The 60,948-nt window shown below is 49.9% G+C and overlaps 1 protein-coding gene and 1 long non-coding RNA gene across 4 annotated transcripts; both read left to right on the top strand.

Annotated features, from left to right (window-relative positions):
* Positions 1-5,435: 5,435 nt before the first annotated feature.
* Positions 5,436-15,659, top strand: FGF5 (fibroblast growth factor 5). 2 transcript variants are annotated; one of them, XM_058024967.1, is made up of 6 exons: positions 5,436-5,712; positions 7,785-7,888; positions 10,730-11,258; positions 12,986-13,363; positions 14,102-14,255; positions 15,587-15,659. In XM_058024967.1, the coding sequence occupies exons 1-3, from the start codon at positions 5,436-5,438 to the stop codon at positions 11,072-11,074; spliced, it is 726 nt and encodes a 241-aa protein (XP_057880950.1). In that variant the 3' UTR covers positions 11,075-11,258; positions 12,986-13,363; positions 14,102-14,255; positions 15,587-15,659. The 2 variants fall into 2 exon arrangements, with proteins under 2 accessions (XP_057880950.1, XP_057880949.1); XM_058024966.1 differs by lacking the exon at positions 15,587-15,659 and having other exon boundaries at positions 14,102-15,496.
* A 3,351-nt stretch (positions 15,660-19,010) lies between these two features.
* On the top strand, positions 19,011-21,029 carry LOC131083784 (uncharacterized). 2 transcript variants are annotated; one of them, XR_009114476.1, is made up of 4 exons: positions 19,011-19,105; positions 19,344-19,421; positions 19,537-19,593; positions 19,940-21,029. It is a non-coding gene; the product is annotated as an uncharacterized LOC131083784 (long non-coding RNA). The 2 variants fall into 2 exon arrangements; XR_009114477.1 differs by having other exon boundaries at positions 19,987-21,028.
* Positions 21,030-60,948: the final 39,919 nt, after the last annotated feature.

Genomic DNA, 60,948 nt, shown 5'->3' with positions numbered 1-60,948 from the left:
ATTTTCCTTAAGAACCGGTGCCACCCCTGCGCGTCCCGCTTTTGAGGGTTCCCCGGGATGCTCCTCCGGGCTCCGGGGGATGCGGGCGGGCTGCGGGGATGCCGGGGGCGGCAGCGGCGGGTGGGCACCGCCACCTAGCGGGGCCGCCGCGGGGCTAGCGGCTGTGCTCCGGGCCCCGGCGGGCTCCTTCCCCCGGCGATGGTGCGCAGGGCTCCTCTGCCGCCGCAGCTTCGCCTCTCCGGCTGCCCCGGGCCGGCTTCGGGGCCGGCTCCCTCCCGCAGCCGGGGAGGTTCACAGCGGCGGTGTTGGTTATGCTCTGCCCGGCTCCCTGCGCTTGTCCGGGTGCTGCTGCTGGAGGGATGCTGCTTCCCCTGCACGAAGGTGCACTCCGGAACACAGCACACACCCTCAGGTTTCACAGTCTCCTCCATCTACCCCAAATATTGTATGGCTTTCACAGCCGTGTGGTGAGCTGTGCCCCTGCCCTGGCAGCCTCCTGCAGCACCGTGCCTTCTGTGCGTTCCTTGGGACTCTCTCAGAAGGCACTCTGCTAAACCCCAGGACTTCTCCCACTGGGGTTGGGTCAGGGGTTGCAGTCAGCCCCCTAAAAGCACTGTTAGACAGGGCACACGTGGTGCAGCAGGTGCCTGCATTGTTACTTCCACACAAAGCTCACTCTGTTTCTGTCTAAAAGCACAAAAATCTACAGGCTAGGGAATTTAATTCAAGACTTTGATTGGGTAAAATCGAATATTGAACTCCAAAGTGATAAATCAAACTCCAACTGATGCTTCCTGCACAAGCAGATCGTGCTGTAATAAGGGCAGGCAGTGCCCATGATCCTGAAGAGTCGGGTGTTGTATGGAGAGGGTTCCCCTTGGGCCTTTTGGGATCAGGGCTTGGCCACAGCACGTTCCTCCTTCCCCAGAGCTATGCTGGCTCTCCTCAGGTCAGCAAGGGTACGATTGCCACATACTGCTCTTTTGTCATCATTTCTGCTGCTTGGGAAACAGGAAGAGAATTTTTTTCTTTTAATTTTTTTTTCTTTAAATGTCTTTCCCTGTCTGCAGTTGATGCTATGCTGTGTCTCTGCACAGCACAGGAGCTGTGGCACCAGCTGGCTTTCCCCCATGCAGGGTCCTCACCCGACATCACAGCCCAGCCAGCTGTGGCATCGCCTGGGCATTTCTCTCAGACAGAGTTGCCCCTGTAAGCCTCTGCCAGAGCCCACAGATGCATTTGTCTCTGAAACCTACCCACAAGGGGCATCTTTGATATGCTGCAGAGGAACAGCAAGTAGAAGCCAGGAGTAAGGATGAGCAGCCTTCAGATTTGGGGAGCCCCTTCCCTGTGCCCTGCAGCCCTTAGACTGCTCCGTCTTCCCTGTAGCTGGGCCATGCTGCAAATCACAACAGTGATAATAATTCAACAAATCCTGATATCAATGCTGTTCCTGGGGAGCAGAAGGCAGCTTTGCACCCACAGAGGTTTCTGTTTGAAGGCAGCCACGGGCAGCAGACCCACAGGCTGTGCACTTTGGGCTGGAGCTGGAGCTAGCTGCCTGCCTGGGGGCCTGATCCCCACCTGCCCGAGCCAGCAGGAGCTGTGCCTGTGTAGCTTTGGGAATGGATTAGGTTTGGGATGGGCACCTGAACTGCTCGCCAGTGCGGGCGTGGGCTGTACAGAATGTCATGTGGATTGTGTCCCTTAGGTCTGGACAGAGGTGTACAGGTGAGGCTCTCCCAACCCTGAGCATCCTCACAGCCAGCCTGCAGAGGCCACCCCAAAATCTGTGTGTTGGGTTTTGTGCTGTGTGTGAAGGTGCCGAGCAGCGTGCTGGACAGACAGACATCTGCTGCCACTGCTGTGAGGAGGCCGAGCTCCTCTGTGTGCAGTGCCCATCTCCAGCTAACCTCTCACTGGTTACATTTGGAAAATCAGCTACTAGGATTTCACTGCAACACCGAGCTCTGGAAAACGCTTTGTTCAGCTGTGGGTGTTTAGGAAAGGCTGAAGTGGTTCCCTTGTTTGAAAATTCCATGAACTGTACGGTATTCCTTCCCTGCTTTCCCTGCTGCTAAGGGCGGATTTGGAGTGGGGAAAGACCCGGTCCAGTACAGAACGTGTTGATGGCGTGCTTAGAAAAAAGACAAACAAAAACCAAAACACAGGGGAGATGTTTCTGTGAGATACACTGCTGTCCTGCAGAATGCTGGAATGCCTGAGCGCTCTGAGCTTTATTTAAAGACATAGTGCTTTTCACTCGTTAGAATTCTTTTCTTTCCTTATCCCGGTTGCTTGTGAGGTGGCTTCTGAGTGATCTCGGTGACATTCGTGCCCGTGGGACATGTTAACCACTTGCACCTGTGCTTTCCCCACCACCTGAAGGTAATAATCATCTTAGTTATGTAAGAGGAGGGCAATCATCTCAATTGAATTCACCTGTTCTAATGCACACCCTCCCTCCTGGTAATAGGTTTGGACAATCATCCTAATTAAATTAACCTTTTTTAATGCACCTCCTCCTGGTGGAGTGTTTGGTTCTGCAAAGCTTCTGACTCAGCTGTAGTTCTCCGTGTTTCAGGATAGGGGATGCTTCCAGGGGGATGTACAGGGGGACCTGGGGACCAGCCACCTCCCTTTGACTGTGGTGAGTCTCCTTCAGGCACATGCTCGTTGCAGGGGTTTTGTTTCCAGGCTCTGCTGGCTGGTCTCATGTCTCCCCATGCTTTGCCTGGCATATTTTTGAGTGGTAATTTAGCAGCACCAGGCTGACATGGGGAGGGGGGAGCACTCCTGCAGTGCAGCTCGCAGGCCCAGTGCTCTGCAGCAGATCAAACAGGCTCGGAAGAGTCCTTCTCATCTTCAGTCGGGGAATTTTACACTTGAAACACAGCTTTGCCTCCCCATTTGCTGAGTTTCCTCTGTAACTGAGCCCTGAATAATTTAAATAACATAACATCAGCATTAGGCTTCTGAAGCTGCTGGTGTGTGTGAGTGAGGGTTGCTACTGCCAAAGGCGATTACACACAATTGCTCTGGGAAGTTCACTATTACCTCTGCTTATTTATTTAGGTTTAAACCTCATGTTTGGTTTGTTGTTATGTTGGTGTTCTTTGGGGCTTTTTTTGAGCTGTGCTGCAGGAGCGCCTGGAGTATTTGAAACGGGTGTGTTGGACAGGGGAAGAATTAAGAAGCACCCAGAACCACACAGCACTGTTGTGAGCCCTGAAGTGTCACAGTGAGGATGAAAACACACCTTGTGCTATGGGGACTTGTGACAGTCTCCTCTCTACAGTGAGGGTGGTTGGCTGTTGCTCTGAGGGACACAAGGGAGTCCCCAGAGAAGGGGGGTGCTGTCCTGCAGCTGTCCCATTCCACCACAAAGAAAAGAGGAGTGCAGGCAACCAGTGAAGCCCCAAGGGATCTGCTGCCTCACTGGCCCCCCCCAGAAAGAGTCAGGAATGTTCACTGCAGTGGGGTTCCTTCCAAAAGGAGGTCTTGGGGACCAGCCTGGGCAAGCACACCTGGCTGGTGAGACTTCTTGGTGTCCACCCCCCCTCAAAGGTTTGAGTTGTCTGGGAATTCTTCAGGTGGGAAATAACAGCAGCGTGAGTGAGCAGAGGCTCCCTGGCAGCCAGGGTGGTGCCAGGAGTGCTGTTGGAAACCGTGAGGGTGCACGATAGGGTGGAAGCTGAGGGGGCTGGACTTGCTGGTGAACCTCTGGCCACAGAAGTTTCTCAAGGCGAGTATCCCTGTCCTGGGCATGCAGATGCCTCCTTTCTGCTCCTGGGCTGCTGCTGTGCCCGCTCACCCCCAGGATGGTAACTGTGAACATTTTTGAATTTGCTTTTTACTTTCAGGGGCAGAAGTGGTTTCTGCTGCCTCAGATGGAGAACAGGGATTTTGATGCCATGGTCCTGTACCAGCTGCCGCCTTTACACCAAGATGCCCAAGAGGAAATCCTCCTGGAGCAAGGTGGCTTTCTCTCCTCAGCTGTGCTGCTACAGGAAGTCTCACACAAACACCACTCGAGAGGTGAGGAAGTCCTGCAGCTCCTCATCCTTCTCATGGATCCAGATTGGGAATCAGCATGTGCGTGTAATTCAAGAGGAGGTGGGTAAGTGGAAGTCATGGCTTTTGCCAGGCTAACCCCTACAGCTGGGAGAAGTAAACAAGGTCTGAGTGCCCTGACCTTCCTTCAGGTATGCGCTTCTATATATAGGGCAGTCTATGTATACATGTCTATATATAATGCCTGTGCATATAGCTCTGTGGATATAGATATCTGCTGAGAAATGGTTTGAAATGGCAGCAATGCTGTGAGATCATCTGCTCGCACCAGCCTGTGCCAGGTGTCACCCAGGCTGGATGCAGCTCCTCAGCCCGTGTCCCTCCCTCCGTGTGCCCCCGACCTTCAGCTTCCTCGGGAGGCGGAGGTCACCCTCCGGCGTGCCACCGGCTCTGCCTCCTTCCTGCCGAACCTGATCCCTGCCTGGACGAGCCCTGCAGCCAGAGCACCCTGGGCAGGCCGAGGGGCAGCTCCTGGCGGGATCTGCCAGTGGGGCAGTGATCCCCGGTGGGGCAGCGCTGAGGGCACACAGGGGGGAGCGGGGGCTGCGGGCTGGGCAGGGCGCGTCCGGCCCTGTTGGCTTTGGGCCAGGTGAGGTTTCTCCAGTGGCTTTGAGGACATGGAGCTGCCCTAGGAGCTGAGGAAAGCCTAATCCGTGCAGAGCTGTGCCAGGAGGATGGATGGGCTGCTGCTGCCGGGTCTCCTCCTGAGCGGCGATGCTGTGCTGTCGGTGTGTTTGTGTTTGGGGAGGAGCTCGGCCCAAGGTGCTGGGGGACACCGGGCACATCTGCTGTCACCCTGACGGTGGCGGGAGGCTGGGGCTGTGTACCCCTTGCCTGGGAGCCGAGGAGGATGTTGTGGATTGATAAGGGCTGCCGTTACTTCTCTGCAGGCCGTAAGATGCCATTGGGGGATTGTGATGGCCCCCCCCCCCGTTATCCCCGAGGGCCAAGCGGGGCCCCGTGAGTGAGGGAGAGCGGCTTTGAGGTTCGGGGGCTGCCCCGAGTCCCCGGCCTGCGGCTGGGCTGGCCGTGCAGCTGCCGTGTCACCCCCCGAACCCCGGGCAGGGGGCTGCAACCCGAGCCTGTCCCCAGGGTCCTGCAGCCCCGCGGCCTCGTCCCGGCCAGGAGGACAAGTTAATTCCCAGAGAGATGCACCCCGAGCCCCGCATCTGCCGCGGGCACGGGGGATGGGGGGGGGGGGGGGGGGCGTGGGGCCGGGCACAGGTGCGGGGCCGCCGCCCGGTTATAAATAGCGGGGAGGGGCGGCCCGGCTCCCCCCGTGCTCGGTCCCCCCCTCCAGGGCTCGGAGCGGAGCGGGATGCGGCGCCCTGCCTCCCTCCCTCCTCCCGCCCGCCGGCAGCATGAGCCCGTCCTTCCTCCTCCTCCTCCTCCTCCTCGCCTTGCCCGCCCGCGCCCGGCGAGAGCAGGTGCCCGGCGGGGCGCAGCGGGGCCGCAACGCCCCCGCGTCTTCCTCCTCCTCCTCCTCTTCCTCCGCGGCGGCGGCGGGGCCGAGCCGCTTCCCGCGGAGCCGCCCGGATCGGCGGCGGGGCCGGCTGTACTGCCGGGTGGGCATCGGCTTCCACCTCCAGCTGCACCCCGACGGCCGCGTGGACGGCGCCCACGACGCGAGTCCGCTCAGTGAGTGGGGAACGGGAGCTCTGGGGGGGCTGCCGGGGCTCAGCATCCCCGTCCTTGCGGGCTTCCCGTCCCCGCGGGGCTATCGGAGCCCCTCGCTCCTGTCGCCCTCGCCTGGGGTGAGCTGCAGCCCCGGCGGGCCCGGGAAGGGGCGTTTGGGGTGCTGTGCTCTGTGGGATACGTGGGAGATGCCTGTGTTCCTCAGGGAGGTGCCACCCGGGGGTTTGCCCAGCCCGAGGGGATGGTGCGAGAGCCTGAGGGCTGCACTGCCACCCCAGGCACCTGGGGGAGAAGGAGATGCTGCCCCTTTTCGGTCCTTTCCCAGTGGGACTTTTCCATCCCTCTCACTGCATTCTCATTCTCCCAGCACAGCGATAGGATATATTCAGTTTAAAAATAGGACTGAGGCTGACGTTCCCCTGAGAGAAAGCTGTGCTAACTCACGGCTTATCCTCTGGTTGGAGTTGCCATGATATCCTGCTGGAGGGAATGAAATGGCAGGTGGGGATGAAAAATCCCTCCAGGAGCCCGGGGGCTCGGGCCCGAGGTGACCCTGGTGGTGGCTCAGCTGTCGGGAGCACTCACGCAGCAGCCACCACATCTGCCCAGGACCAAAGGATTTGGGGCCCAGACTGCGCCGGCTCCAGGAGGGAGAGCAGGAGCTCTGCTCAATGTTTGGTGGGCACAGCAGGACACGTGGCCTGGAGGGGTTTAGGGGATGGATAGGAAAAGGGGCCCTCCCTCCATGGCTGTTTGGGGAGACACGGGTTTGGAAGGGCTGGCAGAGGTTTGGTGCTATAGCTGTCCTGCAGAGACCTGAATTATGTGCAGTTCCTTCCTCCTTAAGCTGAGCTATCCCCCCCGGAAAGGCCACAGGGACACCAGCTCCGCACGTGGGAGCAGAGCCAGCCCCAGCCGGTGACGGGGGGCAGTGCTGGGCTGTGGCACTCAGGAGGCCCTCGGGAGGAAGAGGATGGCTTTTGGCAGGGAAACCTGGCCTTTGGCCTCTGGGAAATGGGGCTTGACCCCGGGCAACCCCAACAAACAGGAGCGTGTCTGCCATGGCGGCAGGGCCACCCCGAAAGGGCAGGAGGGTTTGGGGTGCCCTTGGGGACAGGCAGGTGTTTGACAAGGGACTTGCCCTGCTCCGGTGGGGCTGCTGAGCCCCGTGGCCTGTGGCAGCTTGTAACCCCCCCAAAGTGCCCCAGGCCCTTGGTGCTGGGACTGGGGTGCCTCAGGGGGATGTTCTTCCTCCTTAAAATAAACGTGGGAAGCCTTGATCCGACACCCAGCCTTGGGGGATTTAGCGCGGCCTCGCGGCGGCTCCCGGCACCACGTTAATCCCACGGCCCTGTGGGGCTGGACGAGATGCTCTGCGGGCTCCTCCCTTTGGGGCCGCGGCCACGGAGCCCCTGAGGCTGCGGCGGGGCGGCAGTGCCGGCTCCTCGGGGTGCCAGGGGTGCTCTGGGGGTGTGCTGGTGCCCCCCAGCTGGCAGGGCTTCGGGGGCACCCGGCCCTGTGCCCGAGTTACCCCGCACCACCCGGGGAGGTGACATGTCGATGCTGCTGCTGAGGGATGCTCGGAGGCTGCAGTTCCTGTGTCGGATGAGCTGCAGGTCCTGCGTGCCCCATCAGGGGCCAGAGCCCCCATCACGCTCAGAAAAGTCGCATTATTTCCATGGCTGGGCTGTGAGGGTGCCTCCAGTCCCAGCTGGCTTGTGGGACCCAGACTTCCCGAGTGCAGTGTCCATGGCATGGGCAGCTCTGATCCCAGCAGGCTGGTATAGGTGGTTTCCCCAGGGGTGAACTTGTTCTACCACAGCCCAGCCAGGAATTGTGCCCCAAAATGGAGCTTTAAAAAACCCTCCAAGTCCCAGCCAGCAGCTCGTATCCATCCCAGAGTAGATGGAGGCAGAGGGATGGAGCAGGAGCTGGGTGGAGCCAGGCAGCTGAGGAAGGAGCAGGGACGTGGGAGAGGAAATGCAAACCTGTCAGACTAAGTTGTATTTATTTTTTTCTCTGTCACGCCGATGTGGAAAGAACTGTGATTTATTCTGGGATTTCTGTCATCCTAGGTATTTTGGAAATATTTGCTGTGTCTCAGGGGATTGTAGGAATACGAGGAGTTTTCAGCAACAAATTTTTAGCGATGTCAAAAAAAGGAAAACTCCATGCAAGTGTAAGTAACCCCCCCCCCCCCCCTTACCAGTATGTGTGGTGCATTTTAAAGGCTCTGTGACACCTCCCAAGCGCCGGCACCGGCGCCACCAGACACCGAGGGACAGGTGGAGCCGCAGCCCTCCGAGCCCACCTTCCTGCTCGGGGCTCTACAGTGTGCGGAGCGCGCCCGGCGCGGTGTGCATCAGCAGAGCCGGCTCCCCGAGCACGGCCGGGTTATTTTTAGCTGCCGCAGATCTCGCAGAAGGGTTTGGCCAAATGTCTCCTCCCGGCGGGCAGCACGCGTGGCGCCGGCAGCGCCGCGGCTCGGGCTGGCTCTGCCCTTGGCCACCGGGAATTGGGGCAGGTGAGGGCCGGGCTGCGGCCAGGGTGGGAAAATCTCGGTCACCTTCCTCTGCAGGGTGTTGGCCTGAAGGCTGAGGTTTCCTGCAGGTCTCATGATGCTTTTCCCAGCTCTCTGTTTCGGAGGAATCCATAAGCTGAGTTTGCTGCTGGTTCCAACCTCGGGATGCTGCTTCCCTGTTTCTTGCTGTCAGCTCCAGGGACCGTTTAGGCGAACACAGTGAGCCCCAGTGCTTGCACCCAAGTGGGTGCCTCTGAAAGGTGTGTGTGCATGTAGGGGCATTTGTAAGGCAGCATTTCATCCCTGAGGGTGCTTCCCAGGGAGCCCGGCCAGGGCTTGAGGGCTAGGGAAAAGGAAAAGGCTGTTACCCACCCCGCAGCTTCGAGACAAACCTCCCGGTGGCAGGGCGGATGTCACGGATGTGCCTGCGCTGCCCGAGGCCGCAGATCACCTCCAGGGGGATTTCTGAACTCACCTCTCTCTCCCTTAAGCCTTTCTGGTGTGTTGCTCCTACAGCCTATGATGCTTAGGTGAGCATGTGCTTGCTTCTCTTAAGAAATCACCTAGGAGCATGAATGGGATCTAAGGGAGAAGGGGAATGGTTCTGTGGAGGAAAAAACATGAGGTGAGAGCAGAGGGGCAGAGCGGGAGGAGAGGGAAAGGATGGAGAGGAGATTGCTGGACTCTCCAGAGCCTTCCCCTCTGGTGTACAATGGCCTCTTATCTGAGCTGCAGCCTTGATTTACGCCCTGGCACAGGCAGAAATTAAATCAAGCCTCGTTGGGGCATGGTTAATTGTTGACACACAAAGGGCAGGGCCAGAGAGGGACCTCAGTTGGAGGGTCAGGGCAGGGGTGAGGACATGCGGTGCCCCGCTCGGGTGAGAGCTGCAGAATTGTAGAAACTTGACCCAAATGTCTCGAGATTGCTGGGCTGAACAATGCCAATAATGCAAACCCAGCATCTGTTGTTCTTTGCTGTGCTGGCAGGACGGGGGTTATTTCATGGCCTAATGAGTGCTGAGCAGCACAAAGCACGTCCTGTGCCTGTCACTCAGGGCAGAGCCTTGATACGGGAGTCAGGCTGGAGGCTCCACGCTGAACCGCAGGCAAAACTCATTCCTGCAGGGATCTGGGCTCCTCCAAAACTTGCTCTCGGGCTCTGCTCCATCCCAGCTCGGTGTTTCACAGGCGCTCTCCTCCTCCTCCTCCTTCTTCTCTTTCTTTTCTTTTTTTTTTTTTTTTTTTTTTCATGCCAGCTTAATTAAATTACCGAGTGGTTCATTTTTAGAGGCGCCAGCTTCGGAAGATGACAGTTATCCCGGCAATTATCAGTTGTGTGCACAGATGGCTTTTTCCTCGTTGGTAAACCCTCGCTCTCCTGTTTGGCCATTTTTAGCACGGAGAGGGTGGGAGGGGTTGTGTGCCTGTCCAGCATGGACCCCGGGGGGACAGATTTGTCCAGGTAATTCTCTTTTCCCAGGAGCTGCCACCAAGCTGCATTCCTGGCTGGGGCAAATCTCTGCTCAACTGGGTTTGGAAATTTAATTGACTCCAGGTCAGCTCTGGAGCTCTGCAGAGCAACTCCAGTGCCAGCCATGTGATGTGGCTGCTCCCCCTGCCCTGTGTGGGGAAAAAAGTGGGTTTTCCAGGCTGGAGCACTGCAGTGATGAGCTGAGAGGCCAGGAGGTGGGCAAGTCTGACAGGATCGTGGTGAGGCAGCTGCTGATGCACTTCCCAGGCATGTGGGATGTCCTGCCGGAGCACTGGGGCTGCAGGGAGCACCAAGGGTCAGCAAAGCCTTGCTGGGGAAGGTGGAGGCCTGTGCACGGGGCAGACAGCAGGGTGTATGGAAGATGGGGAGAGCAGAAATGAGTCACAGAGTTGGTGTCCCTTGGGACCAGCAAGCTGAAGAAGGCCTAAATCCAAGTGCTATGAGGCGAAATGAGCGTGGCAGGCTGTGGGCTCTGTCACTTGTGCTGTAAGGCTCAGCTTCTTGGGTTAAATCTGGGCTTTTGAACACTTCCCTTGTGCTTACAAAGCCCTGCTGGGGGTTGGGTCTTGCTCTGGGTGGCCGGTTTGGGAGCTGCAGAGCTCAGCATCTCCTCTGTGTCCGAGGTTTGGAGGTGTTGCTGTGGAATGGAGCTGGGGAAACCCTTGGGGCACCGGGCACGGTGCTCACCACCAGGTTAAAGTGTGGCAGAGCATTTGGGAGGGGCTGCCAGGTGCTACAGACGGGGATTCCAGGGCTGTGGGCACACAGGTGCAGTGCTGGGCTCTGCTCTTTGGCTTTGGGATGTTTTTCCCCAGGAAAGCCCAAACCTGGGTGCCAAGCAGCTCCTGGAGTACCTCCATCGGGGGTTTTCCAGTCAGGTGCCCGGTGCTCCATATTTGCAGCCGCTCCTCAGGGCCGGCTTTGGGGAGGCAGCCCAGCCCGGGAGCGCTGGGGCACAGCTGCCCCCCGGCCCTTGCGAGCGGTGTCCCCCGTGTGTCCCCGCAGGCTCGCTTCACGGTGGACTGCCATTTCCGGGAGCGCTTCCAGGAGAACAGCTACAACACCTACGCCTCGGCCGTGCACCGCAGCCCCCGCTCGGGCCGCCCGTGGTACGTGGCGCTCAACAAGCGCGGCAAGGCCAAGCGCGGCTGCAGCCCCCGCGCCCGGCCTCAGCACGTCTCCACGCACTTCCTGCCCCGCTTCGGGCACCCGCAGCCCCCCGAGCTCGCCTTCACCGTGGCCCTGCCCGACAAGAAGCCGCCGCCGCCGCCCAAGGCCCGGCCCGCCCCGGCCCCGCCGCGCAGGAGCCCCGGCCCCGCCCGCTACCGGCTCAAGTTCCGCTTCGGGTAGGGCCGCACCGGGCAGCTCGGGGGTGACCCCGCCGCGGGGACCCGTGTCTCCCTCCGCACATGGACACCGGGAGCCTCCCGGGCCGGGATTGGATCGTCTCTTCACCGCACGGACCGGGCGCCATCCCCGGAGGCGTGCCAAGGAGAATTCCTGCCGTGAATTCCAGCACTGGACGGGACCTCGGGTGAGCGTTCTGTTGTTGGGACCTTGAGTAGGAAGGTACCTCTACAGCGAACATGCTTTCTTGTTTTCACTAGTGACTCCTTCGACAATCATTTTCACACGAGAGAGATGTTCAGAGCCTAGCGGTTTTGTTTGTTTTTCTCGCATCTCCTTCTTGCTGCACTTTTTCCTCTGACCATACCTCAGGCACCGTGCATCCAGGTCTGTCCCTCTCCCTCTCTCGGAAGCCAGCTCTTGCCTTCCGCAGGTTAAAGCCAGAGACCAAGCCCTGCGAACTCTGCCGCCTTACCTGTGGTGCGGGGCGCTCTCCAGACCCTTTGTTGGCAATAATGGATGTGTGGATGTGTTTTGTGGGGGTCGCAGGCCGGGGACGGTGGCTGCTTGCAGCCCGCCCCTGGCGGTCTCTCCCGTTCTTCCCTGGACAGCTGGAGGAGCGAGTCTCCTCCTGTCCTTCCGAGCACGGATTGGATGCCTGCTTTGAAATACCTCTGCCCCAGTGCCGGGGCATTCCCGCTCCCTGGAGGAGCCCCCCCGCAGGTATCCCCACGGGATAGGGATGCCTGTGGCCCCCAGGTGCCCGCCGGTTTCGTCCAACCTTTTTTGCTGCTGATTTATTTTATCACTCTCAATACATTTGCAGAGGCAGGGAGCAAGGTTTTTGTTTTTCAGCGAGCGTGGCGATGTGGCAATAAGTGCTGTTACAGCTGCTGGTCTCCTGGGAAGTGTTTCCCCCATCCTTGCGGCCCTGATGTGGAATTGTTTCTCCATCGTGATAGTAGCAGTGCACACGGAGTTTGCAGTGGGTGTTTAGCAGTGTTGCTGTTCGTGCAGGCACTGGTAGCATCGAACCTCACCGGTGAAGCCTTAATAGGAGCCCGGGTGGGCTCAGGTTGGCAGAGCCCCTCAGGACATGAGCCCTGCCAGCGTCTGGCAGCAATAATCAGCCTCCCCTCCGCATCTGAGTGTGGCTGTGTCCTTTGGGATTGTGGTTCATTGCCTTTGTCATCCCTCTGGCAGCCCCTGGCCGGACACGTGTTGCTCCATGGGACGGGGATGCTGGAATAAAGCTGTTGTGTTTCATTTTATAACCCGATTGTGTGATCTCTTGCCTTGTCTGTGCCCGATTCCCTTCTCCTGAAGGGAAAAACAAGTTGTGATGGGGTGAAGCAGAGCTGAAGGGATGGGTGTGCTTCCTTTGCTGTGCCCTCCAAACTGTGCCCTGGGCCATCCCAACTCTGGGGCAGGTGTGTCCTGCACTCCCCTCACTTCCAGCTGGGCTGTCTGGCTGTGCAGGGACAGAATCCCAGTGATTTGTGCTCAGCTCCTCTCCGTGAGCTGATGGAATCGGAGCCTTTGCAGATGCTAGCCCAGGCAGATAACGGAGGAGCAAATGTGCTGGTCTTGGTGCCCCTGCATGCCCTCAGAGGAAACAAGGTATTGATTTAATCTTTTTTTTTCATCTTTTTGGGGAAAAACCCTCAAAAGCTGATGTTTTGCTGTTGTGGTAATAATTAAAACATAGTTGTGCAGTTGAAACAGGGAGAGCAGGGTTGGGGAATCCAGCAGGCACTGCCCATTCCTGTCAGACACTCCTCTTTAAGGGAATTCATGGGACTTGCTCAGCAGCAGGGGACTAAAGGCCTGAGAATGTGGCCAATATTTATTTTAAATTTAAAATTTGATTTTTTTTTGGGGGAGAGTTTTTCCTGTTTCTGTTTTCCTGTTCAGCCACCTCAGAGGTACTGCTGCAGTGCTGGAGAGAGCAAACCAGAAACCTGAGAGGATGAAGAGGATTCCTAGGTTCCTTTCCAGGCAATTTCCGCCTTCAGAGGAGGTGCAAATCCACATGGAGCTGGGAAGGGCGATGTGAGGAGTGCAGTGAGCTGGCACTGCCCCCCAGCTCCCTGGGTTGGAGACATCCAACGACCTTGTGAGAGGAAAAAAGCCTTGCCATCCATTTTCACCCTGCAGTCACCCCTACCGCAGGCGTATGCCTTGTTCCACATCCCCCAGGAGGATTTGTGTGTGTCCTGCACTCCCGAATCCATGGCTTGGAAGGAGCAGCCTTGAGCACGAGTGAGAGGAAGAGGATTTCCTATGGAGCAGGTGAGGAAAGAAAAATGAACTAATGTCAGAGCTGAAGGGTCCCTTAGGGTGCTTCAGGGATCTCAGGGCTGGAGACCCCCGGGCCGGGCTGGGCTCTGTCAGCAGCGGAGCATCGAGGGGCACAGGGGCAGACACAGAGTGTGTCCCACCCCGCCACTGAGGGTCAAATAATTTGGCACAAACACCATCCAGAGGTGTGAGCTGAGCTGGCAGTGGGGCTGGCTCGGGTGGGCCAAGGCAGCCTCTAGCTGCTCCTGGCCCAGAAAGGTGTAGGAGATCCTGTGCAGGGCTTGTGGAGTAGGATTTGGGCGCTGAGTCGCTGCCAGGGACGATCTGCTCGAACAAGCCGCGTCACAGCGACATCTCAAGGCTCCCAAGCACTGGAATTCGCATCTCCGAGGTGCCAGTGCGCCCTGCTGGGAGCCAGCTCTAGGGGGAGCGGGATGCCCACAGGCAGTGTCGGTGGCAGGGCCGGTCACCTCCAGGTGTGCTCCGGGGCACGAAGGGAGTGAAGCCAAGAGCCTTTTTGGCTGTGGGCGCTGTCACAGGGTACGTGCTCCTCTGCCCGGGATGTTTTGAGTTGTTACGGTGTGTCCCCGCTCCTTCAACTCGCCTTGGAAAATCCTTGGAACTTGTATTGATGCACTCCCCGAAAGTCTCTGGTGAGGGCAGCTCAGGCAGAGCTTAGGCAGCTTCAGGCTTTAGGTTTCTCTCTCCTTTTTTTTTTTTTTTTTTTAGCTGTGCCTTCTCACACTTGCGGCAGGCAGCGTGCGCTTGCTGTGAAAGCTGAGCCTGCCTTGGGAATTCTGGGCTTTGCAGTCGCGCATTGTCGTGTCCTGTGTCTGGTTCCCTCTGATTTCTGTTCCTGCCCTTGCTTCTCTCTGATTCCCTGGTATGTACATCTTCAAACACTTACTGGTGTGCCTTCCTGGCCTCTTGAGGAAAACATATTAACAGCTACCATAAATAGTAGTTTGGGGGGGGATCTTGCTACGAGGAGCTAAAAAACATTTTTATAGTGCTTAGATTGTCAGCATAGCTGGTGAACGGGAGAGCCACTGAGTGGCTTCCTTGTCCTGTGTGATTTTCCCCCTTTTTCTGGTGCTGGGAGATGATTATGGCATAATTTACTAGCATGTGTCAAATGTCTTTGGTAGCATTTGTGGGCCAAGAGCACATGTGCTGCATAGTTCAGCCATTGCCATACCTCATGTGCTGTCCTGTTTCAAGCTTCTAATTCAGGAAAAACCTCACTTTTTTTAAATGCCTTTTAAATTAATTTTTTAAATTATTATTATGCAGGATTGACTCTTCACAGAATCATAGAATCCCAGAATGGTTTTGCTTGAGAAGAACCTTAAAGTTCATCTCATTCCGTGCCCCTGCCATGAGCAGGGACAACTTCCATGGGACTAAGTTGCTCCTAGTGCTGTGTAATCTGGCCCTGAACATATCCAAGGAAAATAATGGGAGTCTTTTAGCCCACAGCTGGGACACAGGACCACAGGTTGTTAATCCCTTGTGTCCAAACAGAGATGTTTGCTCCTGAAATCCCAGATGGAACTGATCCAAACCAAACCTGGGTTTGAGTTCCATCAGCCAGAGGAGGGAATGAGCCCTGGTGCCAGCCATCCTGCGGGTGCCCCACAGGTCTTAGCATTTCTCTACTGTCATTTGCTTTGTGTGATTCTCCCTTGATCAGAGAGGGCAGAAGAAGAGGCAGGAGGGGGAGCTCATTTTGTTTCTGTGAACTCCAGGCTGGGGGCAGATGCAGAGAACTTTGGGTGCAAATAATCCTGCCCAAACACAGTCAGCTTGAACCTCTCTTGGGCACTTTTGGATCTCTCTGTGCCATTCCTCCTGTGATCCTTTAGCTGCGAGGTGTGGGCTCAGAAACACCTGCCCCTACTGGATGCACTATTACACATGTAAATTTAGGTTATTAGGAAAGTAATCAGGTGTAATGAAAACGTGTTCTGTTTAGAAAACACAGAAAGCAGGTGTTTTGGCACACTTGTTAACAGTAGGTCTTGCACTTTGTTTCTGTTTTTTTAATCCTGTTTTTAGGAGGACCACTAAATTAGAAAATTAAAAGTGAGGGAGAAAATGTTGCTTTCATTTTCTATGCTTTGCATTGGGCGTTATGTCAAGTGATTACACTGAAATATAAACTGAATAATTGACCTTCAGGCCTCTGCAGTTCATTCTTTTACTGTGTTTCAGTGGCTGCAGGCACTAGAAACACCAAATCCCAAAGCATTCCTACATCTGTGACATGAAGTGCAGCATCTTTAAACCCAAGTGCTCAGTGTGGGCTTTCCAGGTGGGTGCAGATGGTCCATCCTGGCAGGGTGTGGGAGCCCCTGGCCCCTCAGGAGTCAGGCCAGGCTGAGGGAAGGAGGAGCCTCTCCACAGCTCCAGCTGGGGATGATATTGGCTGCTTGAAACCTTTGGTCCAGAGCTGGGAGAACTGCAAGAACAGCTTTTCTTCTTCTTTCTGTCCATCACTGGGCGGAATATTAAGGTGAAGCTGCACTAATCCCTTTATTTTGTTTTTCCCCTTGGCTTTTTACTGTTTAATCCTGTGAGCATTTCCAGCCTTGGCTATGCAGGCTTCTGAAAAAGCCCAGCAGGTAGGCAGATGTTTGTTTCATAGGTGTTAGGTGTCATTTGTATCATAGGTATTTGCCCATGAGGGTTTGTGTCAAATTTGGAGGGGTGTGGGTTTTGTATCTGGGGACCACTCAGGCCATTGGGCCTGAAAGTCATCCCTCAAGTACAGAAACCAAGCAATTTTCTTAATTCCAGGTGTTATGTCCCTAATCTTCCTAATACAGTGTAAAGTATCTTTTTAAGAGACTGAGGTGTTTAGTTATCTTTGTGCTGTAGACAGGGGATTTGTTGGGCTGGCAGCAATGTTTTTCCACCTGGAGGTATCTTACAATAATCAACACAAGAAGTAATTGGTTTTCCTTTTTTTACTATTTTTTATTGTAATTTGGGGAAAATGCTTGGCTTAAATGAATCAAATGTGTTTAAGTGCTTCCTTCTAGAGGATTACTCTGTTATTTTCTTATGAATCCTCAAGGAAATGGAGCTGAAATCTGAGAAATGGATTTGCCTGTGGATTCCTGCAGTTCATGGTCTGCTGGGTGAGGGTTCTTTTGGCCAAGATAGCTCTGAGTAAAGTGTGAACTCCAGCTAAGATGAGCTAAATAGTTACCAAAGAGAAACAGTTTCAAAATAATAATTTTTTTTAAATTTTTGGCAAATTGTGCCTCAGGGATGCTCCAATGACTGTACCTTGTTCCAGCTCCCCCCACCACAGATGGGCCACAGGAACACACACCCTGAGAGCACTGGATTTGGGGTGTTGTGTGTGCAGGGGAGGCTCAAGGGCTGCACTTTCTTTGACTTGACAGCTGGGTTATGTGTTCTTTTTCCTCTGCTCATTTGTACCTGTAGCCCTTTCCTCTTTCTCCTGCCATTCCCTGCAGTTTTGCTCTTGTTGCCACCAAGAAACTCGGTGCCTATTTTCACTGTGCTTTCCTAGCTGCTGTCTTGGGGCTTGCTCCTGTGCAGCACACTGGGTCCCACAGCCTGCTCCTTGCTCCTGTCTTGTCCCTGGCCTCTGTGCTTTGGCCCTGGTGTCAGGGAGGGGGGTGCCAGGCTGTTTGCTTCGTGCACAGGGATGGAAGCGCTTGGAGCATCTTTCATTACTTGTCACACCTGGGTTAGGCTTTTGTGGGGCTTTTGTTTTGTTCTTCTAGAGAAAATCAAAGCAGTAGGTTTAGCACACAAAAGATTAAAGAGGTTTTACCTCTAGAAGCTGGGGACAGTGGTATAATCTTTCCTCCTACAAGCTTGTAGAGTTTTTCCTTCCTTTTTCAATGCCTGCTCTGTTGGGTGTCCCAGGGAGGGCTGGGTTCCTCACAAAGGATTTCAGGAGTTGGTGTTGTTTGACACAACTGCTTTGGTGATGGGTCAGAGAGGGAGAGGAGAATTCACTTTTTATTATCTTGAGTTTTTCCATCCTGGCACACGGGAGTAGCTTGGTGCTGGCATGGTTCTTTGAGAAAGAGCAAGGTTTGAGAGGTCTAACCCTTAAGAACTGTGTCTCAATGGCAAAGATTTGGTCCTACAGACCCAGACAGACAAGGGGAAAAAGAAACTTTGGTTATTCATGGAAAATCTTCTGTTATTCCTTGTGTATTCTGTTATTACCTGTAGTTCTGTAGCATCATTGTGTATGAAATACTGTCTGCTATTTTTCTAACAGAATGTGCTTGGAATTTAGAACTGAGGATGAGGAGTTGGATCTGTTCCCTACAAAATCCTGGGAGGCCTGAAGGCTTTGGGGAGGTGGCTGCTCTCAGCAGAGGTCAGGAACAGGATCAGGGTGACAGATGCTGCATTTTGTTGCATCCTGAGGCTTTATGAGCCCCCTTGACGCTTTCCCTGGGATGTGACTGTGGTGGAAGGTGATGCTGCACCACAGGGAGCTGAAGGTAAACCTGCCCCTCCCTGGGCACTGCTGCCCTTGGTGTCTCTGCTGTGCCACCAGACCGTGGCACTTTGCTGCTGTCACTGCCACCCCCCCGGGGCTGTGCCCTCCTGCCAGCCCCACCCAGGAGCTCCAGGGGGGTCTCTGTGCTCTGTTGGGAGCGTTGGCTGGGAATGTGCCTCATCCCTGGCAGGGTCCCTTTGTCCCTGGGCTGCCAGCCAGAGCTTTGGGCTGCTCAGGCTCAGGGCTGGATTGCCCAGGGCACTGAGAGGGAGCAGCACAGGGAGGGTGACAGAGAGGGGCTGGCAGAGCCCAGCTGGCAGCCTGTGCTGGTGCTGCAGGTGGGCTGGGGGCACTGCAGGGAGTGAATGTCCTCTTCCCTAAGCAGCCCTACAGAGCCCAGGTGCTCCTAGAGCAGGATTTTATTCCTTACTTCCTTTGTGGAAATTCATTCTCCCAATTGCGATGAACAACGCTTTATTTTTTCCTGGAGAAAACCACATGGCAGAGACAGCTTACAGAGGAGCCCAGGGCTGTGTTTGGAGCAGGGAGTGCTGAGAGCTGCGTGCCTCGCTGTGCCCCTGCAGCTACAGCCGGGACAAACACACAGCGCCAAGTCCCGTTTCCCAGCACTCCCACCTGGAGAAGCCCTTCCTGGGAGACAGCGAGCAGGTATTTATTTCCGAGCGCAGACGAGCACTATTTCAGTTTATCCCCAGCCGTTTCCGAGGCCCCGCCCTGGCTGTGCCCCAGAGCCCCGCTCGGACCGGGCCGGGCCGCGCCTCGCTGCTGCTGCTGCCGCCTGCCGACCGCGCTGCGCCACTGCACCCGGAGCGGCGCATGCGCACTGCCTCCCGGGGCGCAGTGGGGACACCTGCCGGCCGCAATGCGGTACTGCAGCGGCAGGGCGCACTGACCGGAGGAGCTGTGTGTTAGTGGGGGCAAATCGGAGCATGCGCAGTGCAGAACTGACGCCCCGCTATCACGTGGTGTGTAAGGGCAAAAGATCACCCCCCCGATGACGCGCATGCGCTGTGGCGTTCCGGCGTGCAGTGCTGCCTCCTTGTGGGGAGCGGCTCGTACTGCAGAGCGGCGGGCGGCGGTCCCGCCCGTGTGGGACAGCGGTACCGGGAGCGCCCGGGACCTGCAGTGTCCGGGCCCCGTGGGATGATGGAGCAGCCGAGCGGGTGTGGAGGCCGCAGCTGCGCTGAAGATGAGCGGGGAGCGAGAAGAGCCCTGTGAGGAGCAGGCGGCGGGGCCGTGACGGGGGGAGTGCTGTGAGGGGAGAGGGGGCGGCGCCGTGAGGGCGCGACTGGGGCTGCCGGCAGAGCTTGGGTTTGTTTTATTGCTATGAACGCGGAAAACAGGGAGTGAGGGGATACAAAAGCACTGCGGGTGGTGTTCGGGCAGGTGAACCAGGGCTCAGGGCACGGAATGGCTTTCCTGAGCTCCGCAAGTTCCTCTTCCCTCTCTCAGGAGCAGTCGTGAGGAGTTTCCCGTTTGGAGCTGGGCTTCAGAAGGAAAGAACCTGAGATTGGTGGTCCTAACAGAACTGTAAGTGTATGAAGCTTGCTGCTGTAAGCAGCCAGTAACTCCCAGGGATACTTTAACTATTAAAAATGGTGACTTTTATTTTGTCTGTGCACCAACCACTTGGCTTTCCCTGCAGGGTTCACTGAATTGGAATTCTGAGGCTCCTGGTGCTTGTGGCTGCAGCGTCTGGCAGGTAGAAAACATCACTGTGTGTCTGACCTGGCTTTGGATGTGCATTTCCAGAGGTACTCAGAGTGGGAATAGGCCAGCAGGGTGGTGGGAAGGGCTTTGTCCCATGTCTGGACAGCCTCATGGCAGGGATGTTTTCAAAATATCCCTTGTCTTTTGCTTTCCCAGCTCAGGGTGTTCACTGAATGGGGTGTGGAGTGAGGAGGTCTCTGTTATGATTGTGGGAGGTAGAGAAAAATCAGCTGCAGTAGGCTGAGGACCATCTCCTGTAATTTATGGAACATTTAATCCAATTGTGACCCAAACCTGTGGCGATGATTCTAAATAAGAGTTGGACTTTTCCTTCTCAGGGTCACTGGGAAGCATGGGACAAGAACTGATCCATAACTTCTTGCAGGCCCTAGCAGGAAGAGGAGCAGCAACCTGTGCTGGAAGAGTACCCACGAGTACCTGTGAGGTGATGATCTACAGTTTTGAAGCGAATCTGGCGAGGAAACCATGTTGTTTTGAAGGATCACCTCAGGTGGAATGTGTGAGAAGGATTATTTGACGAGAGAAATCTTGACTGCGAGAACTATGGCTGGGCTTGGCTCAAGTTAAAATTGCTGCCTTCTGCAGAGCTGCATCAATTTCCTCAGTTCCAGGGGAGGATTGCCCTGTGTTCTTGGCTTGTCAAAAGCTTTCATTTTGCCCCAGGAGGAGCATTGTGGTTTTGGTGCTGTGTTCAGCTGGAATAGTGCCTCTGGTCCCTTTTTAAGGGAGAAGCCAGAGCTTGGATTTCTCTCTCTTTGCTGCTGAAGGAAAGCCCTGAAGGTGCCTGCAAAGGCACAGCTGGGTGCTCTGGGAGGCAGGAATGGTTGTGCAATCCTGGTTTTGGCTGGGACAGTGGGCATGTGTACCCTGCTCACCTCCTCCATCTCCTGTGGCTGTCCTGCTTGAAATAAAAGTGTCATTCCCCTCGGTCCCTCCATAATTCCAGGGACATTGTTTATCCTGCTGTGGCTGGCTACTGGGCAGAGGAGATGCTGCCTCAAGTGTGCTCCTGCCCATCGTGTGCTCCCCAAATCTCTGCCCAGGGCAGTCCAAGCAGTGCTCATGCAGGTGTTAGCCTCGGACTGTTCTCCTGAGCTCAGCCTTTCCGTACTTGTTGCTGTGTGTGCTTTTCACGGACGGTGACTTTGCCCTGACAATTCTGCACTCTGCAGTCACAACTTTATTTCACTTCTTTTGTCTTTTCCCCTGCTTTCTTCATCTTGCCCTTTCCCCGCTGTTTCACTGCCCTCTACATCTTCAAACTTTGAGCTGTGTGCTTTCCTAGCCTCTTAATGAAAATAAATTAATAAATACGGGAGCAGGAGACTTTTTTGGGAATGAAGTGGGGGGGGCGTGGCTTGCCCTAAGGAGCCAAACCCCCTTTTTTAAGCGTTACTTTATCAACGTGCTTTGCGAGCTGTAGGGCCCAGGATAAAATCCTATTGCAAGCTGCGAGTTCGGGCGCAAATTGGTTTTTAAAAATAAATTTTCTAAGTGCTAAGAGTAACCCCATAGAAGCGCAGGACTCCCTCCCGCCGGCCTGGCCCCGCCCACCCCTCCTGAGGCCCCGCCCCTCGCGAGCCCGGCCCCGCCCACCCATCCTGTTCCCGCCCCTGCGTCCTGCCGACCCTCCCTCCTGTGTGAGGGGCGGGGCCTGGCGCCGCTGTCCAATCAGCGCGGCGAGCGGCGCGCGGGCGCGGCCAATGGCGAGTCAGGGCGGCAAGCTTGTGCGCCGGTAGCGGAAGGCGCGCGGCCCTTCCGGTGGGGCTGTGAGGCTGCGCGGCCGCGGCCCGGCCGGGCTCCGGTGGGGATGGAGCTTTGTAACGCGTCCGTGCTCCCGGCCCGCAGCGCCACCGCCGCTGGATGTGCGCGGGGGAGGGCCCAGGGTGAGCGCCGCGAGGCTGCGCCGTCTCTGGGCCTGGCCTGGTGGTGGCTGCGCGGCCCTGCGCGGGTCGGGCAGTGCCCAGGAGTTAATCTGTGTGTTGTCTGTAAAATAGCATGTTATATCTGTTCTAGTTCGATTGGTGTACTGAAATTTGGGTGTTCTTGCGTACGTGAGCATGTGAAATAAACCCTTAGAGTGCTCGGGGTACATAGCAGAAAAGGCACAGTAGTAAAAGTTATTTGTGGAGAAACAGGTGTTGTATTGTACGTTTGAGGAAGTGCTGAGTCTCGAAGAGTGGCTTAAAGTTTGTACAAGCTTACAAGAACAGAGTGGGATAGGGGGCTCCAATAGGCTGAGGATTCTCTCCTTATACTCATAAAACCCTTAACCCCACAGTGAGCAGGAAACCCGTGTTAAACCGTTCTGAGTTGTACTTTTTTTTCCTCGAGGTCACTGGGAAGCATGGGACAAGACCTGAATGATAAATTCTTACAAGACTTGAAGGATAACTTCTTGCAAGGCCCAGCAGGGAGAGGAGCAGCAAGTCGTGCTGGAAGAGTTTCTGTGAGTACCTGTGACATGATAAATGTAATAGTTTCATACTTAATCTGAAAAACAAAACTTGCTATTTTAAAGGAAAACATCAGGTGGAAGTAAGTGAGCTGTGAGTAAGATTATTTGATGAGAGATTTCTTGACAGTGAGAAATATGTTGTTAGGGTTTTTTTGTATAACTTCTGCTTGAAATAGGAGTGTTATTCCCCTCCATCCCTTCCATTTTCTGGGGTTATTTTTTATTATATTATGGCTGGGTAATGGGCAGAGGAAATGCTGTCTCCAGCATGGTTCCACAGCAGATGTGAGCAAGGTTTCGCATGAGCTTTAAAGGGGTCACAATTTCTGCTGCCTAGCAAATGTCCTGGGTGCTGTTCTACTTGGGATTTTCAGGGAGAAATGCAACACAAAAGGTTAAATCTGTGCCTGAGAGGATGGAATGTGCTGGGATGGCTTAGCCTTGAAAAGGGAAGCACTCCTTGGCTTATGCCACATAATGTTAGAAAAAAGGTACAATAGCCCCTGGTGGCTGTGCCCCGTGACTCCCTCGGTTCCCTCTCTGGCCGGAGCTGTGCGATCGCCTCGGAAAGGAGCTGCAATTCCCTCCTTCTCCAGCCGGGGTCATCCCAGAGCCGCTCCAGCCTGGGAGGGGCTCTCAGTGCGTGCTGCAGATGGTTCTGCTGTACCGATTTACCTGTTATGGCCTGGAAAGGCCTTTTTCTAGAACCCCTAGTACTTCAGAAGGTTTTTGGGGTATTTTTCCCGTTTATTTATTTTTTTTCCACTGCTCTGGTTCACGTCTGTGATCTGTGGTGTTCCCTGCTATTGGTCTGTGTGTCTTTTTAGTGCTGTCATGGAGATGGTCCAGACTCTGGTTCTCCTGCAGTGTGCTGGTTTACACGAGACCCCAAAGCGTTTCCTTAAAGCACTTCAAAGGACTTTCAGCTGGTGGGTCAGAAGTTGCTGTTGGCTGCCATCACAAAGACACACAGAGGACATTTTTGGTTCTCCCTGTTGTGTGCCTAGTGAGCCAGCAGGGAGCAGGTGTTCCCTGTGGAGCTGTGGGGTTTTCGGCCTGGCCAGTGCCTCTGTACCAGCAGCAGGGCTGCACCTGGAAGCCAGAGCCAGTGCGTGGCCAGAGGAGCTCGGCAGGCAGACAGGTCCTGACTTCTTTACACAGGTGTGTGTTTACCCTGTCTAGCCCTAACCTCTGCTCTGGTATGCATTAAACATTGCTTGTTTATCCAAGGTGATAAGCACTGCTGTTGACAAAAGCTTTGGGAAATTATGCAATAGTCAGGAACTCCTCCTTTATGTCCCAGAGCAAGTTTCTCAGCCACTGTGCTGATCTTTGGGATGGGCTTGCTGGGACAGGCCAGAGAAGATGACCCCAGCATCCCTGGTGTGTCTGAGCACCCTGCAAGCTTGGATGTGTGGGCTTCCATGGCAGTTAGAGCAAGTTCTGGCTGTGGTTCTGTGGGCACCAGTGCAGCCATCAAAAGTGTTTAGGTGCCTCCAATAACTAGGTGGAATCTGTTGGTGGAAATTAGGGAGATTAGTAAGATGAGGGTTTGTCCTTTCTCTGCTGTTCCACTAATTGGGGCTGTGGAGGGAGGGGAGGGGGGCAGAAGGTTTCCACCAGTAAAACCAGGCCCAATTTTGTTTCAAATGGTAGTACAGGCTAAAGCAGGTCTGAAGTTCATTGTAGCTTTTCTTTGTGTTTATTAGCTGTTACTTACAAAAGACCAATTAGTATAATTATTGCTTTCCTCCCTCCCTGAGATCCATCTCCTTAAGTCTTAGCTGTGGTAGCACAGACAAATCATTCCCATTCAGTAATTCCCAAAAATTCCCATCCAGTGCATGACCTGTGGATGGTTTTAAATGCCTAAAAATGGCATGATTTCCTGTGGTGCATGTTCCCCAGGACCAGGCTGCTGCCTGTGACTCTATGTGGGAAAGCATGTGGACAACAAGGAGAAGTGCAGAGCATCTTTTATTTTCTTGTTCTTTGCTGTAAATCATCCAAGTGAAGTATGAGTTAGGAGAGCTGAGTGTATTTCACGGAGTGTATGATTTGTACAATTTCAGTGACATAACAGCTGTGAATAACAGCCAGGTATTTGTGCTGTGGGGCGAAAGAAAACCTGCATGTCTTTCCTGTCCAGAGGAGTTTTGATCAATTTCATTACCCTGGGAAATAGAAGCCAAGTCTAAAAATCATAGAATGGAATTGTGGAATAGGCAGGATTGGAGAGGACTCTCAAAAGTCACAAGTCCCACACCCCTGCCATGAACAGGGACACCTTTCTTACAGTGTTCCTGAGTTGTTCTTCCTTCCTGTCCATGATTACAAGAGAGAAATCCTAGTGTTTGAGGTGGGTGTTGTTCATTCCCCCTTCAAATTTGGTTTGCAAGAATGATTAATTGTATTTATTTGCAGCACTGAGTGTGCTGCTGGACTTGGAGCTGAGCTGTGTGCAGGTTTGGGTTGATAAAGGAGATTTTCGTGGCCATAAGGCACATCTTGACTTTCCATGGGAAGTCAGGGGGTTGCAGTGGATTTTGGGGTAGCTCAGCAGGATTGAGCTCAATTTTCAAGGACTTTGGAGTGTATGGAAGGTGGGGCCACATTTAGGGTATAAGAGGGCATAAAGAAAACCCAAGATAATTTAGACCTTGAAAAGCATTAGAAAGATGAATGTTGAGAGTCCAGGAGATGACCCAGGGACTGCAGATGGAGCTGGCCAGGAGAGCCTGGATGCTGCAGGAAGCGATGGTGCACTGTAGGATTTCACTGGAGCACAGCAGCCACGGACACCCCTGGAGCAGAGGGCCTTTCTTTCCCTTGGGGACAGTCCTGTCACCTGACAGCACCTGTGAGCTCCCGTTGGTAAGGCACAGAACAAAGGGAACGCCTTGCCAGGTGCAGTTCACACCTGTGCTGGCAGCCAGAAATGTGCTCCAGGTTCACACGGGAGCACTGGGAGCGGGGCAGGGCCAGAGCTGGGCTCCAGCCAGGAGCCTCTGGGAACTGCTCCAGTGGGGTCAGCTCCTCATCCTCTCCCTCTGCCCCTGCCAGGCGTGGGACACAGGTGTCTGGAGGCTGCTGTACCCCACTGGGAGCCTGGAATGGGACAGCTGGTGGCACAGGGAGGGATGGGGTCACACCTGTGCTGCTGGGACAGTGCACAGTGCACACAAAGCACTTGGTTCAGAAATGTTTGCTGAAAGGACCTGAGCTGCCATGGTGGAGAGCAGGACACAGGGAACCTGGCTGGAATGCACAAGTGTCTGTGGACACTTCCTCGTTGTCCTTTCAGGCAGTTCCTGGAAGCTTGTATTTGTGGGGTATTTTGTGAAAGAATCGGTAGCATCCATAGCTAGAGGGTGAGTAATTGTCAGCTGCTGTGGGGTAGTCACACATAGAAAGGGAACCAGGTGGGAGATGAAGCACTGGCACTGCTAAACTCAAAAAAAAAAAAAAAAACAGATACCCTGCAGCTCTGAAGTAAACCAGAAGCCTGACCTCAGTCACTGTGTTGATTGTCACCTAGGAATGTATTTGTTCCATTCCCCACAATTTAGATAATGTCATATCACAAATGTGATAAGGAACACATTCAGGCTTGTAATAATCTCTTCTAATATACACTGTTATATGGAGCTCACCAAAGCAGAGCAGCACTAATAAAGTGTTTGCAATACTCTATGCAGTTAAGTAGAAAGACAAAGCAGGAAAGAAAAGGAAAAGGTATCTTTTGGAAATAGTAATTTCCTCCTGAAGTCAGCAGAGAAGTTACAGTGCAGGCCTAGCAGAGACACATGAATAGACACAGTGCTGTGAACTGGAGGTCTGTGCTGATGTTGGGGGTCTGCACACCTGGAGGAAGGGCTGGTGGCCTTCTTGGTCAGTGTATAATCATTTGTTGGGGGGTTTCAGCACTTTCTTGTGTTTCTGTAATTTTTATTTGAGCTCTCAGATGAGCTAATGTGCTCAGAGGACTGTGGATAACTCTTTCTTCCCTGTGCTTGAAGTCTGTATAACACCCATCTCACAGTGTGTCCAAACACTTGGTAGTTTCTAATCCATCCCTCCACTGTGAGCAGAACAATGCTGTTGAATGAGTTTGCATTTTGGTTGTTGAGGAGAATTCTCATTCTTGCTAGAGGAACTTGATGTAGCTTTTGCTTCTCTCGGCTAAATTGTAGTAATGTGGGTTATTGCCCAGACCAATTACTAAAAAAGGGGAAAAAGCAAATTGAGGTCAAGGTGGTCTGTGTCACACTAGTCTGCTGCAGCAGAAAAGGGACAAAGGAAGGGAAGTTCTGGTCTCTGGAGAGATGCCTGCCAATGTCCAGCCTTCTATGTTTTCACTGTTGGATTGAACCCCAGTAGGTTCTGGTAGAAAGACTGAGCTGACTGTTCTGGTAGAAAGACTGAGCTGACTAATATCTTGGCTAAATTGACCTTTTCATGGGGATTTCAATGGCTTAGGAACCTTACCTGTCCATTGTTCTTTCCTGGCTGCTTTTTCTCTGGTTTTTGACTCCTGTAAATATGTAAGTTTTTCAGTAGCTGAAGCCAGGAGCTTGGTGCTCGAGGCTGACCCATGGGATGCATTTCCAGCATTTAATTTCCAAGTGAGCTGAGGTGTGAACAATACAATCCAAGTTTGCACTCAGGAGATGCTCTACAGCCCCTTGCTTGCTCTCCCAGAAGAGTTGCCCCTAGAGAACACTCCTGGCTTACAGTGACACTGTGCAAACTTTAGTGTTTGTTCTAATGATAATAATAATAATAAACAACCTGGGAAGGACTGTTTTGGATTTATGGCTGCACGTTGTGTTTTGGCAAAATGAAATGAGCTAGGTGCTGCTTTCTAACCAATAGCTGTTGCGCAGGCCTTGGCTGTTAGCAGCAGAAGTCAAGTACAATATAAGACTTAAACTATTATAAAATAAACCTTATAACTCAGGGTAGGTTTGCTGAGACTGGTGTATGTAAAAGACATTTTCTGGCCTGGGAATGACAGACTGTCTTCCATCGTCCAGAGCCCAGCTGGAAAAACTAACCCTTCCTTTGATTTAACTCCCAGAGATGTTATTTTTCTTTTCAGCTTTTCCCCCCAGAATGTATCCATTAAATGTAGAGCAGTGAGGTTTGCTTTTTATGGAAAATATCTATGAACAATGGAGAAAGGATGAAACCTTAGTACAGCAAAAAAGCATACTACGTTCTATAAATAGTAACATTTTCCAAAGTGTGCTGACTGCCTCTGGTTTGAGTGCAGCAAAGCTTTGCACATTGCAGTGCAAATGCAGAGAGGAGTATGTGTCATGGTGAGCACAGACTGATCTCTGTCCTGCTTCCTGGGGAGGGGATGTGCCTTAGGGAAGTTGCCTGTTCTCTGGCTGCCTGTGGCCCTTATCTCCAGGAAAAATCCTGCTGTCCCTTTGAACAAGGCTGATCCAGAGAGTGAGGTGATGAAAACTTGGTGTCTTGTAGAGCTGACAGCTTAAACCTTGTAAATGAGGAAAGGACTGGAGTGTAAAGAGAGCTCTGCTACAGTTGCTGGTGATTATTCAAATAGCAAGAGGCAGGACACTGTCCTGGCTGGACAGGGTCCCACCCAGGGTGGGCTCCTGCCTTCCTGGTGGGGCTGGCCTTGGAGCAAACCTGGTTCTTGGGCAGGACAGTGTAGCACAGGGGACAGGGTCAGTGACATGTCAGCCAGTGTTCTGGGGTCCCTTCTGTCAATCCAAGTTCAGTTCATGGCATTCCTCCCTTGTCTTCTGTAAGCTGAAGTTGGGTCTGGAAAGAAATGCAAAACCATTTCATCTTTCTTTGTTGCCCTCCCTTTACAAAGGTGAGTGCTGTCTTTGCTGTTTGCTGTGGTGATGTCATTGCCTGATTCTCTGGCCAGTGGCTGTTCTGAGCACTGATGCTGAGGACATGACAAACGAGCAATATCCCAGGCTTTGGAGTTTAATATTTCAGGAGACACAATCAGGAGCATTGATTCTTTCTTTCTTATGTTTCTCCTCTAATTAAGAGCAAGTTTTTGGTTGTGGAATAATTCTGCATGTTCCTTAGAACAGTCACTTATCCAGAACATGGAAGCTCAGCAAACTTAGGAGGGAAATAATTGCAGCAGGGAGCAAAGATTTTCTGTGGGGTGATATCAGAACTTTACTTAGCAGATAGGAAATGGCCACTGCTCATTAGCGGAGCCAGTCCCACCCTGACTCAATTTCCCTTGGGCTGAGCTAGGAAGAAAGGCACATCTGTGCTCATGTCATGCTCCATGGGCTGCAGTCACACCTGGTTCTGAGGTGACTGCTGGCACTACCCAGGGGACTTGGGGAACCTCCCTAGGTGTGAATTTGCCTGCTGTCGTGGGCTGGGAGTGTTGGGTTGGAGTGGTTACCCCTGCAGTTTTCCCCCCAAGAAAATCTGCCTGGAAGACCCATCCTGACAGAAGTAACCCTACTCCAGCAGGAGGAAGGCTTTCTAGAAATCATTTGTACCCTGAACTAATTAAAATGAGGGATCTCCACTGCCAAACCACAACTGCTTTCTAGTGTCTGGAATCTTGCTTTAAACTGTTGCAAATACATGTGTTCTACATCTGTTCTGGAGAGTTCAGCCCTGACATTCTTTCATCCCATGCAGTATTTGTGAAATAAAAGGAAAAAAAGAGGATTGGATGTGCTTCATACAGATAGGATATTTAGTTAGCTTGGAGGTGTTTCCACTGTGGTTTCAGTGCTCAGGGACTGCTCCTGATGGCCTAGGTTCAATTGAAGCTGGTGACTACTTGTGACTGACTCTGCTCCTGCTTTAGTTAATTATTCCAGATCTGTTGTGGAAAACAAGGTGGAGGGGGAATGTATTGGCAAACATAAACAGCAGTGCCACTGCAGCCCTTGTTCCTTTACTTTGGAATGCACTACAGTTGGAATGGGCACAGGACTGTCAGTACTTCCATCAGGTTGCCTGCCTGTGAAGGGTTTTCCCCAGGCTCTGCTCCAGAGGGTTTCTATAACCCTTCTGTAGTCGTTGGTAAGTGCTCCTGGTTTGTTTAGCAACAGGAATCACTGGACATGGTAAATATGCCTTAGGGACAGACTCCTCCGTGTTTGGTGATCAGTAGCAGCAAGATGGTGATTGCACACAAGACAGCTTCTGTTCTCTGTGTAATTGTAACACTTGTAGGAGGTGGTTTTTTATTCAACTGGCAGCATTTGAGGTAAAAATATCGTCTATTCTATGATTCTAGGAGTAGTGTTGACAGTGTTGTCAAAATAAGGTGGGTTAAAATAAAATGAATTTTTCCTGAATTTTTCCTTTTACTGGACAAATGAAATCAGATAGTTCTGTTAATATTATTTGTTGAGTCATTCATTTTTCATCCCAGTGCCTGATTCCCTTTCCTCTGGCTCTGAGCACAGGTGAGAAGCTGGAGGTGTTGCTGGTGGATATTGCCAGAGCCAGAGGGTCTCAGGCTCTGCCCCCTCAGTTAGGTGTGCTCTTGGCCCTGTGTGCTCCATTCCCTTCTTTTCCTTGGCCCTGTGTGCTCCATTCCCTTCTTTTCCATCCAGTGTGTGTGTAAGTCCAGCATCCAGAGCAGGTGGAAGCATAAACCTCAGGGAGCAGCACGTGCTCTCGGGAGCTGAGATCTGCTTGTTCCAGTCAGCAAATGTTTCTGACACACCATGCTTAGTGATGGGCTTCTCCCAGGAGGGGTTGTTTTGACATGTCTCAGGCACAGACATTGCTGTCACACCACAGTGGTACAGAGAGAATTTATGGCAGTCACTGTCTGAGATGGGGACTAAATGGCATAAGAATAGAAAAACAGGCAGTGAGATGACAAATTGTCTCCCACCTCAGGTCCTAACGATCAGCAGGTTGAATAAATCTCAGCAGAAAACAACAGCTTCCCCCTGCTTTGCAGTGAGTATCCCAAAAGGCCGTGGCTGGGGAGGAGCTGGAGGAGGCAGGAGGTGTGCTGCACCAGGACCCTGCCCTGCCCCAAGGGCTTCCTTTCTTCCTCTGAGGGCAGGCAGCCTCAGGCTTTGGTGGCGAGCGCCTGGGCAACTGTGACCACCTGCTTTTTTAGAAAAACAGATACTTTGGTCAAATATGAAGAGAAGGTCGTGGGAAACATTTGCCACCCTTTCTCTTTTAATTAAGCAACCCCCAAACCCCAGCCCAGGCTTACCTGAGATCCCAGAGCTGTATTTGTGATGCTATAAAGCCACAAAGTGTCTATTCCCGAGAAGATTTCACAGTAACACTGTGACTGAAAAAAAAAAAAAACAATTAAATGATCTGTCTAGGGCTCAAGTGTCTGGAAACTGTTTCTTGGGCAGCGAGTGCAGAAAAAAAGAGTTTATACCTTGCAAGTGAACTGGCCTTCATTCAGTGGCCATGCCTGGCTCTTGGTTTGAGATTGGATGTCTGCACCTGAGAACTGTGTTGTTAAGGGGGTGCTGTGAGTACTTCGATTTTGTGACTACTCAGAATTTTTTTTAGATTTTTGTCTGGGCAGGTTTTCTCTCTGCTCAGACAGTCACCAACCAGGTATACCTAGGTACTGATAAAATAGAAATGCAAATGCCTCTGGTGCAAACCCCAGCCCTCAGAAAAGCTCTGAGTCTGGGCAAAGGGTTTTATGTGCTGCTGGCTTGAGTAGGTTCTGGTGGGCTACAGCCCCAAGAACTGGACGCTTTTCCAGGGTAGAACTGCATGTAGCACAGCTCTTGAATTGCAGCTTTGCCATCTGTAAAAGTAAGTGGCAAACTTGATTTAGAGGGATGCTCCTAATATTGTCAAGCAGAGTCCTCCAAGGAAGCAAAACAGCCAGACCTGCCATTTGTTTCTGCTTTATTGAACTCCACGTTACATCCCCTGTCCTTTCTCCTTTGCACTCTTACTTGGACATGCCCTCCACTTAGGGAATTGAAGTTCTGTGTTGTCCTGGTCTGGTTTGTGCTTATCCTGATTTTTAGACACCGTCTAACTCGGAGGTGCTGGAGAAGTGTCCATAGTTGACCAGGCTTTGTGTGGGAGGGAGCATTTTGGTGATTTTTTCCTGCTGCTGCCATAACCCCAGTGAGGTTAGGACCAAAACATGGCAAGCTGCAGAGTGAGTTATTAGCCTGAGCAATGGATTTAGCATGAGCGGTGTCCTCCCCAGGCTTCAGGAACCAAATCCTGAGGTGCTGCAAGCAGTGTCCCACGTGCTCTCAGTGTCCAGAGACCACAGGGTGTGCCCGGGCGTGGATCCCTCGGGCCTGCTCCAGGGAGAGTGTGCTGCTGTGGAAGGAAGGCTGTGTATTGTTTAAAAGAGCAAGTGCTGTAGGAGGAAATGGTACTGATGTGTCAGAATGGGTTGTGCATGCAGGACAGGAGACCTATATTTATTAGCTCAAAATAACATTGACTTTATAACAGCTCCTAAAGGTCCTTCCTGAGGCTGAGCTAGACTCTGGAAATGCAGAAATGGAGACCAGGAGTGTCCTGGAGCATACAGAGGAAAATGAGCTATAAAGTTATCAGTCCAGGAATTCACCAGAGGAAAAAGGGAAATTTTGGGGAAGAACTCTTGTCCCTGTTGTTTTCAGTGTGTATTGGGGGCTTTCTCCAGCATGGGGTGTGCCAGTTTGCAGCAAGCTCTGTTCAGGTATGGTGGTGCCAGCCTGGCTTTCCAAACATCAGAGAGCTGGGCAGGTGAAATAAAACACCGGGGAGAGTCTGAGGGGGGCACAGGGAGGGAAGTGGGGAGGGAGGGACTGTGCTAGCACAATGGGAGTGCATAATTCCACATTCTTGGGAGAGTTTTGCTGAAACGTCCACTTTTAAAGAAAATATTTGGGGATCATTATTACAGGAAATAAATTTCATGGTGTTTTTAAGTTGTATCTATAAAAAGCTAGAAAGGATACTGAGTAGACAGTCCTGGTCTGGTGAGCGGGCCCCACAGCTGTGTTGGCTTCACAAATGTTTTGCATGTGCTGTTCTTAAAGAGCAAAGGAGAACAAAAGGGGGGAAAAGCCCAACACAAAAACCTTCAGCCCCCTCATCTTCCAAACCATGAGAATTTTTCCTTTTTTTTTTTTGTGTGTGTGCAATAATTGTATCAATTATGGTTTGCGTTTTTTCCGCTAAGTGTTTGAAATAATGAGCGGAGGCTGGAGCTCCGAGAAGCTGCAGTTGGGAGAGTCAGGCATAAAGGGAGCCCAACCATATTTGTGAGATGAAATTGCAATTATGTAAATTGCAGCTACTGGACGTGTAGGCATGGGAGCCCAGGAGAGCGGAACTGGCAAGCTCTCGGTTACAGTGCAGAAGAATTCTCATTCGTGCTGCAAGGCAGGGCCACGCTCGGCAGCTTGCTCGGGAGCGTGAAATCGCCTCACGGACGTGTCTGCCTGCTGCTTCTATTTTGGTGTGCGAGTCAAGTGGCTGGAAGCTTCTCTCTTTAATGATTTCCCCTTGTTTGCTCTAGCAAACAGCTGCACCACGTTGTCTGACACCAGTTAGAGTATTTACTGGCCAGTGCTCTGCAGAGACAAAAAGGGAGGTATTCAATCTAATCTCCTTGGATGTCTCAGTGTTTGCACTTGGAAGTTTCCTTTTCTGCAGTCTTTGGGCAAGTGCAGAACAAATTAATGTTGCAGTTTGACACAGGCTGCCCTCTGAGCCTGATTGCTTCCAGGAGCTCCCGAGGCACGTCTTCAAGAGCTCTTTCCTCTTTGTAGGGTACAGCAAGTAGAAGAAAATATCATGTTACTCAGAATTGCTTCTAAGCATCCAGCTGAGCAGATCTGAACAAAGTCATGCATTGAGCTTCTTCAACTTGTTAACCAGGTATTTAGACCAGAAGATGAGCCTCATGAAATACATGAAAATAAGGTTTGTTAGGTCATTATTGATAAGTTGAGGGTGCATTGGGGCAGGAAGGATGTGCAGATCTGACTGGAAGCGAGTTCACAGTGCAGCATGGGGGCCCGTGTCCAGCTTGTGTCAGCTGGAGGTGTGACCCAACCTAGATTCAGATTCCTGAGAGTCATTGGGGGGGAGTTCCTTCTCATCTGCCCAGTCTTTGTGCTCAGGTGGTCACTGCAGGCACTTCAGACTGCTAGGTGTCCCTGTGCCAGCAATGTATGGTCACAGCTCTCGGTCTGCCGGGAAATCTGCTGGGCAGCGACCCACGGCAGCCTCTCTAAAGGCTGCAGAAATGTATGGAAATGGACAGGCATCGACAAACAAAACTAACTCAGGGTGCCTTAATGGGCAGCTGTATGTGTAGCTTTGTGCTGTGCCTGTGTGCCTGTACCTTATTACCCCAAGAGGTCCTGCTATATTAAACAAAACATAGGCAGATATGCCTCATGCTTCCTTTTTCCTTCTCACAAAACTGCTTTTCAGTCAAGGTATTTTTTCCTTCTGGTCAATCAGTTTTTGCCTGATATTTTAAGGCCTGCAGAAGTCTGGACCTGTGCAGTGCCCAGTCACAGCAGTGGGAGTCTCAGGACACCAGTGACAGGTCCATCATCTGAAGGAGTTGCTAAATTCTTGAATCTGCTCACAGTTGTGAAGGCTGTTTGAATATGAGTGTTGTTTGAATATTGTGTTGGCTCACACAGTACATGTGGGGAGTCAGAAATAGAAGTGAGCTCTCCTGAACACGGAGATGTATGCTTTAACAGTAAAACAATTTGCTTTCTCCATCCAAATCCCCAAGTGCTGTTTTCGAAAAATATGTAGAGCAGCAACTTTTCATTTGTAATCCAGCTTGCATAGCAGACACTGGAGGCTGGGTGCAACAAATCAAGGTGGAAATGGCTGGTGCATACTTCTCGGTCCGGCCATATGCTGCAAGCAATGGTTTTGACAGATGCATTTTTCCCCAGAGATTGCACTAGGTTCATCAGCCTGAGGTTAAATGTGAAGGATCTGAGGTAAAATTCCAGGGCTCTGTCCATTAGCCACCGAGCCTGTGGTGTTTGTGTTAAAACAGCGTGATGGGAAATGTGACCTGGTGCTTGGGAATTGAGCTGGTGCCAGGTGTGCTGCAGCCCTGTGTTCAGTATGTCATGCCACACACGTCTGATAAGGGAGGACATGGTGGTGTTGGATAGGTTCATGTGCACAAGGGCTCTGCAGGTCGTGGAGAGTGCTGGTTTTTATTTAATAACCGAGGTATGCAGGTGCTAATTGGAACCAGATGTGTGTGAGGCCAAAGCCAGAGTTTGTTACACCATGCTGAAGTGATGGCCTTGCCTTTCTGGGACTGGGAGGACGTTTTGGATCAATCTTTATTTATTGCAATATTTAGGCAGCCATGAATTCCAGTGCTTGAACTCTTCATTTCAGGTTTGCCTGAGGAGTTACCATCCTCTCTTTCCTCCCTCCATTCAAAACCCCTTTGCTATGGTCATACTTGAAGAAACCTTCCTGGAGGGGCCAAATTGATAGGGGAGCATCAGGAGGTGACTGGCTGACCCAGGTCTCGTTCCTCCAGCAGTTTGTGATGTTGGCATTGTGTCTCTCTGCAGGGCTTTGCCATGCCCAGAGGCTCTGGCACTGCCAGCCTATGTGTGGTCTGAGATAGCCCCAGCTTTGGTGCCCTGGTCCTGCCAGCAGCTCAGGCATCTCCGTAGATGTGGTGGATTCAGGCACAGGTGTGAGCAGGCTGCTGGTGCACAGGAGGGGCTGCCTCATTAGGAAATTTTAATATATTTACATGTAGATATAATGTTTTGTCTTGCCTACCTTATTATCCTCTTCAGACAGCAGGAAATGAATTGATGATTGGCATGATGTGATGTACAGGGTCATGGAACAGTGAGGAGAAGACCAGCTGCCACACATTTGGGTTATGCCATGCTCAGTGGTGCATTTCCTGTATTTTGTTTGGATCTGTCAGTGCTATAGGATAAGATGATGATGTTGAATGAACCATTACCTCTGAGCCCAGAACCTCGAGACTTTGGAATTGGTATGAGCCCTGGAACCGTGGTGTGGCTGTGCCAGAGGAGCAGGGGAGGCTGCAGGCTCCACGATGAGAGTGCTCCCTGATGGCCTGGGAGGCCTTAGGCAGGCTGGCATTTCTGGTTTCCATCAGGTTCGTGGTTTGGTGTGTTTGGCCAGTTCTGTCCCTCCTGGTGCAGTGGGAGAATCAGAGTAATCAGCCTGCAGGTTGGTTATTCACAGGAATTCCAGAGGGGGGCTGCAGCCTGAACAGTGTTTTCTCACGTGGGGACTGCCTGGACTGCTCAGATTTTTGGCTTAACAACAGGTTAAGAGGTCTTGCGTACTGTGAATTTGAAAGTCATTAAGAGGTTTTTTTAATCAATGTTAACCTCCCAAAATCAAGGGTGTTTTGCTTCTCGGGTTTCTGCTCCTCTTTGCTTTTTCTCTGACTTAATAATATTTGTACGTTCCAGGGATGTGCTTTTGCTGCTGCCATGTAGCATAATAGCAAGATCTGCTCTAATGCTTGTACAAAATTTTATTGATCCCGTTTCAGTGCTCACTGGGGAGTCTGTTATGGGGCCTGAAATGATTAAAAGTAGCAATGTTACTTTCCATTGAGGATCTGACTTTGCCAGTCACCAGTTACAGCAGTTACTGTAGTTTGGAACTGAGCTGCTGATAGTGTGCCTCGCCAGATCATGGATGTGTGCACAGGACTAGTTTAACATAGTTGTGATTTTACTGTATGGCAATCACTTTGACCAGAAAAGAGCATGGAATTGCTGTAACCCAGGTGCCCTTTTGGTTGTCCTGTGGTGAAGAAGATCCATTGTATGGAAGCTGTCTTTTCCACAGGCAAAAGGAAGTGTTTTTCATGAGATGAAATCTTCAGCTTTATTTCTGTGCAATGTGCTCAATGTGGTTATTGAATGAACTAAAAGATGAACAATGCTGCGAGAGCTGGCAATGCAAGTGCTTTTAATTAACTTACATAGCCCAACGCCCTCAATGGAGACATGATTATGTGTCCAGCTTGATGTGAGGTGTGTTTATTCACATTGTCAACAGGAGGGTTAAAAAAAGCTGTGTTAAAGTGGCTGTACCTTGGATTCATATCAAACAACTCTTGTCATCTTTTCCTAGCGTCTGTCTGGTTTACACAGCAAGGTGTACACAGGCTCTTCTGTTCTGAAACCTGCTTTGTTGTGGGAATTTTTAGCAGAGTTGATCTTGCTGCGTGCCTTCGCTGTGTACACACAATTGCTGTCTGAGCAGCGGTGTGATCATGAATTTGTTTATCATACAGGTGACCATTCAGTCTAAATAAAAGAGGGAGTTAGGTTTCAGTCTTGTTTTTTTTGGATTTTTTTGGCCACTCTAGTATTGTAGTTTGGGCCTACCATTCTTCTTTCTTAGTGAAAATCAGTGATTTTTTTTTCCAAGAGCCATTTAGTTTTATTAGAAGCAATTGACTGAAATGGGTCAGAAACACAAGTGTCTTTTTAAACTTGGCATATCAGTTCCCTGTTACTTCTGCTCTTTAGATTTAGTCTTTTGTGTAGGAACATATTGAATTTGATGGCTGAACGCAGACTCCAGCGAGAACAGCATAGGTATAATTTTCCAAACTTTCCTTGTGCCTGGGGGACACCAGAGGAATCTTTGTCACAGAAGGCTACGTGCTGCCAGCCTCGTGCTGATGGTGCCCACTCATGTCAGCATTGGCCATCTAGACTGATAGTGGAGCAAGTAAGACTAGAAAACTTCCTGGTGAAAGAGAGACATGGATTCCTTGGCATCCCATATAGCAAAGGGATCCTCTGTGCTTCTCTTCCAATGCCATTACCTCTGACGGCCATCAAGAAAATGAGGCAGGGGAAGGCTTAAGTTTTCTTAAAAGCTTGGCTTTGACAAAGGAACATCCAGTGCATCCAACAGCTTTTCTTCAAGCTCCATCTCAGCACGAGGAGCATGGTGCTCTGCTGTGTCCTGTGCCTCTGCACTTTTCCTACTCATCAGGATGTATGTATAATTGTGCCTCAACTCCAGGGTTATTCAGAAATGCTACAGAGCTGTTGCTGACAGGCAAAAGACAGGGTCATACAGACAGGCAGGAAAATGCCTTTTAGGAGTATTTTTACAAAGCTTTTTTAGCAGTTTTTCTTTTGTGTTTTTTCTTCAGGATGGCAACTTGCCTTGATGACAGCCAAGGCCTAAGTTTACCTTGTCCCTTTTTCCCCCTCAAAGAGCCAGGTGTAGCACAGCAGCTTACCTGTATCTCCAATGAATTTAGAGAGAAACTGCCCAAGATTACTGAGTGTCCCTGGAAATTGTCAAGGCTCATCCAGTTTATAGATCTGATATGAAACAGCCAGCGTTGAGGGAAATCACAGGTCCCTCATATGAGTTCTTTTGCAGAGGAGGATGTGATTGGCCATGTGGATGAGGCTGAGGTTACAGTGACCTGCTGGCACTTTGAGCTGCAGCCAGGACTGCATGAGGGATGATTGCACACTGGCAGCCCCAGGTGTGCAGATCTGGCAAAGCCTCTGGGTGTGAAGCCCGCGTTTGCACACCTTGTCTGGGGTTGGGAGTTGTTGGTGCTGAGGTGTCTGCACTACTTTGCTCTATGTGGTGAGGAAAGCATTTCCATAAATTACAGAGTTCTAGCTCCCACCTCTGCTGGTGGTGTTTCATACTGAGCATAAATTCTCTCATCTTGAACAAAACCAGTAATTAATGATACAAGCTCAGGTCACTGGCTGTGCTGGGATGCCTCCAGCTCCCTTGGCTTTCGTGGTGCAGCCACAGCACATAAATTGCCTTTTATTGCAGGCTTGTCCTGGTTAGTTTTACATGAAAAGGGTAGGACAGCTGAAATGTTGCCTGGGGGAGCAAAAGCTTATCTCCACCGGGTCCCTGTGTTATTCCCCATGTCTCAGTTACACTCTGCAACACCATAAAACTTTCCCAGTTTGAAAAGCTGCTCGAGTTCTGCACTCGGAGGCCCCAAATAACAATAATTTTGCTTCTGGCCATTGCTAGATATTGCAAACACGGTGTGCTTACAGTGGGGCTCAGGAAGTCACGCAGGGAACGCATTCTTTGGAATCCTCTTCGTTTTATCGCCGCGGAGCAGCCCACAAAGATTTGTGTTATTGCACCTGAATAAATAGTGCTCTGCACTTCCCCCGAGGAGGTCAGCACGCCTGTGTTCCTGGGCCCCTTCCCTGCTGCTCCTCTCCCGCTGCAGCGCTGGGGCCTGCCACCCCTGCCACCTGAGCAGGTGGCACTGAGGCCATGGTGTGGGTGCTCCCCCTGAAGGGCCAGCTGCTGGACACCAGCACATTTTCCTAGCAGGCAGGAGCAGCACCCATCCGTGGGCTCGCACTTACAGCCATCGCCGTGGTTTTAGCAGCGCGGCCGTGCCAAATTCTCCAAATACTTTAATTTCATTGTAATGCATAATAACAGGTGTACGGTGTAGCTGCCAGTTTCTGCTTGCTGGCTGGGTGAGTAAATTATTTGTTGCAAAATGAGAACGGTATTTAATTGATATTTGAAGATAGCAAGTGCACAAACTTCAGCTAGGAACAGTTAGAGTTGGGTTGCTGGCATTTCTAGCTGTGGTCACTAGCTAGAGGAAAACACCTTCCTTGAAAGCCATTCTCAGCTGCAGAGAATGGTAAGAAATGTGTTAGATCAGAAATATGTTTTCCATATAATTCCTAAGCTTTTGATACAGGTCTTTCTCTTTTTTTTTTTTTTTTTTTTAATATGATTTTCCCCTCTTTTTGAGTCAGTGTTGCTGTTTGAAGCTGGAGTGAAAAGCACTTCTTGTGTAGTTCCACCATGGCTGCTCTGCAAATACATTTTTTAATTTAGAAGTCTGAGCAGACACAAAAACCAGATTTCCCTAGTCTTGGCTGTAGAGGCTTTTGGGGCTTACATGGTCTGACTACTGCTGAGCTGAAGTCTGATTTTGGAGCCAAACTTCTTTTTTCTACATTGTTCTTGTGTAGACCAGACATTTGTATTAGGCAGGACATATTGCCAAAATATGGAATTGCACCTCCTGCACACAAATATTATGGAAGGAGTCTCAGAATAGCTGCCTTCTGCCAGGTCAGATGCTCGTGTGAGAAGGGGAGGGGAAGATAGTAACTGTGTTCTCAGAGCTGCTCCTCACTGCCTGTGGGGTCAGCCCAGCAGAAGAGAGGTGCAAGCATGGTTTTGAAGATCACATTGTGCCTGCAAAATGTATGTACAACTGGAAGCCTTTGCCCAGAAGCTTTGCTGATTTATATTCTTTGAGGATGTGATCCCCTTATCCTGTTACCTGCATAGTTTAGAGTTCTAGGTTCCATGTTTTGAGCATGAAGACATTGCTAATGCCTTATCCTCTGGAGCAGTGTGAACATCAGCATTTCTGCAGTGAGAAATGCAGTTGGCGCAGTTTTCAGCGATTCTTTCTCCAGACAGAGACTCCAGGATTTCTCTCTTACATGCTCTGCAGTATTGCTGTTTGGAGAAGGATTTGGGGCCTTAATGTTCAGTTTCTGAGGACTCTTTCAGGTTTCCTGATTAATCCCTTTTACACATGTTTCAGAAGGACTGTGCTGGGGGCTGCAGCCAGAGCTTGCCTCTAAAGGACCTTAAAAAGAGGCTTGTGAAAAGAGCTGTGGTCAGCACTGAGATAAGCAGTGGTTATCTTGATGCTGACCTCAGCACCTGGTTCTTCCAAGTGTGGAAGGACTTTCTTTTATCCCGGTGTCCAACCTGCACTGCTCCTGGCACAGGCAGCACCTCCCCTGCTGCAGGTGAGCACACACTGTTAGTGCTGCCAGGATCTCTGAAGAAACACGTGCAGGAAATCCCTGACCCATCTGGAGGTCAGGGCACTCTGACAGAGGGGTTAATTGCTCTGAGTATCCTGCAGGCCTGTCTGGGGACTTTGGACTTGGCTTTGGTATGTCTTTAGCAAAACAAGGGACTTTACATTTAATAGCTGGGGATAAGGCTTTTGTTTACACAATGTAGTATTTAATCAAATATGACATTCTTTAAGTGAAAAAAGCAAAAACTGCAGGTTTGGAAGATGCTTATGCTGGATTCTTGGCCGAGGGGGAGTGAGGCAGCAAATTAATTTCCAACAAGACAGCTGCTATAGGCTGGAGTACAGGGGCTTTGGCCTGCTTGGTCCCCTTACTCACTTAGGAACCTAGAGAGGCCAGGAACTGTTCCTGGGATAGGGCTGTCTCTGTGCTTAGGGAAGGCCTCTCTCTGGAAGTCGAGGTGCCAATGGGACTTGTCTCAGTGTGCTCACCTGAATACACAGCTTCTGCTGCTGCCTGCTTTCAGCCTTGATTTACTTTTGAGAGCTTTGAGCTGTGGCATTCGTAGGTGCAGATGGAAGTTTAGAGTTTACCTTCTAGTACTGGCAAGTTTTCAGTTTTGAAACCCTTTCTCTGAAAGAACCACGTGAACTGCTGCTAGGGGAAGCAGGTGGTACCAGACCAATGATTTTTGTTGTAGGAATGACACAAGTTGGTTGTTTAAGAAATTCACAAACTACACTGTGTTTATACAAGGAGCAAAGGGAGCTCCTATCAGGAATAGGAAAAGAGCACAACAAAACACACAGATCCCATTCCAGTCCACAGTCTCAAGTGAAATGAAGCCGTTTTGGGGTAATTATCCTGAGGGAGCCTGCAGCCATGCTGCCTGCTGTGGTTAGAGCATCCCCCACAGGTGTGGTGCTGGTGCAGGAGCTGTGAGGAGGGCACACAGATGGATGTGAGCTTGGGGAAAGGGTCAGCTTCCATTTCCCTGTCCAGCCACAGGTATCACTTTTCACCTTGGGCAAATTGCTTAAAGCTGTTAGTGGATCTGTAACACTGGGCTACTTCCAAGCTTAGGAAATTCCCCTTTATGGTTCACTATGGGTATTAGGGCGCAGCAGGAGTCAGGAGCACCTCTGCCAAGGCAGGGAGCTGGAGCTGAGGTGGCAGCAGAGTGGGCACCCAGGGCTGGTGGCAGCAGCTCCAGGGCAGTTGGGCAGCAGGCTGGGATCTCCAGAGGGGCTGCAGGTGCCTTGATGTCCCGGGCTTTTGGCCCACCAGGGTGGCTGTGGGCTGGCGACTTGCTGTTTTAATGGCTGTTGGCTTTTTACTGACATTGGTTTGATCAGAAATCCGTATAGAGCTCTGGTTTTAGACTGTCAGCACTCAGTCTCTCAGGATGTGAGCAGGTTTAACAGCATGAACTAAGTAACAAGGAAAACCAATTGCTCCTTGCTGGGGTGCCCAGGAGGGAGCCTCTGAAAGGAGCATGCTGCCAGGGCTGTGCAGGCAGGAGGAGGCAGATGCTGTGGCTGAGCTGGGCCACTGGCACCTGCAGAGAGTGTGCAGGCACTTGGCTGCTTGACTCAGTGTTAGGGAGCTGTGAAACTGGGCTGTGTGCCAGCCTTACCGGGGGAGGCCATTCTGGGGGGAATGGATGTGGAATTCACCTTTTGATCCAGGTAGCACAAGAGCTGGGGTTCTGTGTGCTGGTTTCTGTTGGCAGTGTGTGCTGGGCAGGCTGCTCCAGAGCTGGGCTCCTCTGAGACACAGGAGATCTGCCAGTGGGAGAAGCTCTGGCCATTGTTGAGGTGGCCTTGGTCAGTGGCATGTTTACAGACGCCAGGTGTCTGACAGGAGGGGCACTGTAAACAGTGCAGCCCACGGAGCTGTGGTTGAGGCACACAGGTACTTTCCAAAGGAGCTGCAGTTCCCGGTTGCTCTGGCTTTGTGCAGAAAGCCTGTCTGCAATCCCACAGGCTGTCTGAAGTCCCTGAGGTAGCACAGAGTGTGTCTGGTGTTGTCATTCCCAGCTGGCAGCAGGGGGAATTTCTGCTTTGCACCTTCCTTTTCGTCTGAGCTCACTGAGAATAAAAGGCAATACTCTTAACAGAGCTGCTGCTGGGGATCTTTGTTGGCACAGGAGAGGCACTTTTCCCTTCTGAGATACTGAGCTTTTATTTTAGCTCGTGTGGAAGCCCCTGATAGCACTGAAAGCCTTCCTGCCTTTCCTTGTGAGCTCTGGGGTGCTTTTGCGCTGCCAGCAGTGCAAAAGCTGTGACCCACTTGCCTTGGAGGACATGTCCTGAGGGAGCCAGGGCAGAGCGGGAAGGACAGGCCAGGTCCAAGCCACAATGACATGATGTGCTATGGAAATTGATTTCTAGCCTCAGTGCTAACAAGAGTGAAGCGGTGTTGAAATCCACCCTGTGGGAGATGGTTGGTTTGCAGGTTTGTTTGAGGTTTCTGCCAGTGTTGATTTTATGTCCTGTCTAGGGAAAGCTTGGCAAAATGGAGCACTTTGCAAAAGTAGCAAGGGCAGGTGAACAGAGAATAGGGACAATCGTGTCAGGTTCTCCCCAGGAATCCAAGGCCACGTGCAGGCAGTGTCTGCTGTCACTGCAATCTGGTGTGTGTCCTGAGCAGCAGCAGTTTCTTCAGGCTGAAGGTGCCCCACAATCAATATTGCTACAATGACAGCCTGAAAAATTGCTTTGTCTTGAAAATTGCCACACTTGAAGCAAATTATGTGTCTTAAATTGCTTGTCTTACTTTAGAATTACAGATTATTAAAAATAACCTCCCAATTTTCAAATATTGGCTTTCATTTAATGCTTTTTTTCCCTTCATCAAATGATAAAGACTTATTATTCAGTATTTGCATCCTTAAAAGTCTGCACGTCTGCTGTATGATTTCAGAAATGCTGTAAAATGAGAGTTCTTTACTACTTGTGTCTGTGGGATTCTGCTCTGCTGTCACTGATGGCAACTGTTCGGGCATCCATATTGATCCTATTAATGCCAGTTGAAAACTGGGGTTCCAAGTTTCAATTTTCTTCTTTCTAATCGGAAATAGGGCTAGGAAATTTCTGAAAATTGCTTTTATTTGGCTGGGTGTGCTATGGAAACAATGCACCTGCATTTTAGGGAAGCAGGACTTTCTCTTTAACCTTTAGAGACCCAAGTGTTTGGGCTGGGGACATTGCAGCTCCTGTGTATGAGGATCCTCCTCTCTGATCTTCAGCAAAGTCATTGAACAGGCTTATGCTTCTGCTCCCCCTCCACCCTTGGCTTGTCTTATTGACACCATGAGCTCACTGGAATGGAAGTTTTTATACATCTTCCCCCAACAATATGCCTCAAATAACACGGGTGCTGCTTTCAGTACTGTAAAATGCCAAGTGCTGTGGTGTTACCCATGGGCTTCTTTGATTAGCACAGAGTGAGCCCAGGAAACATGAGATTTGCTGATATGGCTTCCTTTCATGCACCAAAGCAATCTGGTTAATGGGGTGAATAATTGTTAGCAGAAACCTTGGGTTTCTTGCTGTGGGGGTGGGCTCGAAAGCCTCAGTAATTCCCACATGCACCTCTCTCTTCCACCTTCGTGGCTAGGCTGTGTTTTGGTGACAGCACACAGTGAGTTCTGCTGAGGTCCCAGAGCTCCAGGCCTGGGCTGCTGCTTTTCCAAGTCCATGATCTCTATATAATGCCAGCAGGCAGTGGCCTGTGTGCGTGGTGATGCTGCTGGGGGGTTGCTGGTTTATTCTGCCCAGGGTGGAATATCCTGCCAGTATCTGGTACCTCCTGCCCCGGGGTGTACTGTTCTGCAGGGGAAATGTGCTCAGGCATAGCTGGGCTGCCATGTGCTGGGACAGGAGCACATTTAAACAGGCAAGAAAAGGAGATGCAAAAGTGGTGGTGTGGGTCTCCTCACTCCTTGCAATGCTCAAAGCAAACAGCTTTCTTTCCTACAGGGAAAACACCTTTGTGGGCAACTTGGGGTCTGTTTCTCTGTGGCACAGCTGTCATTTCTAAGCCTGACTCTCCTTAGAGCATCCCTCTGCTTTCTGGAGCACCACAGATTATGGCAGGGGAAGCTTCATGAATTGCAGGGAGTTGGTATTGGTGCCAATTGGCATTCCTTTTCAGATAAAGACCCTGGTTAGAGCGATTTATCTGTCTTTTTGGTAGTGTTCTGTATGTCAAACCTAAGTTGGGTTGTATTTACTCGGGCAGTTAGGAGCACTACTAAGGAATTTTTCTCATCATTTCCTCTTTCATCTGGTGCAAGGTTAAATAGACAAGTTTAGCCTGTAGGAGAAAGTGTTTGTCCCAGCTGGCATGTCTGAGCGTGGAGCTTTGCCAGGAATCTGCCCAGGATCAGGGCGCTCGTTTGGGACATGCAGCCTCAGGTGCTGTGTCTGCCCAGGAGAATGCTCTGTGCATCCCTGCCTGGAGTCCCGAGTCAGGCATCCCTTGAGCAAGTGTTGAATGTGGAGTCATGAACTGCACTGGTCCCAGGCAGAGCAGCTCCTTAGCTCACTGCACTGCTTTAGGGCCAGCTGGGACCTTTGATTGCTTCTACAGAGGTTCTGTGCCTTCAGCTGGCCTCAGATTCCAGTGCTGTGCCTACGGGGGGGTGGGGGGAGGAAACTGGAAATGTGATTACCAAGAAGTTTGAAGAGTTTGACATCCCCAAAGATTTAATTCTCTTTCTAAACTCCATATTTGCAATTACACAAAAGACCTTTCCAGTTGTTTGTTGTTCTCTTTACATGTAATTTAGAATTGAAGAATTGTTTCTACGTACCACAGATAATTGGCATACATTAATTATATGCCTGAAAACCTTTCTTGAGGCTGAGATGCAGGTTTATTGCCCCCTGTGTCACTGTGCATGTGACAGTGGGGCAGGAAGAGATGGATCAGGAGAGGTTTTGAGGAGAGGGCTCCCTCCATGTTAACCCATACTTGACCTGCAGGGGGGAATTTCAGCAGGTGAATGTCACTCAAACTGCAGTTCATGTTCTGGAGATGGACAAGCACTCTGCTTTACATCTGGAATTCATTTTCCATGTGTAAAATTGCACCTGCAGAAGGGGAATCCAGCTCTCCTGACAGCTCTGCTGTGAGCATGAAGAGTTTCACAGAATGCATGTCAAGTCTTTGAAAAGTAGCTGGGGCCCTGCTGGAAATTGCCCTCACCCAGAGCTCTGAGGCTTTTTACCACCCCTCTCCAGTGAGAGCTCTGGTGGGATAAGCTTTGTTTTGGGCTGTGATGCATTTTTGGGGGGGTGGTTTCCTCTGCCCTCACTCTGGTTGGCAATTTAACATGTTTTCCTGGTGTGTAATTTATGGCTGAGGAAGCATGGCCTCAACTTTTGCTTGCTCTTCCCTCAGTTTCATCCTGTTTGTTTGCTGACTTCTACAGTTCAAAATGTCAGGTTTGCTTTGCCCCTTCCTCTCCCACCCCAAAAGGTTTCTCTAAGTCACTGTTCACTTGGAAAAATTGAATGGCCAAGGAATTTTTTCACTTAACATACTGATGCAGGCTCAAATAACTTGAAAACAAGCGGTTTCAAATGATTTCCAGAAAGACACCTGGAATTCTCTGCTGTGTTTTATTTGGTGCCAGGTGTTTAGGGGATGCCCTGTTTGAGGTGGTTCCTGCAGAGCTCTGGCTAGGAGTATGTTCTGATGTGTCCAGTGTCAGTCGAGCCAAAAGGAGTTCTTCCTCCAGAACCTGCTCCTTCTCTGTAAAAGCTACTGAGTTTTGGTATTTTGGGTTTGTTGTGATGTCCTAGAAAGACATTATTGGAGGGCTGCGTTAAAGTTTGTGAAAGAAGTTCTGAACTTCCCCAGAAAAGCAGGATTTGGAGACAGCGTCTCTGTCTCTCTTCAGTCATGTGTGTCACTTGTTTCTTTCTCAATGGTTCCTTGTGAATACTCCTGTCCCCTCCCGTGGTGAGAGCACTCAGCCCCTGGTTCTGTAACTCAGCACTACAGCTGGACATGGATCAAGCATCCCTGAAGGGAGGCAGCCTGCCTCTTCCCAAGCCCCTAGTTATCAGGGAAGAGTAATTGTCAGATTCTAAAGAACTGCAGTGGCCTGCTGGCTCTTGGTGTGTTATGCACTGTTGGCTGAACTTGGCTGGAGACTTTATCTCGGGCTACTGCTGTTGTGACAGGGTGTGTTTGTCGCTTCCCCATGGGAATTGAGGTGGAATGTTTTCTCTGCAGGAGGATGGTTGTGCACTAACTATGGTGACAGGCAGTACATGGGACACTTCTCTATGTATTTAACCAGTTACCATTTTCTGATTGCTTAAATCTGGAGATTCAGAACACAGAAGTACTAGAAACTCCTGCCTGGCTTGGTGGCCAGTTTCAGGGTGACATCTGACACTGTGCAAGGAGGGCTGTGCTGCTGTCTCTCTTTCCAGTTCTAGGGAAAGCATCACAGGTAAAACTGTGGGCTTCCCTCCCAATGGAGTCCGGAGGCCAGGGCAGATCTGACTTGTCAGTTCCTGAAGCACTCAAGTGAGACCTGACCTCTGTAGTTCAGAGGAAGAAACCTGGGGGTTCCATCCTTAGTAAGTTTCCATGGCAAACTTACTTTAGTAAATTATAAGTAGTGTGTAGTCATAATCCTCCAAGGGTGTTCTGTGAAAAAAATTACTAGAAAAACGTTCCCTGTCTTGGATCTGTAGATGAAGTGTGAGCAAAATTCCACTTCTCAGTATCTCTTCAGGACTGTTGACACTGTGCAGAGCCTGACTGGTTGCTTTGTTTTTGTCACTGGTGGTCAATGCAGTAGGCCCAGTTTGATTTTCAGATGGCACAGGACTTAGGCAGGGTTGGCAGTGAGGAGAAGCATTTCATGAGCACCCATTATAAAATAGTTGCTGAGGGGCTCGGTGTGATGACAGCACATGGGGGGCATGGCACACAGGCATCCTGCTGGCCCCTGGTGTCCTCAGCAAGGACGAGGTCCCAGAGATTGGGGCAGTTCCTGAATGGGTAAGGATGCTGATGTGGGTAATCCCGGGCTGAGGGATGCTGGAAGCACATTCCCGCACACAGCACTCCGAGTGCATGCTCCCAGAGGCCAGATGTGGAGATGGAGCAAGCACCTCCTGTGCCTCAGCAGTCACTCAAACCCATAATACTTTTGCTTCTGAAATTAACCACTTTATGAATTATACAAAAGGAAATGATCGGTGTTGACAGCTGATTCTTTTAAATGGAGTGTAACCAAAAACATCATTAAAAATATGTCTGGAGTTCACCATTCCGCAGTGCTGACTCTCATCAAGTTTTGAACTGCTGTTAGCAATGGCATGTCTTGCCTAAGATTGCTAATTTTCTAGGTATTGCCCTGCCTTAATAAATCTGCGTTTCTCCTCCTCAGAAGTAATTATGATTTCTAGGCACTGCACCAAAACTTGCAGATGTTTTGAAGATGTCCTGATCAGCCGAGATTAGGACACGAGTTTTAAACTTTATTTCGTAGGCAGGGCATCCTTGAAAGGTGACTCCATGACCTAGTTCAGCAGTCCAGGGCGGGGAAACATGAATGGTTGCCTGTTCGTGAGCAGCTTGGTTTCAACACTGGCTGTTAAAAGAACCCCACACAAATCTGTGTTAATCTCTTAAGAGAAATCTGAGCATTTCTGCTGACAACTGACCGTACTGGAGGTATTGCTCACCTCTGGTTTATGTTGCCTCTGGTTTTAGCTTTGTGGTGATGACACCATATTCCCTGTGCAGGTGAAAAGAAGTTTGTGTCAGTCAAGGTGACCCAGCTGTGTTTGATAACCTCCTCTCTTTGTCTGTGTTTCCTTGGAAGCTCCTCAGGAGTATTGCAGGGCCCAAGGTACATGCTTTTGAGCCCGTGGTTAAGGCAATCCCTTGCCATGCTTTTCCTTTGTAAGATGTGCTGCACATTCTCCCCTTAGCTGTGACTTTTCAGAGCATTCCTCCATCTTTCCTTTCCCTTCAAGGTTGTGTGGTTGTTCAGGAGTCATGAACTATTCATCATATTTTTGAGGGCTCCTTACCCTCTCACCATCTCTGGATCTTTACTCTCAGCATTTAAGTTGGGTTTTGGGGGGTTTATTTTGTGGGGTTTTTTTGTTTGGTTTGGTTTTTTTTTTCCTTTTCCATAAAGCCAACTAATGGTACAGAGCCTGCTTTGCTTGAGAATACAGAAAAAGCAGTCCCATTTTCAAAACCCAGTGAGCACAGGGAAGGAATATCAACCACAGCTGCAAGGTGGGAAGCGCCTGGAAACCCAAGAGGTTCACTCACCCCACATCAGTGGCAGGAGTGATCCAAGTGGCAAAGAGCAGCTCCCTGGAAATGGGCCCAAACAATTTCTTTCTCTCTTTACTTTTGTTTGGTCTAATTTTGACTTTACCACCTGCCAGCCTTTTCCTGGGACTGTTTGGTCTTTGAAGACATGCACCTGTTTTTATACATGTGGAAAATACTAGAATTGTTTTCTTAATGGAAATCAGTATTTTGTTTTCACCCTGGATTTAATAAGTAAACTCTGGTTACTGTTCATTGCTCTTAGGTAGTATTTACAAGCCCTGGCTGTTCAAATCTGTGTCACATGGTGACATGCAGTTGAGGCAGCTGATTAAATGAACATGACAAATACAAATTCTTAGAAATGTAAACAAGAGAAAAGGAAATGTAAACCGAATGTTCACTGGCACTTGGATATGTCCCGGGGCATAGAGATGTAGGTATCAGACTTACATGACAGTGCTTATGAAAAATGGCTTTCAGACTCCAGTCATACCAGCTGAGTAACCTGTGTCCCAGTCTAAGGTCAAAGGCCTTTAGGCTCAGGGCTTTTTTTGACTAAATGTTGTTTTGGTTTGACGGAAAGCATTCCTTACTGGCTTTTCCAGATGCCAGCTCCATTCCTGTGCTTGTGTCATCCTGCTGCTCTTTCTGTAGCTGATGGGATAAAAGCATCAGCCCTGGATCTGTAGTGAGGAAACAGTGGCAGGTGGTTATGCTGGGTTTTTAGGGTTGTGTGCCTGATGATTCCAAAGACACAGCTAAGAGTAAGTTTGTGTGTTTTCCATGAGGCATTTCTGTTCTGTGGGTTTTTTTTTTTCCTTTTTTTTGATGCTGTCTGCTATATTTTTGTACATGAGCCAGGATCCTTCTGGGTGAAGTGTGTGCCAGTGCAATTGATAACATCTGATTGGTTTACGTTCATTACTACACTTTAAATCTTCCGTTTGCAAGCATATTCCTGTATTTATGTTGAAGAGCATCCACAATGAGTTTCTTCCTTGTCCAGTCCTCACTCAAGCCACCTTGATTCTCCAGGTGTGCCTGGTGTTGGCCAGTCAGAGCCCATGCATGGTGTGCAGGCAGACACATGGGGCGGAAAGTTAGGAAGGAGGCTCCTCTGGTTGGAAAAGGGCCAGTAAAAGGCAGAAGAGTTGAAGGAAAGGATTGGGTTTCACTGTTTTTCCTTATAAATCTTAATGCTGCTATGAAAAACTGCCATAGTCACTCAGAGGGCTTGTTCTTCAATGGAGGCACCCAGGCTGCACCATTCCATCCACCCTTAAGACGTGTGATGTGGCTCCTGCCATTTATCCCAAATGGTCCTTCCCCTCAAATTCCTGGCATTCTGCTGGCAGCTCAGTGGGGTTGGCAGTTCCCTGCAGCATCCAGAGCTGAGCTGCTTGCACTTGGTCCCTGGGATGTTTTGTGGATGTTCTAAAAGGATTTAGTGCTGCAGTTGTCATGAGTGACTTTATCTGTATAGCTCTGCTGTAATCCTTTATAAGGGAAGTCTTTGTTTCACGACAAGTTTTTGTTGACTTGTGTTTACACCTTTTAAGGCTTCCATCCTTGTGGGGAAATACATGGAGTGTAAAGGTGTCAGAAGGGGAGGTGTCCATGGCAGAACAGGAAAAGCAAAATGCGTGTTTCTCCAGACCTCCAGCTCTACCTAGGTAAAGTCTGCCATGTCTGAGTGTCCCTGTGTTCCTGGGAAAAATCACCAGCCTTACACCCCTGGTTCACTAACAGCATGGACAGGGAGGATTGTGACACACTCAAATGATAAGAAGTGCAGATGAAATCTATGGGTCTGTCTTAGGTGAATAATTGAGACACATATGAAAGAGACTGAGACTCTTGAATTCTCCATAGTCAGTCAAGAGGGCAATGAGATTGTAATAATGATTGTTACTCACAAGCCTTCCTGTTGGAAAGGTGACAAAGCAGACACTTTTTTATCAAGTTTTTATTGTCTGTGTAAGTTTGATACGATCAATTAGTGTGTTAAATCCTGCCACAGTAAACAAGAAGGTGCTTGGAGGAAAAGGTTTTCCGCCTTCCGTGCTGTATTGTAGCAACTGATTTGCACTGATTTGCTGCTGTCATGATAACTAAGAAGGACTTTGTGTCCCACAAAGTTTAGGGCTTGATATGGATGTTTGTTTTAATGTTTGTTTTAGATACTGCATCTCAAAATCATTGGAAAGTGTTTCTGGGAGAGTTTCTTCTCCAGAGCTTCTTTCTTCTTTCTTTTTTCTTTTTTTTTTTTTTTTTTTTGAATAGAGTTTGCCAAGGCTTTTCTTTTTAGAGATTTTGCTTTTCTTTTTAGTGAGTTCACTTTTACTGGAAGTTCTGTCCTCATGAAATTCTGATGGTGGAAACAACTCCCAAAACGAGAATCCCGTTCCATGTGGGTAAAGAGGCAGGGGGTCGTAAAGAAGAGCTATTGACTCTCCACCAGCTCTGGGATCTCATGCAGGGCTCAGCACAAAGCTTGGCTTCCTTGGCTCTCAGAGATGTTTAAATTCAAGGCAGGGAACAGCTCAGGAGACAGCAATGTCTGGTGAGGTTGTGGAAGTGTCAGACCATGTGCTATGAGAACCTCAGGCATTTGTGGCCAGTGGATAAGGTTTTATGGCTGACTGATTGCTGGGTAGATGGCTTTTGATGATACAACAAAGACCATTTTGTATCAGTGATAGAGCTGCAGGTGAGCAGGTGAAATATTTACTTAGCTGTGGACTTCCGTGTGAATTGTCGGGTCCTTCCCACCTGAGTGTGGGGCTTGGCTGAGCAGAGCAACAGGATTCCATGTGATTCCATCACAGGACAGTAAGCAGGTGGTTATTTTGTCACACAAAGGAAAGGCCTGACCTTGACAATAATCCTCCCACAAGCCTCACTGTTTTGAATGAGGGTATTATTTTTGCTGCCTGGGTGAACAAAGGAGCACAGCCTGTCTTGGAGGCTGAGCTCTGGCTGCACCTGGCATGGCAGGTTGGCACGGGGATTTGGTTTGGGTATGCAGGCAGACCTGGGCTGTGTTAAACACCTTATCAAATATACATGCACACCTTTGCTCTAGTTGGGATCGGCTTCTGCAGGACAAGGCTTTGAGACTATGGTTTCTTTGAGGAAATAATCATTAGCAGTTGGTACCTACAAAGAGCACACACCATCTACCAGAGACATTTCATGGCATCCTAGCAAGATGGCTGATGTGCACTTGGCCTGGTTTTATTACATTCTGTATCTGCTGTTCTAGGGATTTGTTTTGTTCTGTGATGACCATTCTCGTTGTTGGTGCCTTGCTGATTTCATGAGTTTTACAGACCTGAGGTAGAAAGTTAGTGCTTTAAAATGTTCAGAACGTGTTTGTTTTCTTAGTTTGCTTTGGTACCAGGCACTTCACTTCCTGGCATGATCCCTTTAATGCCCCTTTATCCCATTTTCTCCTCCTACTATACAAGAGAGGTAAAAAAAGGGAAGACTTTGTGTCATTCTTATACTTCCTTTGTATTCAAAGGAAAATCTGTAGTAACCTGTTACTGATCTGAAAATCTGTTAGTAACCTGTTGTTGATGACCTCAGTCATGTTTTGCCCAGTGTCTGTTTTGCCAGCTCTGAGAAGTTGTCTGGACTGCAGGAATAGCCACCAGTGATCTCCCTGGTACAGCTGTGCCCTCTCAGATGCTGACGGTGTACCGAACTGTAGCGTGGAGCCAGGGAGTTCCAAAGAAAGGAAATTATTGAAAGTCATCACATAGTTCAAAAAGTACAAGGGCACATCAAAGCATTTGCTGACTATTAATTTCCAGCTGTATAAAGAGCACCCCTGCAGAGGCAGAATAATACCTCTCCAGGAAGGCAGCTTCTTGGACAGGGCTCCTGGAATGGAGTTTGAAGAACAGCTTTTCATGCTGCTCTTGAAATGGACTTCAAGTTATGCTGGAAATTGTTTTCATGGGGCATGTTCCCTCTGATTTCAAGTAGAATGAAGTTTAAAATATTTTCTTTGCTCTATCTTTGTAGGGGGAATGGGGTGGACATTTCTCAAACGTGTTTTATTTTGCATCACATTAATTGATCGTTTTGTGCAAGAAGCTGAACGGAGTGAAAACATAGGAAAGCTGGAGGCAAGGGCTCAGGGAGAGGAGAAGGCTCTTAACCTTGTGCAAAAGGCGTAGTGCTGAAGCTACTTCAGCCTTTCACTCTCCAGGGCGATAAGTGAATTACTTAAAATGCCAATTGATCTGGGTGGGAAGTGGAAAGCCACTCTAATCCAATTAATCCCAGAGCATGGGATGCCTTGCTGGCAGTGTGAAAGCAGCCCCAGCACATGCTCAGCTGTTGCTCTTTCACAATGCGTGGTGCAGTTGTCACTCCCAGGCTCCTGCCAGCAAAAACATCCGCTGGGTTCATTTTACCACCAAATATTTTTACACTTCTGTGCTAATAAATATAAACTGCCCTGGCTGCAACTACCGTGTCCCATCCTACCGTTCCTGCATCGCACCACAGATGTGAGCTGAGCCATGCTGCTGTCCTGTTCATCCTCTCAGCAGTGAGATCTCTTCTGTCCTGAGGAGCTCCCTCCTGGTGATGATTTTAGCCCCTGAATGTAGCAGTGAGCAGAAGGGAAAAATTTCAAACCAGCCTTTAGGGTTGTAGCCTGTTGGCAGTCTGTCCTGCCTGCTTGTAGGGGAGCCTGGAAGGATTTTCCTCTAGCTGGCTGCTGTTACAGGCATGTCCACATGTGTGAGGAGCTTGGGAAGTGGCTGAGGTGCAGGCACTGCTTGCATACAGTGCTTTTTCCCTGGCTTGAAGTGGTGCTATGTTCTGTGGTTAGGGAAGGACAGCACAGTGGTGCCTCAGCCTGATGCTCTGGTGCCACAGTGTAGGGAAGAACATGGCTCAGCAGAAAGGTGGGGACAGCCCCAGGTTCTTCTTTGGAAGGACCTTTCTTGAAGGCTTCATCTGAACTCTCTTTAAGAGCATGCCAAGCATTTAAGTACTGAAAATATACTTGTTTTCCCCGCTCCAGAGGCTTACACAGCTGAACTCTCCAATATTTATGTTTGACGTCAATGGGAACATTGCCTGAATGTGGGATTAGAAGCACTGAGCTGTTCCCTGCTCCGTGTGTCAGGAGGCAGCAGTGTGTGTACACCAGCCAGCCCAGTGCCATGGCCACGGTGCTGCTGTCGTGTTTGGTGAGCCCTACCACACAGGGAGCTCCCTGTGCACTTGGGCAGTAATTTCAGATAAACACACCTGAACAGTGACTGACACATTTCCACTCTTCTGGTGCTCAGGAGATTGCTGACCCACTTCAGCACTGGTAACTCCATTGCCATAACTCTGGGTAGTGCTGACAAGAGGATGTAGGCTTTAACCAAATAATGTGTGATTGGAACTCAGGTGTTCCTTGTGGATGCACCAGCCCAGCTGTTTGCTCATTCTGTCTGCATTTCCAGCTTGGAAAGGTGCTGAGCTCCCTATCTGGTGATTTGGGTCTGATAACAACGGGCTGGGTAAAAGGATTAGGATATTAATCCAGGCTGTATTCTCTGCTGTTAGTCTGTAAAATGAGACATTAATAACCTGTCTCTGCCTTGGTTGAGTTTTACCAGAGTGATGTTGACAATAAAGATGTTAATTACTAAGAAGTTCTTGGCTTCTCTGAGGAGGGGGTAAACTAAGATACCTTGCATGGCTCATTTCCAGAGAAATGCAGAGAGTTCAGGGAGGAAGGAATTCAGATGCAGGCTTTTTCCTGTTCTTTTTTCACCAAATGGTTGACAGACAAAAGCATAGGTGTCTTCTTATTTTATGCCATTAGAAAGTGTACTGGACCAAATTGGAAATAAAAATATGATCTCTGCATCCAATTCCTTCCCCTTGGCACAGGATAGCTGGGCTCCTCTGTTAGTATCTAAGGGAGGGAAGATTCCAGGTTTGTATTGCTGTCACAGCCATGTGATGAAGGTGACTTTCTCAGGTGTGAATGTGAATGCACTGCCCTTGGGCCAGTGGATTTCTGTATGTTTCTGGCAATTTCAGTTTAGCAGATGTTGGTGCAGACCTGCTTTTCTCCCTGGATGGGCTGAGCAGTGCTTGTCACTTGCATCTGTGAGACTCCAGAAACCTTTGTGTTTTTTGAGTGCTCTGTGCAGCCCTGTGCTGCAAACATCAGAGAGTAACCATCCCCTCTCAGAGCAGAGGAACTTGCTCTCCCTATTGTACTTTGGGCATCAGAGTATAAGGTCAGACTGAGCTATTCTGTAGCATTGCTTCATATAGAAGCAGAACCTTTTGCTTCTGTAGCACATCACAGAGCACCTTCTACTTTGGGTGAGAAAAAAAAAGTAAATCTCCTTTCTGTTTAAATCTTACTACTATAATTGTAGCCAATCCACTGCTCTGACTAGCATGAATATATTTTTCCAACACAGATGTTCTAGTCATTTGCATTCTGTTGACATCAACAATTAATTTTATGTTTTTAAAGCTCAATATAATATTGCTAAAGAATTACATAAATAAGAACACGTGTGTTACTGAGCTGCATCCCTCCCCACAACCTCTTGGAATCCAGTCCTTCACTTCTGGGTGGTCACTGTACTTAGAGGGTGTTTTTATAGCGGGTATATAGTGGGAGCTGTCTGGTATAAATGAGAATACAGCGGAATCCTGTTTACAATTAGGACACTTGAACTATCTTGCCTCAGTTGTCCGTCTCTTCCTGTGGTCAGTGCAAGGAAATTGGTTTGTTGTTACAGGGACAGCTTGGGATGTGTTTCAAAAAGTCAAGAAAAGCTTTACTTTGGGGAAGGGAAAACATTCATCCTGTGAGGGCTGAGGATGCTGTCTTTGAGCATGGATGGCAAATAGGAGGCATTAAATCCTTTAATACCAAAAGGAAATCCCTAAAAAGCTGCATTATGCCTTTTACTTCTTGCCAGTCCCTGCCTGTCAGAGTTGATTTCTGTCAAGATTGACAGAACTGAAGTTTGTTTCAGGGTGAAACAGCTGGGGCTGTTCCTCATCCTGTCAGTGTTACTGTCCTAAAAGATGCCGCTGACACATTCCCCTGTACTTGCTGCGCCTCTGGCATCCCAGTGGATGGGGAGATGCTGCTGTACAAAATTCAGTGAGAAGAAAACTGATGTGTTCAAAAATGAGAGAGGTTACTGGACAGCTTGTTCTTGTAAAAATTTTGGCCATTTAATGAGAGAATCTGCCAGGACAGTGGCCCCAAACTTAGACACTGCTTTGGGTCAGTGCCATGCGAATGGCTCTGATAAAAACCCAACCCGCCTGAAATGTTGGTGCTCAAAGTTTGCAAGGCCACGTTGCAAAATGGTGTTTGCTGGAGTGGAAGTGTTTGTGAGTCCTTCCAGATCCACTCTTGCTGGTCCCCCTGAGGGCCATGCCTGAATTCCTCCTTGTCCCCAGTTTTGTTTAGGTGTTCTGAATTTCAGAGCTGGACCTGGTGAGATCAGATTAATTTCTGGAGAAGCTTTGCCAGGCAGTTGATCCTGGCAGCGTGCTGGGATAGAGGAATGGCATACTCTCAGTTTGAGAGATGGAGAAGGATTTGGTCTCACACCTGGTTCGTAGCAAGTACCTACCTAATGGCTTGGGACCATCTTGTTCTACTGTTTTTAAGGGCATAATTTTAGTTCATTCTTTTAATGTCTTCAAAGGTTAAAGCTTTAACTAATTGCAGATATTAACAGCTGTTTTATACTGCATCATCTTAATCACTACTGCTGCTGTAAACGGAATGACACAATGTTGTGGGGAAAGACTGGACTGTGGGTGACAGCACGCCATCCTGAATGAGTTCAGGCTGGGGAAGCTGAGCAAGGAATGGGTTAGGAATAAACCTGTGCCCTACACAGGCCATGTGTGTAATGCTTCTGATGGGTGCTCACAATCTGAGCTCTCACTTGGCACCAGGAGGGCTACAAAAAGGCTCTGCTGCAGCACTTCTCTCCATCTGCTCTTAGACACAAAACTCATTTATTTTGTGACCTTTCAGCAGTTACTCCATCTCCTCCAGAGGAGGTGACTTCTCTGTCCTGTGCTCATGCAGTGAGTGCGGGCACTGGCAGTATTTAAGTGCACGCCATGCAGCCTGGCACTCAGAAACTGAATTTGCCAAGTGGAGCTGCTCAGATGGGGGACACCCAACCTCTCTGAGAGCGGGTCCCAGTCCCCCAAGGCTGGTGCTCCTGCTGAGCAGCTGTGCTCTGGGCTGCACGCAGGGCATCTCCGAGGTTGGCATGGGCACTAACCTGAACCTGTAGGCTTGTGGAACCACACTTGCCTTTCCTGCACTCCCTTCCTGGGACCCTGCTGTAGTTTGAAGATGTGATTTCAGGGTAATGGCGAATTCTTGAGTCTTTTAAATCCTACTCATCTTTGAAAGCAACAGCTGATCTTACTGCATCAGGGCTCTCCCAAGCCACAGGAGACCCATATCAACTCCTTGGGGTGCAACCACAATGGCCCTGTTCTAAGGCACTCCCATTGGAGCCAAAGGGCTGGCTGCTGTGGCTGTGAGGTGGGGACACCAGTCTGAGCTCCACAAAAGCCAGGCTTGGTCCAGGGCAAGGTGCGGCCTAGGGGCATGTGTTCTTTCTCCCTGGATATGAGGTAGGGAATGTCTGGCCTGCTGCGAGTGTTCTGGCTCTGCAGAGGGTGTGCAGTTTGCTGGGGGGATAAGGAGAGATTTTTTTTCTCACCCAAAATAGAAGGTGCTCTGTGATGTGCTACAGAAGCAAAAGGTTCTGCTTCTATATGAAGCAATGCTGCAGAATAGCTCGGTCTGACCTTACTACTCTGATGCCCAAAGTACAATAAGGAGAGCAAGTTCCTCTGCTCTGAGAGGGGATGGTTACCAAATGAAAATGTTTGCCAAATCTGATGTTTGCCAAATGAAAAATAAGCTAAAGTGATGGGTAGAAAATTACCTTGTTAAATATGAAGGAAATATAATTAGAGGGCAAGTTGTCAGCATGGAAATGAAACCCTAGAACCCTAGTGCTGATGTTTTAGGTAGGATCAGGTTGAGGTTCAGAGTGGCTGTAGACTGCTTCAAGATGTTTGTGTACCTGCTTGGGACACATAGCTGTGTATATTTTCAGAGTTGCTCATTGCTTCAGACAACTTGTTGAAATAAATTAGCCAGGGAAAAATTAAGCAGTGCGGGTCACGTGGTGCCGGCCTTCTTGAGTTCACTGACTGCTGCTTTTTCTTTCTGTGTTTAGATTCTTGCCCAGTTAGGAGAGCTGGGAGATTATATTCAGGGATTAAGTTCTTTGCTGTTGGCCATCACTGATTTTGTTGGAATAATAGGACAGAGCATCCTGGGAGACAGAGGGAACTCGGCAATTTATTATGGCTCTATTTTCCCTCTCTTTGTGCAGGCAGCTCTTGAATGTAAGCAGTGTTCTGGTTTACATCCTTACCCAGAACTGTCAGAAATGTGCCTCTATGTGCTTTTGGAGCCAGGCTCCTTGTTAACTGCTGCCTGTTTGGCATAGGTGGGTTGACACAGCGTGTCTGCAAAAGCAATGAAGCCTTATTTATCAGTGTTTTGTGTCACATGAGCACCACTAACAGCCAGACCCTGACAGCAGCTGTGTCACATTGTCTGTAATTGGCCCTTGGGATGGGGACTCCAATTCTCAGAGTCAGTGAAGTCAAGGAAGGGTCACAAGAGAACTGGAGGGTAAAAGCTTCTGAGCTTCTCCCATAAAGTGCCACACTGAAAGGGACACGTGGACGCTGTGCTCACTTGGGAGTTTCCCATTTTCTGTGTTCTTGGTGAACTGCAGTTGCTCTGAGGGTTTGGCTTTCAGAAATGTCAGAAATTTCAGAAGCTTTGGAAGGTAAATTAAATTACCACCAACTAAGCTGCTTGCTTCCTTTTAAACGGAACACATTCTTCTCAAATTGAAATGTAATTATGGACCTGATGTACTCGGAACATTTCACTTGTTCAAACTCAAAATTGTATTCTCTGCAAGCTGCTTTAAAGCCAAAATAAAAACCTCAACCTAATTATAGCAGCAGTGTGGAGGAGGTCTACTAGGATATAGTATGATACATTTTGACAGCTGCTTTTTACTGGAAGGTTGTCAAGACCCTCACAAAAAACGTTTTGAAGTGCTTAAAATGGGTGAACCCAGGATCTGTAGCTGTTGTGTCACTGGCAGAGTCCAGGACTGGTGCAACACATTGGGCTGGGGCAAAGGCATGTTCCCATCTCTGCTGGGCTTCTCAGCTGCATTCAGGAGCCTTTGGTGAAGTAGGAAAGGATGAAACTGAACCTTTATTTGGCACATAAGAAGTCTCCAAAAATGTTCATTGGAGGAGAGACATTTCAGATATTCTGAATTTTAAAGCTTGGGCACGGTGCTTCACTGTTGTGGCTGTGGTCCGTAGGTCAGTGGCAGATGAGGTGGTCAGAAGAGTGACTAAAGTACGTCCCTAACCCCTTCTTTTATTCCATAGCTGCTGCCATGTGGGTCCCTGGCACCAGTGCTGGGAGTCAGTGCATCTGGTGATAATCCCAGGGACGAGTCCAAGGACCAGGAATATTCAAGGACCTTGTGTACACTGGGGCAAATGGTGTTTGATGGCCCTGCTGGAGAGGTGTGGTTTTGACCCTTAAAAATCCCAAAGAACACACAGAAAGAAAGAGAAGGGCAAAGAAAGAATGCAGCAGTTCTCTTCATCCTGTGGAGATGGCAGTTTGTACTGGGCTTTTTGGAGCATTGGCTTATTCAAAAGGTTTGAGGGAATACTGAAAAGAAAAAGCTTCCCTAAGCATAGGTTCAAGGAAAACTTGACCACTGAGGTAGCTGAAGATCCCCTTGCTGCCAGAACAAAAGGTAGAGGCAGTGGAGGACTGCAGTTCAAAAGGAGGAAGAGGTGTTCCTGACAATGGAACTGGGAATGGTGGATGTGCTTTTCACTTTAATGCATTGCAGTCTTTCCCAGACTGCCTTTGGTGCCAGAGCTTGTGCCTAATTGTGGCATGCATCTGGATATGGAAAATCAGAATGAATCACATCCTGTATAGTAGCTGTCGTTGTTGAATAGAGAACTTAGAGAACTTTTTCTGGGAGATTTAATAACCCGTGTTGTTCTTTTAAGAAAGCAGAAAATATTTTCTTGATGCCCCACAGAGGCAAATTAACAAGTTACGCCATGTGTGATTCTGGCTCCAAGGCTGAATGCATTTAGGGATTCACTTGTTCAACAAATGCTCATTTGCATCAACTGACATTGACTCAGACTTCAGGGGAATCAGATTTGCTTTGATTTAGCTGAACTGTGAAGTACATTTGAGATTTTTTTTTCCCCAAACTGTCTGCTGGTATGAATTCCAGAAGTGTTTACTGGAATTTCAACCGAGACACGACAGAACTATCCCAGGTGGCCTCTTACTTGTTTTTATTAACATCATTATTCTAAGACTATAATTACTTGGAAAATACTGCTAATTAGGATTACCACATGGCTTAGCAGGAACTGAGGAACCAGCTTCTCCTTTTGCATAAGCAGTTTGGTCATGTCTGTCCTTGGTTTTGTGGTCGGGAGCTGTGTTTGCAAGTGGGGCTGAGGGCATGGAGTCCGTTTGTTAGCAGTGAGCATGGAGTCTGATGTGAGAATGCACCCCACTGCCCAGTGGATGTTATCAGGAGGGGTTTTGGTGGCTGTGTGTTAACCTTTGTGGCTTCTGTCAAAGAAATGCCTTTTGTGAGGGGATCTGTAACTGACATTTCGTACAGAGAATTCCTAGGACTTGCTTCTTTGACAGATTTGCATGTGCAACATCCAGCCAGTACTTGAAAGAAAGGGCTGTGTTTAAAGCTTCATTTTGTGTCCAGATAATGAACATATAAACACAGGCACAGAATGTGGCCTGCTTGGGTCACCTGTTTGGTTTCAGCTGGCTGAATTCAGCTTGCAGTAAGTTGTGTTCCTACCCTGGCTGCATTGTAATGGTTTTTCTCTTATTAATACACTATTTAGTTAAATGCCAGCATTTTTTAATCATATGCACTAGATCATGAGGGTCTAGTTCAGTGCTGAAGGGCTGTTTACTGTAGTTCTGCAGTTCTGTAGTTCCAGCACTCTGAGGAAGGGACCTGCTGGGCATTTTCCTCAGCAAGATCCTTTGGAAGCTGTCATAGTGCTCTTGCAAAGCTTCACCAGCACATCCCCTGGAGCACTGCAGAGATTTGGGAGGGATTTAACTCCCAGCAGAACTTGGCATTTGGCTGGGTTAGGAGTTGTAGAAGTTGGCTTGATCAGTGATTTATAGATGTTGAGAAGATGTTGAACAACGATTTTTGAGGAGCACTGTAAACAAAGTGTGTTTGTATTAGGGATTCTTTGATGTGAAAATCCATTCAGGAGGTGCCAGGGCGCTATCTGAGAGCAGCATCAAGACCATCCCCATGTGTAATTTAGCGGCAGGCGTTTCCTGCTGCTGCTGCCTCGGCGGGGCACACCTGGTGTGTGGCACAGCTGACAATGCCTGCCCAGGTACAGCCGTTAATGGGGTTTTCAGCAGCCGGCTGGGGAGGCTCTCACGCATGGACAGCCAGGTGGTATCAAGCAGGCTGCTCTGAGCCAGCTCTGCCAGCATCAGCCTTGTGCAAACTTCCCAACGGTCAGGAGCGGTGCCCAAGGAAATGGAGCTTCTTCCTGA

This window comes from Melospiza georgiana, chromosome 5 (genome assembly GCF_028018845.1).
Source record: "Melospiza georgiana isolate bMelGeo1 chromosome 5, bMelGeo1.pri, whole genome shotgun sequence".
Taxonomy (NCBI): domain Eukaryota; kingdom Metazoa; phylum Chordata; class Aves; order Passeriformes; family Passerellidae; genus Melospiza; species Melospiza georgiana.
This window is presented reverse-complemented; position numbering and strand designations above follow the sequence as displayed.

Coding starts and splice junctions, on each gene's coding strand:
- FGF5 (XM_058024967.1), top strand. CDS start 5,436: ATGAGCCCGTCCTTCCTCCTCCTCCTCCTCCTCCTCGCCTTGCCCGCC. Junction 5,713..7,784: donor CCACGACGCGAGTCCGCTCA/GTGAGTGGGGAA, acceptor CTGTCATCCTAG/GTATTTTGGAAATATTTGCT. Junction 7,889..10,729: donor AAGGAAAACTCCATGCAAGT/GTAAGTAACCCC, acceptor GTGTCCCCGCAG/GCTCGCTTCACGGTGGACTG.